The sequence below is a fragment of the Notechis scutatus genome, chromosome 15, assembly GCF_049901735.1.
Source record: "Notechis scutatus isolate UNSWTSFEM ecotype Mainland chromosome 15, rNotScu1.2, whole genome shotgun sequence".
NCBI lineage: Eukaryota > Metazoa > Chordata > Lepidosauria > Squamata > Elapidae > Notechis > Notechis scutatus.
In genome coordinates this window covers 579906-647617 of record NC_142023.1, presented here as the reverse complement: position 1 = coordinate 647617, position 67712 = coordinate 579906, and the positions used below count along the sequence as shown (strand labels likewise).

At 52.8% G+C, this 67712-nt stretch overlaps 4 protein-coding genes and 1 non-coding gene across 10 annotated transcripts; 2 read left to right on the top strand and 3 right to left on the bottom strand.

Moving 5' to 3' along the window:
• Positions 1 to 804: 804 nt before the first annotated feature.
• LOC113426914 (uncharacterized) lies at positions 805 to 8641 on the bottom strand. The gene is made up of 3 exons (XM_026689345.2): positions 6266 to 8641; positions 3414 to 3554; positions 805 to 1147 (listed from the first exon to the last, which is right to left on the bottom strand). Exons 1-3 carry the CDS (start codon positions 6342 to 6344, stop codon positions 963 to 965), a joined length of 405 nt encoding a protein of 134 aa, XP_026545130.1. The 5' UTR covers positions 6345 to 8641; the 3' UTR covers positions 805 to 962.
• A 394-nt stretch (positions 8642 to 9035) lies between these two features.
• On the top strand, positions 9036 to 9160 carry LOC113426918 (U6atac minor spliceosomal RNA). The gene has a single exon (XR_003372756.1). It is a non-coding gene; the product is annotated as a U6atac minor spliceosomal RNA (small nuclear RNA).
• A 1733-nt stretch (positions 9161 to 10893) lies between these two features.
• WDR5 (WD repeat domain 5) lies at positions 10894 to 27600 on the bottom strand. The gene is made up of 14 exons (XM_026689343.2): positions 27374 to 27600; positions 26352 to 26489; positions 24354 to 24462; positions 22766 to 22839; positions 22027 to 22116; positions 18807 to 18896; positions 17620 to 17703; positions 17449 to 17504; positions 14863 to 14909; positions 14689 to 14764; positions 13915 to 13948; positions 13419 to 13493; positions 12697 to 12784; positions 10894 to 11781 (listed from the first exon to the last, which is right to left on the bottom strand). The coding sequence occupies exons 2-14, from the start codon at positions 26430 to 26432 to the stop codon at positions 11681 to 11683; spliced, it is 1005 nt and encodes a 334-aa protein (XP_026545128.1). The 5' UTR covers positions 26433 to 26489; positions 27374 to 27600; the 3' UTR covers positions 10894 to 11680.
• A 3172-nt stretch (positions 27601 to 30772) lies between these two features.
• On the top strand, positions 30773 to 64372 carry BRD3 (bromodomain containing 3). 6 transcript variants are annotated; one of them, XM_087943849.1, is made up of 13 exons: positions 30773 to 30865; positions 37587 to 37924; positions 42901 to 43038; positions 43291 to 43438; positions 46245 to 46474; positions 46653 to 47024; positions 50035 to 50163; positions 51300 to 51497; positions 51955 to 52020; positions 54569 to 54798; positions 55153 to 55445; positions 60911 to 61039; positions 62718 to 64372. In XM_087943849.1, the coding sequence occupies exons 2-13, from the start codon at positions 37724 to 37726 to the stop codon at positions 62834 to 62836; spliced, it is 2253 nt and encodes a 750-aa protein (XP_087799975.1). In that variant the 5' UTR covers positions 30773 to 30865; positions 37587 to 37723; the 3' UTR covers positions 62837 to 64372. The 6 variants fall into 6 exon arrangements, with proteins under 6 accessions (XP_087799975.1, XP_087799976.1, XP_026545139.2 ...); XM_026689349.2 differs by having other exon boundaries at positions 30796 to 30975; XM_026689346.2 differs by having other exon boundaries at positions 30796 to 30975; positions 46242 to 46474.
• A 147-nt stretch (positions 64373 to 64519) lies between these two features.
• BRD3OS (BRD3 opposite strand) lies at positions 64520 to 66633 on the bottom strand. Its single transcript, XM_026689355.2, has 2 exons — positions 66493 to 66633; positions 64520 to 66299 (listed from the first exon to the last, which is right to left on the bottom strand). The coding sequence occupies exon 2, from the start codon at positions 66230 to 66232 to the stop codon at positions 65978 to 65980; it is 255 nt and encodes an 84-aa protein (XP_026545140.2). The 5' UTR covers positions 66233 to 66299; positions 66493 to 66633; the 3' UTR covers positions 64520 to 65977.
• Positions 66634 to 67712: the final 1079 nt, after the last annotated feature.

Genomic DNA, 67712 nt, shown 5'->3' with positions numbered 1-67712 from the left:
GATTGTTGGGGGCAAGAGGCTGATTCTGTTTGGAGAGGGCTGTAAAGCACTGTGAAGTGGTATATAAGTCCAAGGGCTATCTATCTATCTATCTATCTATCTATCTATCTATCTATCTATCTATCTATCTATCTATCTATCCTTCCTTCCTTCCTTCCTTCCTTCCTTCCTTCCTTCCTTCCTTCCTTCCTTCCTAGTGGTTAGAATACAGCATTGCGGTCTAAGTCTTCCCACTGCCAGGAGTTTGATCCTGACTGGCTCAAAGTTGATTCAGCCTTCCCTCCTTCTGAGGTGGGTAAAATGAGGACACAGATTGTTGGAGGCAACAGGCTGACTCTGTAAAGTGCTTAGAGGGGGCTGTGAAAGCACTGTGAAGTGGTATGTAAGTCTAAGGGCTATTGCTATAATACCTAAGCCTAGGTAAATGTATCTCAAGAGCCAGTTTGATGCACCAGGCTGGAAAATGTGAGAGTGTGGGTTCTAGACCTGCTCTAGGCATGAAGCTGGGGGGGGAGGATGCCTTAGAGCCAGCCTCCCTCTCTCAGCCCTACAAGACAGGCAATGGCAAGCCGCTTCTAAAATCTTGCTGTCGCCCAGAGTCAACATCAACTCACAAACCCACAAAATGGGGGACAGTTTATCATCTACATAGATGAGGAGATCCCAGAGAGGAAACCCAGGTTGAGGTGGCCGGCCTCAGGAGGGGAGGCTCCGTGGCCTTTGCATGAGGAACTTTGGAGAAGCTGGAAAAGGGATGCGGCCAGATGGACGAAGACCAGGGAGAAACGGCATCACGTCCGAAAGCAATTTCTCAGCGTGCTTTATTTAGACTTGCCAGTTCTTACAAAACTCAGGGAATGTGAATGCCAAGGAAGCCGCCTCCTCCGATGGCCTCCAGGGGACCCAGAACGATGAGAGAGGAGGAAGGCCTCCTGGCTCCTTTGGGTCTCCTGAGATCTGCTTCATAGGAGGAAGGTAAGCAGGAGCGTCCCCAGGATCAGCAGGTAGCAGATGGAACAGGAGGAGCAAGCAGGGGATCCATTGCAAAGGTCTCTGTTGCAGCAGTGGATCCGGATCCCTGGCAGCTCCTGCTGCTGGCAGTGACGGGAGGTGGCACATCCGCTGGTCAAAAGGACCCCCAGCACCGCTGCCAAAGACAGAGAAGGACAAGGAGGAAACTCAGGCCGGCAGTCACCCTCGTGTCTGGCAGGCCAAACGCCAGCTGCACTGACAGCCTCTCTGGGACTTTGGCTCTTGGGTTGCAGGGCCAGCTATTGCGAAGCCCACCCCCTGGCTTGAGACCATCCAGCCATAAGGAAGATTTCACCTGTCCCGTCCCTCCCCAAATAGAGGAAAAATGAGCTTCTCCTGGGACTTCAGGTGTGAATTTGACATTGCAACCAGGTGTTGTGGTTCGCCGGCAGCAGGTGTGGACGGCTGAGGTCTCAGAGAGCGAGGGCTCAGATGAAGGGCCTGCGTGTGAGGCAGGGATGAGGCCAGGACCATCAGGGAGTGGAGTGCTGCTTTTGGAGTTTGTGGAGGCTGGCAGCAGTGAGGAAGAGGTCCCCGAGGAGCCTGTGCCCAGTGCGTGTGTGCGCAGGGCTGCTCGAAGGAAAGAGCAGCTGCAGCAACACAGGCGATTCGGGAGTAAGGCTGCAAGGGAATGGCCCTTCCCTTAAGAGATAAAAGCCAGCTGAGAAACCGGAGTTCTTTGCAGGAAGCAAAGAAGTTTTTGTACTCAAGCTTTGTGGAAGTTCGGAATATCTTGGTTGGTGTTTGGGGACCCTTTGTGTTTGAAATATTTCTTAGTCACTTTATCTAGTGTTCTTGGCAGCCTTGCACAACCTTGACAAGGCTTGTTCTTATCAGACAGAATTAGTTTGAAACAGCCTTTTAACCGGGAATGAATGGAATTCGTAAAGAATCATTAAAAGGTTTTGCTGTTATCTCTGTTTTGTGTTTGTTTTCTTGGAACAAGGTTTGGGTCAGAACACCGGGAGGACTAGCTGATGATGATGACAGTTTTGCTTCCAGTAGGTGCAATGTTCTACTGGGGGGCGTCCCTCACTACAAAACAGGCAGTGGGGTGGGTGGGTGGGTGGGTTGGAGCAGCTGTGCCCTTCCTGAAGCTGCAGAGGCCAAAGTGGCACCACTGACCCACTTTTCACCAGCTACAGCTCAGGATTCCCAGGAAGTACTGCCAGTCCTTTGGGCTGCCCACCATCATGTCCCCGGACAGGGAGAGGCCAGGAATGGGTGGCTCGTCTGCCTCAGGAGGCCTGGGCTGTCCTCTTGGCCCCTCCCTGCTTGTGATTGCAGTAGAGGCGTCCACGGGGGTGGGGGGTCTCCCAGGACAGCCTGCCCTTTTCCCGTCTTGAGGGCTTGGCAGGGAATTCTCTCTGTATCAAGGTTGAAGTTGAACTGCAGCTCTTGCCATTCCCAGACCTGGCCTGCTGTCTCCCACCTCTGCTCCTGCCACCCTGGCCTCTGTCATACCCCAGTTGGAATCTGATTCCAAGGGAGAGGTGGAACAGCTGACAGGGAGTGGGAATGTGGCTCTGGTGGCTGTGGAGGAAACTGGGGAAGGGCACAGGCCAGCTGGGCATTCTGAGGAAGACCCAGGCCCACCCCCTCTTCATCCTAGGGCACGCAGGGAGGAACGGATAAGGGAGCAATGTGGTTTACAGGGGAGGAAAGGGCCCTGATCCCTTTCATGGGCTGCAGCTGGGAAGACTGTGTAAAAGGGCAAACTGCGAATGGCAAAGTTGCTGGAAGCAAAGCATGCATTATCTTTGTCAAGGCTTGTTTGTTTTGTTTTGGTGTCCTCCCACCTGTGGGTGCTGTGTTATCTTTTGGAAGTCTGCAATTTATCATCCTGGCCTGTCATGTTAATTACTTCAGCGTGGTTTGTGTTGTTTTTATTTCTACTTTATCTGTACTTTGGGTTCGGACTGCATTTCTTCCCTTCGTAGACTGTTTTTGGACGAGTTTGATCTCCAGCCGAGGATAACTGGACATTGGGGGCCAAGTTGGAGGCATGAAAGGGAATTAATCTACTTTGGTGACTTTGTTATTTTTGTGCCACGTCCCAGGTCATCACAGCCTGCCAGTTGTGCTGATGAGTGAGGGACAGGGGGCCACCAGGCTAGAGAGGGAGGAGGATCTCCGGAGAAGGTCATAGCGAGTTACCTTCATGCCTTCATCTTCCAGGAGGATCCCCAGCAGAATCGGGCTCCACCCAGAGGGACCTTTGCTCCCCTTTGACCAAGAGAGTCAGGGCGGACATGCATCTTGCTCGGTATTTGTGGCCTTTACGCCCAAAACAGGCCCCCTGTTGAGCCACCCCCTTCCCATCTCTCCCAGCCGCTTGCCCAGAGCTGTGGAAGGAGCAAAGGGGAAGGCTGCCAACTCACCGCTTTCCATCTTGATGCAGAACCGGTGCTTGAACCCCTGGTGGGAATGGGGGCAGGTGACCACTTCTGGACTGGAGCAACCGGTGTTGACCGACCGGCTGCCCACGATCACATTGCAGCTGTAGCACTGGAGCCCGGAGGCTGAAAGCGGGAATACAGTGGGGTGTGAGGGGCAGGGAGGGACCCCTTCCGTAGCCAAGCGGGGAGGGGGAATTCACTCCTGCAAGAACGGTGGTCCTTCCTTCTGTTCTAGCTGTTCTAGGATGGGAGCTTTTAGAATCCTAAGCCTGGAGGTCTTCTAGTCCAAGAGGCTCCAACCTTGGCAACTTTAAGCCTGGAGGACTTCTACTCCCAGAATTCCCCAGCCAGCAAAGCTTGAAGTCTGCCAGGCTTAAAGTTGCCAAGGTTGGAGACCCTTGTACCTAGTCCAATTCCTGCCCAACACAGGAGACCTGATTCCTAATGGCTGCCCAATCTTTTGCATTGTCCAGGGGGTTAAATGTGGCACTAGAAGAGTCAGATTCCGTGTTCTGCAAGTGGCCATTTCATTGTTCGTTCCCCTCACCTTCCCTGGCATGTGCAGCCCAGAACTGATCCCCATGAGAAATATGGCTTTTAGTTGAACTGTTGTTTTAAGAAAATACAATTTCATTGTTTTCTTTAAAAACCTCACAATCAATACATTTCAAAAAACCTGGATATTAGATTGCAATGCTGCAGATAAACTACAGTACAACTATATAGTAATAGTGTATAAAAAAGAAAGCTATTGAATAAATGATTGTGTGTAAATATGTGAGACAGTATACCTTATAAATGGTAAATGATAGTAAACTATTCATATAGACTATTATTTAAAGGGAGTTATATGGGGAGAAAAGTGATAGCAGCATTTAGGGCAAGCCCACCTGCTCAGTAACCCGATGAATGCTATCAGGATTCATAGAATCATAGGGCCTGGGAGGAACCTGGGAGGTCTTCTAGTCCGGGGTCACCAACCTTTTGAACCTCAGGGACCACCAAACTCATAATTTTAAATCCCAGGGACCACTAACCGGTTCTGTGGGCACGGCCTAATTTGTGGGTGTGGCTTGGTGGTCATGTGACTGGCTGGGCATGGCTTGTATGTAAATATTATAAATATTTATATAAATATTGAATTTTTAATAAAAAAAAGAGCAACTTTTACCCAAAATCAGGCAAAGCAGGCAGATTGAGTTGCTCACAGAATCATTCAGTGATCTATCTATCTGCCATTGGTTAGCTCAGTCTCTCAAATTTGCTTGCCGTGAGTCTGCACTGAATTTGCTTGCAAGCAAACATTCAGTCCTAAGAGAAGCAGAGCCGAAGATCTAAAGACTAGCTAGAAAGCAAGAAATCCAACTATTTCCTGCTTCCTAGCTAATCTAAATCTCCCGGCACAGGAGAACAGATGATGGTTGGAAAAAGGAAAAATAGCAATTTTAGCAAGCAAGTTTGCTGGGTAAGGAATGAGTGGGAGGGGAGGGTTCCCGTGGGCCATGTGGGCGGCACGGCCTTGTGTTTCTGGGTAGCCTGGGTTAATTGCTTTGGGAGGGTGCTCTGGGGATTTCTCTGCGGCCCACCAAAATTTTCTCAAGGCCCACCAGTGGCCCGCGGCCCACTGGTAGGCGACTGCTGTTCTAGTAGGTCTTGGTCAGGGGGTTGTTTATTGCATCCTTGACCAGTGGGTGTCCAATCTCTTCTTGAAAACCTCCAGTGTTGGAGCACCCACAATTTCTGTAGGCAATTGGTTCCACAGGTTGATTGTTCTCACTGTCAGAAAATTTCTCCTTAGTTCTAGTTTATTCTCTCTTTGTTCAGTTTCCATCCATTATGCCTTATGCTTTAGGACATAGCTTGACCCACTTGTCACTGTGGCAGCCCCTCAAATATTGGAAGGCTGCTCTCCTGTCTCCCCTGGTCCTTCTCTTCCCTAGACTAGCCAGGCCCAGTTCCTGCATCCGTTCATCCTATATTTGAGCCTCCAGGCCCCTCAATGCTGCTGGTGGGTGGATCCTTCTGGGCAGCACATTGTGCAAGAGAACCTCACCGTGGTCTAAATCCGATTGAGCAAAGGTGGCATGAATTTCTGGCTGCCAGGCAGTTGGAGGAGGAGCTGAGACCTGTTTTCCAGAGTTTGAAAGGGCCAGAAGAGTCTCCCCTCCCTCCCTTAAGGAGCACGGCCAACGCTGCTCTTCGTCACCGGGTGCCGCCCGTGGAGTCTTCGGGGTCCGTGGGGGGAGCTGCCAGTCCTGCAGCCCCAGAAGAAGAGGCCGACGTCAGCTGGGGGCTTGTGCAGGGCTGGTCTTCTCGGGCAGAGAAACCTGGAGCCTGGGCGGGTGGGGAGCGCAAGGAACCCCGTCCAGGACCCTCCGGCCACCCGCGCGGGGGGACACCTTCCCCGCAGCGGTAGCTCGGGACGACCTGGACGAACAAGGCTCGACCTGCTGAGTCTCGGGGCGCTGCTGGCTCCCCCCGGGTCAGCCGAGCTCTCCCGGGCTTGGGACCACCGGCCCGGGGTTTTAGTGCAGCCGCGGGAAGCTGCAGAGTCGCGGCTGGAGGGGGAGGTGGGTGGGAAGGGGCCACGGGGGAAAAAGTGACCCCCCCCCCAAGAAGACCCAACTTGTTAAGGGAGGAAGGCTCTGGCGCGGGAAGCGGGAGCCCCGGGAAAGGGCCGCTGCGCCCGGAGAGGGAGTCCCGGCTTCTGCCATTCCAGATCGGGCGGTTCTCCCGAGATGCCTCCGAGGATGGCGAGGAGCGGCCGGGCAGCGGAGCACGCCAGCCCGACTTGAGGGACGGGACCGATCCCCCCACCGACCCCCAGTACTTACTGGTAGCCAAGAGGAAGGATCCGGTCAGGAGGCGGAGGGTCCCGCCGGCAGCGAAGCCGGTCACCCCGAGCCCAGCCATGGGGCCTCCCGCCGTCCGGCGCCGGACTCAAACCACGCGAAGCATCCACGGGAAGAGCGGCCGGGCTGGAGTCCCCGCGAGGGGACCGAGGCTCAAAAGCCCGCGCGGGAAGCCGGGCTGGGAATTAGCAGCCTCCCGCTTCTCTGGGTCGCCACGAGAGACCCTCCTGCGTCCGGAGCCGAGCCCGGGGGTGGGGGTGGGGGAGAGAGAGGCGGCGTTTCAGCCCAGCTGTTCCTGGCCCCTTTCTCCTTCCCGCGATAATTCTCGGCTAATACAGCTGTGCAGCAGCTGATGGAAAGACATCTCTTTAATCAAGGTTTAATTCTAAATCCACTTCGAAATCCCCTAGTTGGATTAGAATGGAGGAAGCTGCTTTTCTTTATTAAGCTCTCCGCTCGCCTTTCACGAACAGGAGAATGCCCCCAAAAAAAAAAAAAGCTGTTGCGTTGAATGCCGGGCAGAAAGAAGGCGAGTTTGAAGCCTGAAACGGCGACATTCAAAGAGTGAAGGGGACAGAAAAGGGAGGGGCGACCTGAAGGCCAGATAATTCGTTCAAATATATGAGGCTTTTTTTAAAAAAAGCTCAGCAATATTGGAAAATAATTTATTACCGGAATGAAACAAGGGTTACACGTTGGCTTCCTTAATAACCTGCCACTTTTTGAACTAAACCCAGATTAGGACCAACATATTGTCAACAATTAGAGGACCCGGATTGTTGGGAACAAGAGGCTGACTCTGTAAACCGCTACAGAGGGCTGGAAATCACTGTGGAGCGGTTTATGTCTAGGCGCTATTGTCTCCTTTCCTTTTCCCTCCCTTGTTAGAAGGCCAGATCCAGAAGTTCGATCCTGACCAGCTCCAGGTTGACTCAGACTCCCGTTTTTCTCAGAACAGTAAAATGAGGACCCAGATGGTTGACACCACTTCGAGAGGGCTATAAAGCACTGTGAAGTGGTATATAAGTCTAAGTGCTCTACGTTCCTCAACGGAGGGCATGCGAAGAGCCGCAGGGCCGCCTTCGCGGGGCCAACGGGGGCTCCTTCGGTGGGGGGCCAAGCAGCTGGGCGGGGAGGGCAGGTAGCGGGCCAGGAAAGCAGCCCCAGTCCAGCCACGGCCAGCAGACCTCGGGACTGGCCTGGGGCTTAAGCAAGCGGAGCCCAGAAGGAAGAGGAGGAAGGAGAGCCGCGGCAGCTGCAGGGTCCCGCTGAAAGAGGCGGCGGGGGGTTCGGTTTCTTATGGGTCGGAAACGATAGGAGCCCCGTAGTGGCTCCAGCCTTGACTTCTTTGGGGCTACCTGTGCCCGGGTGGAGGCTCCGGAGTGGATGGGAGCCAGGAGTGGGGTGCGGAGCGGCTAAAAAGGCAAAGCCGATCTCGGGGTGCATTTTCTGGAGTCCCTTGCTCGGACCCTGGCCGGGGTTGTCCTCCGGGCGCCCGAAGATCGCCTCGAAGCAAGGCTGAACGAGACCGCCGAGACTCGGCCCGGGACTGAAATGCAGAAACCGGCTCCCGCCCGCCGCCTTGCGTTGCCTTGCCGGGCAGGAACCATGCGGGAGGACCCCCCGCCCAAATGCGGGCAGGTGAAGGGGCGTCCTTTGGCAAGGCTCGGATGCTGCTGGAGCGGGGAATAGCGCGGGTCCCGGTGGGAAGCCGCCCAGAATCCTCTGCCCTGCGCAGAGGGAGGGTGGGCCAGCCCGTCCGGCTCTCGGATTCCGGCAGCGAAAGCAGGTCCCTGCCCTCCTTAGCGGGGGGAGAGAAGCGAACTGGGGGGCACGGGGGCAGCAGAGCAGGGGAGGAGGGTCGGGGACAGGAAGGAGCCATTTGGATCAAAGTGGATGGGGGACTCGTGGGGGGGCTCTGCCCATCACCCCTCCGGCCCAGAAAGACCGAAGCCCACCCGAAAGAGCTGGAAGGGTGGTCGGGGGTCGCTAAGCCGGACCCCCTCCTTGGCGAGGTGCAGCCGGGCCCCTCCATTGGGGCGGTGCCAGTCCGAGAGCTGCTGCCCCTGTTCGGTAGACAGGACCCCCCTGGGGTCGCCTTTCTCCCGCCCGCCTGGCATCCTCCCCGAGGCAGTCAGCGACCCCAGACCACCTTCAGGGGCCACGTTGGATTGGATGTAGGCCGGGGTCCCCCAACTCCCCCCTCCCTTGCCTGGACCCCAAGTCTCTTTCCGGAGTAGCCCCGGAACGGGGGTCGAAGCAGCTCCTGTGACCGAGACCGGGGGCGGGGGGAGGAAGTAGCGCGGTGGGGACTCGAACTCGGGATTCCTGGCGCCCTACGTTCCCCTCGGCCACCATCTTGGAAAAGGGCAGGTGAAACCGACGCTACGGGCCCGAGGACGTCGGTCTTTTCCCTCGGCCGTGATTTCTCTTATCGCGAGGCTTCGTCCCCGAGTCAATCAACATCTTGCCAAAGAGGCCAAGCGAAGACGCGCTTTGCCTCCCGATTGGATAAACTCGTGCATATATTATCGCGGGCTGCATGGGAAAATAGCCACTGACGGGAACAGAATCCTATTGCCTTCGATTTACTAGCTATGTTACACCGAAGATATGCTCTAGATTGATCACATAACATTAGGAAACATCTAAAACGGCCGAACCTCCTTGCCTACGTCTCATTTTTCTTACCGTAACCTGGAAGTCTACCTGTCTCAGAGGTTTAAATAGCTGTGGAGTAGTCTTCTTGCACGTGTTGTATGAAAGGAGAGAAGGTTAGCACTCCCCTTGATAAGGATGGAAGAGGCCCTTGTGGTCTTTGCAACACGCATATGGTTAAGGCGCTGCCACTTACGTCGTGGCATCTAACCAGTTTTTGGGGCGTGGCCTTGCTTCCTTTTCCTTTCCTTCCACACAGGCGGTCCTGCCGCGGGCAACAAGCTCTCTCCTCCTCCTCCGATGGTTGTAGCTGAGCAATACGGGCTGCTTAGATTTGCATTTAAGAGCTTGGTTGCCTTTCTGAAACCGCTGCTCTCTGGAAAGCTGGGCAGGGCTGGACCTTGCCAGGGCCAGGAGATTCCCAGGGCCGCAGGGACCAGAAACAACAACAGGAAACCACTGCCAACCCCTTGTAGGGGCATCTGTGACTGCCTGGCAGCCGAACGCTACCCGGGGGTTCCTGTCCACTTTTCCCTCTGTATTCCCATTTCCTTAATCCGAGAATCAGCTCTGGGGTCACTGTCAAAAGACCCACAAAAGCGGCCAGTTGTTCTGGTTGGGATGGGCAGGGAGCCGCAGGTGGGTGGCTCTGCATCCTGCCGATTCCGTCGCCTTCCCAGCTGGGCTCCTCAGTCCTTTTCTCCTGCAGGTCTGGAGGCTCAGGCTGGCCGAAGGGCCCCATCCCCTGCTCCCGGGTCACCCTTCCGCCACCTGCAAGGGGAGGGGCAGCTTGCCCTCATCTTCCGTGTTTAAAGGCCCCAAACATGGCTGCTTTTCTCAGGAGGAAACGGGGTGGGGGAGAAAGCCCCTGCCTCAGCACTGGGACCACCCTGTCTCCCCCTGGACCCGAGGAGGGCAGCCCAAATTGGGAGGGAGGGAGGGAAGGCCACTGGTGCTCCAACTCCGCAGCTGCTTTGAATTGTCACCCACCTCACAGCCTTCTCATCTTACTGGCCAAAGGAGGGCTTGGGGGGGGGGGAAGAGCAGAGATTAACCCCTGGGTGGCTGGGGCCCTGAGCCTTCCTTGGGCAGGCTCCACGGGCACCTTAGAACACAGCTGGAAGGGGCCTTGGAGGTCTTCTAGTCCAGCCCGCTGCTTAAGCAGACCTTGTACCGGGGTGTCAAACTGGATTTCTTCAAGGGCCAGACCAGCATTTTAGTTCTCTGCGGGCTGCCACTGGCAGGTGGGGAGGGCAGGACGGATGCCCTCCTCATGGGCCACTGAGGCCTCCCCCACATGGCCTCCTGCAGCACTCTGCCGGCCACAAACAGGGTGCATTTTTGGGCCCTTTTTCAGCTGGCAGAGTGCTGCAGGAAGCCATGGAGGGTGAAAATGAGGTGTGGACTGGGGGTGGGGGTGCATGTAGCCAGTTTTAGTGCCAAGAGGCACCGTGGACCAGTCCTTTGATAGTTCCAGGCCAGCCCCGCGGGCCAGATCCAGCTCAGGGGCCTTGGTTTTGACACCCCTGCCCTATGCCATCTCAGCCAAGTGGCTGTCCAGTCTCTTCTTAAAAGCCACCAGTGATGGAGCACCCACGATATCTGGAGGGAAGCCCTTCCCCTGGTCAATTGTCCTCCGTGAGGAAATTCCTCCTTAATTCCAGGTTGCTTCTCTCCATCTGTCGTTTCTTGTCTGGCCTTCAGGGGCTTTGGAGAATAAATTGACCCCCAACTCTTCTTTGGGGCAGCCTCTCAAATACTGGAATGCCGCAATCATGTCCCCCCTAGCCCGTCTTTTCTCTAGACTAGACAGACCCAAATCCTGCAACGGTTCTTCACATGGTTTCGCCTCCAGCCTTGTTCGCCGGAACCAGGTGACTTGGTGTCCCAGGCAAAGCGGCTTGGATGACACCTGAAAACACTCACGCCAGGCAGCCAATCCTGCCGTCAACCACATTAAATCCCACTTTTTATTCTGCCTTAACGGTCACTGTCTGGGATGCGCAGGGCACCAAGGGAACCATCGAGAGAGGAAAAGGAGGAAGAAGCGTCGACGCCAGAAAAGATACAGTCATACTATTAGCAATACAAGTTCATACAGAGAAATTTTCCAGATAAAAAAATTCTTTACACTTAGGTAACTGTACACGTATTTGTGAAATTTGCCAGAATGGTTTTAAAAAGTAAAAAAAAAAAAAAAAAAGGGGGGTTTCCACAAGAGCTGGTTCTTTTTTTTGGTGGGGGGGGAACAAGAGGGGGAAAAAAAGCCTTGGAAGATTTTCACCGCAATAGCATCCATCAGAGCGCACAGCAGGAGGGAAGGCTCTGGAAAACAGGGAAGGGACCACAACGGGGCACATGGATTTGGTCGCCATGAAAATATTCCCTCAGGAGGCCTATCGATAACCCCTGGGCTCTTCTGCTGAAGGGCTGGGCCTTAAATAAGAACTTGAAAGGGTTCTTTCTCGATGGGGGGGAACCGAACACCCCCCCCCCACTCCAAGCAGGGGGACCCGCCTTCTCTGAGAAAGCCACCCAAGGGCCGCCAGGCGCATTGCTTCTCCCCTCAGCCAAGGCTGCCCCTCTCAACCTTGCTCTGGATTTCCTGCTAATGCGGCTGTGAAATGTGGGTAGTTTTTCTTCTCCTTTCCTTTTTTAAAAAACACAAACACGAAATACCCTCCAATTCTATGGACAGCCCCCCCAACAGTCTCCACGTGATGCCGGTGCCAAAAGCACTTAACAGTCGCTCTTCCACAGTTTAATCGTCTTGTCGTTCTCTAGGGCTGCAGAGGCAATGATGTTTTCGGTCGGGTGGCAAGCCGTGGAGATCACGACGTCTGTTGGGAAAAGAGGGACCAAGATGCCCACCGTTACCAGCCGGCACCTGCCTGGCTCCGCAGGAGGGGAAGCCCACTCAGGGCTGCCAACCCAAGGAGCCTTGAGGAAGGGCACCGCCCACCTCCACCCTTACCCCCGAAGGGCTGGGTTCTTCCTGGGCTGGCATTAGCTTCCCTGCCACGGCCAGAGGCCCCGGGGGCAAAGAACCACGACAGGTGGGCACCACGCAGCAGCTTTGCCAGTGGGAGCAACTTTCCCTCCCCCTGGCCAGGAGGGGGGGCTGCACAGCCACCAAGGAGCCAGTCTGGCCAAGACTGGCAGTTGCAACTGGACAGTCCCCGCAAGGGTGTTACTTTTGAGGGCAAGGGGCACTGTGTTCTCATGATCCTGCTCAACAAAAGCCCATAGCACCACCTCTTTATTAGCAGGGACGCTATACTCAGATCCTGCGCCAACAGTCCTGGATCCGGGATGGGAGTGGGGGGGCAGGCACAACTACGAGGGACCCCCCCAATATTCGCACCCAGCCCAAGGAGACCCCTTGGGTTGTTTGCAGCTTTATGGCGGAGAATCCCAGACATGGGAGCCAAGCCCATGAAGGCCCTGCAATCCCTCCCTCTAGGGCGGAAGATGGATTCCTTAAGCAGGTGGGAGGGAACCCTGGGGGGGAGGAATAGTGAGGGGCGGCCGAAATGCAGGATTGGGCCCCCAAAGTTCCAGGCTGCGGCAGCAGGTCCAGACAGGCCTCTTGAAGTTTGTGCTGGGCATAAAGCCGAAAAGGCCCATCCCCCAAAGCCGCAGAGCTCTTTCAGGCCAGGCGCCAAGATAGCCCAAGTGGGGGCCTCGTGCAGCCCCCATCGCATCCCGAGGAGCCAACTTCCCAGCCACTTTTCAGGCAGCCCGAGCGCTCCTACCTGTGTGCCCTTGCAGCTTCTGTACAATCTCTTTCGTTTGGAGGTTCCAAATGTAAACCAGGTTGTCCTCCGAACCAGACACGATCCACTAAAGGGAAGAAAGGCATTCAGGAGAGGAGGGGACCGAGCATGGCTGGCCCAGGCGGACAGGCAGAGATCCCGTCGGATGGGGCCGCTTCTCACACTCCTCCTTCCCACCAACTACTATCGGAAATGGGAGCCCCAGAGCCAGTTTCCCAAAATATCAAGACCCGAGTCTCATCTTGGAGGAGGAGCATCGTAAGGAAGGCAGCAGCCTCCTTGCCTCAAAGTCGACAGCCTGCCACTACTCCGCACCCCCCCCCAGGCGCTCCATGGCTGCCACTTGATGTGGGAAGCCTTCTCACGTCAGACCTGGCGCCAGCCCTTAGGTCAGGAGCCCTCAAACTTGGCCACTTTTAAGACTTGTGGACTTCAGCTCCCAGAATTCCCCAGCCAGCTAGGCCAGGGGAATTCTGGGAGTTGAAGCCCACAAGTCTTAAAGTCACCAAGTTTGAGGACGCCTGCCTTAGATCCTGTTCCCGGGAGAGGCGCTGCTGCTGCTGCCTTACTTGACCTTGTCCCCTCACCCAGGCCCTGCCCCAGAATTCGAATGCTGCCCATTCAATTTCAACTCCGGTGGCACTTGCACCGATGAGGGAGACGGGTTCCTCCCGTGCAACTCAGAACCGAGAGATCCTCACCTTCCCGCCAGTAACTGAAAAGTTGGCAAAGATGCAATACTTCTCATTCTTGTGGCCTGTGTAGGTCTTGAGGCACTGGAAGAGAGAGAAGGCCAGAGCCCCCTATCACACCTCGGCAGGAGAGCCCAGGCAGGGGAAGGCCCTCTGCCCTTGGGCGCCCTCCCTCTTACCTGAAAGCCCAGACTTTCCCTCTGGACCAAGGGGAAACTTCTGCCCCAGATTTAATGTCTGCACCCTCCTGAATTTTAGTGGTCTGGGAATATTTGGAACCTGGAGGCTATTTGCCAAGCTGCATTGATTTCAAGTGACTGTTGAACTAAGCTTCTATTGTGGGAAGTCAGCAGTCGGTGTGGTTAGTCTGAGACTGCTTAATAAATTCCTCCCACTGAAGAGAGAGAGCACAACTCGCTTCTGCAGGAGGAACTGAGGCCCTGAGGCTAAGCAAGCTTTCCAGGGATTTATGGGAGCCTCTTCTGGGTTAAACACAGGCACTCACCTTCCCTTTGCTGTAGTCCCAAAGCTTGAGAGTGCTGGAGGGAAGGAAACACTCTGGTTAGAAAGGTCCACAGAAGGACCCACCACAATTCCCCCAAGCTCTCTTGGGGCCCGTCTTCCTTCGCTCCCCACCAGCCCGGAAGGGACTATTTCTCTCATATTCTTGCCTGTATCTACCTGTTGGTTCACACCATCCATTTTTCCCCTTCTTGAAAGTGTTTTAAAACCATATCTGAATATATATATATATATATATATTTGGGCGGGGCAGTTTATTCTTTACCTAGCCCCTTCATACTTTGGAGGGTCCTAGGCTGCTACCCCTAAATGGAAGTGGAAGTGAAATAAGAGTTGTTGGAAAAATAAAGGGAGAAATGAAGCCGGGAGGGCTCCCCAAATTGCCCGAGGGGAGAGAACTGCAGGCCGAGGCCTCTTTGCGGCCCGCAGGGCAGTTTGGGCCAGGGGCTGCTCCTCAAGGGGGACCAGGCAGCGCCAAGAAAAAAAAGCTGAAGCCATTTTAAAAATTATTATTCTCGTCATGTATTTAAAATAGTTCCCTTTCTGACACTTTTACAGTTTGGCAAAAACTTTTGGAGGTTTGGGGGGGGGGGCAACTCGACTCCCGGGGTTTTTCCGCCTAGGAAATCAAGAGCCAGGCTGGTCCGGAAATCTAGAAGCCCCGCGGGACCTTCCTCCCCATCGCCTTGGACAGCCTTTCCCCTCCTCCCTCCCACCATTTCCTTTGGAAAGTCAGAATTCTTCGGCTCTTACTTACTTATCCAGAGTTGCTGCTAGAATGTATTTGCCATTTGGAGAGAATTTCACAAATGACACCGGCGGATTGTCGTCATCTGAAAGAGAGAATGAAAGAAAGGCCTGTTTCGGGACCACATGGTGAAAGGAGGATTTGCCTGAGCCAATTATTCCTTTTGGAGAGGAGCCAACTCACCAATCAATGTTTTCAAGCACTGGCCAGAAGCCGTGTCCCAGATCCGGCTGCAATGCCAAGGGAGTCACGTTAGTCAGGCAGAATAGTTGGGGAGATGACAAGATGGACGGACACAAACACCCCCCCACCGCCCCCCCAGAGCCAGGACACTCTGAACAGAAATGGCACAGGCTCTGGCAGCCGTGTTTCACTGGGCTCAACAGGAAACTCAGGCCTTTCCATCCGGATGGGGGGCTGCTTCACAAACCTTCTCAGCACTGGCACATTTTAGAGCAGGGCTCTCCAACTTTGGCACCTTTAAGCATGGTGGACTTCAACTCCCAGAATTCCCCAGCCAGCAAAATTGCCAAGGTTGGAGTCCCCTGTTTTAGAGCAAAGGGTTCCGGAATGTCTTTTTTAAATAAGAGTAAGCTTTCAGAATTCCCCTCCATAAAGACTTATTCTGAAATGGAAACCAGGAACCACGTGAGGCCAGAGGTAGCTAAGCGGAGAATGGGGAAGGGCTGGGGCGATCAGGGTGGGCTGAGCTCAAAGGGAGGCACGGTGGCCGGGGGAGGGAGGGGCTCAGGCTGAGGCTGAGGCTGAGGGAGGGGAGGGGGCCAGGAACACGTGCTCCCCTAAGACCCTCTGGGTTTTTCTCAGAGGAAACCAGGAGCCAGTAAAACATTCCAGGCTCCAGTGTGGCCTGACCACCACCCATCCCACTCCTGTCACTAAGCCACGGGGGGAGGAGGAGGAGGAGGAGGAGGAAGAGCAGCCCATGATGGCTACTATGATTTTCAGTGGTGCAGAGATTCTGATTTTATAAGCTTCCAGCACAGGGTTGGGAAGGGGGGGACAACAGACACATCATTTGCCATTGAACCATGGCAGTTTCCCCTCTTCCCTCCTCCTTCGTTTCTCTCCACAGGCACCAGCCCCACAAGAGGGACCAGAGCAGGAAACCCAGTTCCCAGGAAGGCCAACGTTGCTTTTATTGAAGCTGGCCCCAAGGAGAGAACCTGGGGGAATCTGTCGGCTGCTCCGCATCGTTTGCTGACTCAAGGGAGGCCTCCGCCAGAGCCTCTTCTGAGCGCTTCTCAGACCTTTAAAACGTTTCAGCCCCCTGTACCTTGGGAAGGGTCCCTGCCCATCTCCCCCAAGGTCGCCTTCTTCCTTCCACCCCGGTCGTTAGGAAACTGGTGGCCCCTTGAAGAAAAGATTGTGCAGCCCAGGAGCACCAAGCAAGGCTGCTCGCCAACTGCTCCCCTGCCCCGGCTCCGAGAATGCCCTGACTCTCTCATCCAGGAGGCTGTTCATAACAACACCCCCCCCCCCCGGGCAGCTCTCTTTTCTCAGGGCAGGGGGCACAGCTGCTGCCAGCGTCCCCGGCTTCGCAGGACGGCTCACCCTATCCTTTGGCAAGGTTGGGCTTTCCATGTTTTTACTCATTTTGTGCAGGGCTTTTGGATGTAGCACAATTTCCCTCTGCACCGCTCTTCTCTCTTTGGAGTCAGGGTGAAGAGTTTTTTCCCCCCAAATTAAAGTTTTCTGCACAATAATGGAACCTGGTGCTGTGATCTTTATGATCCCCTCGCAACAGGATCTCAGAAAGGAATGAGGAATTGACGGGGGGAGAGGGAGACGACACTGCCAATTCAGAAGAGAAGGGAAGGGGATTAAAGAGAAGCCTTAGTGTGATGGGAGATGCTGGCAAGAGGGGCAGGGCAAGAACAGGCCCCATCCTTTTTTTGGGGGGGGAGCCACCACTCTACCCTAAACACCTTTCTCCTGCTTGACCAATTGCTCTTCAGAGGTTGGGAGGACATGCATCCCCTCCGCCAGCAGGGAAAGAGTCCAGAGTGGAAAGGGGAGAACCACGTGGGAGAAGCCGAGGCTGGATCTGGGATTCAGGGGAGGCCGGAAGGCTTCAGGTTCCAGTTATCCAAAAGAGCCAACCAGCCCAGGATGGGGAAGCCTTTGGATGCACGAATGAGCCTCGCCAAAGGCTGAGGGACTCTTGGACCAAGCCAGGCCCCAAAGTTTCCTCCTGGCAAGGCGTCCTTTGCTGCCCCAGGGCTGTCTGCCAAGGGTCTTTGCGTAGCACAGAAAAGGCAGCTTCACCGGGGGGGGGGAGACAACACAAAAGAGGAACCACCGACAGCCCTCTTCCGAAAGGACTCCCCCCCCCCAATAAAAGCCCCCCCCCCTTCGATCATCTCCAGTGCACTGGTCTCTGGGGAAAGAGCCAAACAGAGTTGGAAATGAGGCCGGGGTTGTTCAAAAGGCCACGTTAAAAGATCCACCTCTGCAGCAGGAGGTGCCCCAAACCAGGCCAGAGAAGGTCCAATCTCTCTGGGCAGAGGTGGGAAGCAAGCCTGTGTGCCTCCACCGGACTTTTGCCATGTGGCAAGGATGCCCACCGCCCCTCCTTGAGATTGAGGGCAGAGTCACCACGTTAATTCAAGGGACAGGTGCGCTCCGGCACTCCCAGGCCAGGCCTGCCAGGCCCTGTGTCCTCATGGGAGAACGGCTTGCGGGGCCTGCTGTGGCCCCCCAGGCAGCTTCGGCTCAGCCCTGCAGGCCTTTTCCTTGCTCCCTACTCACCACAGACCATCGTAGCTGCTGGACACGATCAGGGAGCCATCGCGGTTAAAATGCACCTGAAGGCGAGAAGAGAGCCGGCTATTTGGGGGCAGAGGGAGGAGAGGGAACCGGCTCTGGGGCCACCCCTCTTCTGCCCCCGGGGATGAAGACCCTCCCCCAAAGAGAACCTACGGCAGAAACGGGGTCCGAGTGGGCTGGCAGCGTTTTCAGGCACTTCCCCGTTTTGACATCCCAGATTCTGACGCTTTCGTCAAACTGGAAACGAAACAGAGGAAACAGTCAGAGTGGGACCCCACCCCCAACACCTGAAGGGCCTCTGCTTCGGCAGGGCAGCATTTCCTGCCTGTCTCTCCCTCCCCCGAAATGATCCCTCTTGAGGAGAACAGAGCAGCCCCTCCCTCTCCCAGGGGCTTTAAGAAAAAAACCAGAACAATGGTCTCTTTGTGCCATGGAGCTCAGCTTCCAGAGGGTCCTTTCCAGTGGCCTGCTATCATCATTTAACAACCCCATAATCCCTTGTGGGGCGGAGCCTGGGCAACTGAATGGAGCCAGCACAGTGTGGAGTGGCCGGATGCCCTTCCTGTCACCAATGCGGAGCTTTGTTCAGCAGATATATTCACACAGTTCCAGTCTCCTGCCCTGGAACCCCCAAAAGCAGCTGTTTCTGGCTTGGGGCGCCCAGAGTGCTTCCATTTCACACAGACTTTCCCCATGGCCCGAGAGACAGATGGGGCTCGTGAAGCCCTTCCTCTTGCCCCCAGGTCACCCTAGGGCTCCCTTCCAGGAGCAGACATTGGGGGGGGGGGGCACTAATTGGAAATGCCAAATGCCCCCCTGTGGAGGAAGACACCCATGAAATGGCTAAAGGGGAGAGGAACCAATGAAAAGGGCCGTAACTCATGAATATTTGACCTATAATTTTCAGAATAAAAAAGGGGCCAATCAAAAGTCTAGTGGAACAAAATAGAAAGTAATGGGAGTATTTTGAAAAGGTTATTTTGCTGTAAAAATCACTCATCTGATATCTCCCATTCTATTTGTTTACATTTAATTAATAACATTTTATCACCTATGGAGAAAGAGAGATGACGCCGGAGGTCATAGGAGAGCCTCCTCCTGCAGCAGAAAGCCCACCTGAGGCTGGAAACCACAGGATCTCTTTGACCAAGAAGAATCCAGAGCACGCCCCCCCCTCTCCTTCCAGGGCCATGGGATGGGGAGGGCTAAGCTTTGGGGCCTCCAAAGGCAGAGCTGCAGCTCTGGAAAGCTGAGGAGGCCCATCTGGCTGCAGGTCCTGAGAGCCACCGTGGATTTCTGCCTGAAAAAGGGGGCGGGTCTTGCCCCAGCCAGATGCTTACCGATCCTGAGACGATGAGGTTTGACTGAGGGTTGAAATTGCAGCAGAAGACGTAGTTGCTGTGCCCCTTCAGAGTTTTTAAGCATTTTCCCTAGAGTGAGTGAGTGAGAGAGAGAGAGAGAGAGAGGTTTTTATAGCGTGCTCTAACCGCACTTTGCAGAAAGAACCAAAATGGACTCTGATGATAAGTGATGCTGAAAGGGGGCTGGCGAAACCATTTTCCCTCTTTTGTTAGAGCTCTGGGTGGAAGAGGAAATGTATCCAGGCCTGCCCAAATTTCACTCCTGAAAAATGGGAGATGGGGAAGGCCTCCCTCCATCTGGCCGCCTGACTACTTTGCAACTTGGAACTGGCAGATAAACCTTGACTTGGGCTCTGGGCGGGCATCTTTCTTCACAGAATTTGGCATTTCTTCTCCCCTCAAAACAACGCTATAGGGCACTGCACATCAGAACCAGACACAAGGGCAATTCCCCCAATGCCATCACTCTGCTAAACAACTAATTCCCACAACACTGTCAAACTATTTAGTAAGACTCTATTAATATTATCATCTTTCCTATTTTCTACTTATGACTCTAACTTTGTTGCTTGTATCTTTATGATTTATATTGTTTTAGTTTCCTAGTACGGTTTGTTGATTGCTTATTTATTAACCCATGATTGTCACTAAGTGTTGTATCTTATGATTTATATAAAGAATGTATCTTTACCACTTTTATGTACAATGAGAACTTATCCACCTTGTGTGTCCAGTCACTTGGCCAATAAAGAATTCTCTTCTATTCCATTTCGCTTGGTGCACTCACACCACAGGGCCCCTGGAAGGAGGCTGCCCTGTTGGACAAGCCACACAAGGCTCTTCTAACCAGGCAGAATCAGAACTACAGGCTGGCTGGGCAAGCAAGCAAGACCTCCCGAATACCACCCCAGCATCGTCAGTCTGTCCCTTTATCTTCAGCTACATCGATCTTGGTTGTCTGTCCACAGCATAAGCGTTAGTGCAAGGGTCTTCAAACTTGGCAAGTTTAAGACTTGTGGACTTCAAGTCCCAGAATTCCTGAGCTAATATGACTGAAGGAGGAATTCTGGGAGTTGAAGTCCACAAGTCTTAAAACTTGCCAAGTTTGAAGACCCCTGCATTAGTGCCACACTATCAGAACTTTTGTTTTGTTTAACTCATTATATTTTTTTTATTGTTGGGGGGGAGTGGTCAAAATTCAGCCTTACTTCATATCTGCACCAGCTCTGTCCTTTTCACTCAGTAAAAATGCTCTGTGGGTTTTGTTTTTGCCAAAATACAGAACAAATAACAGAATAATAGGGTTGGGAAAGACTTCAGAGGTCTTCCAGTCGAAACCCCTGCCGGAGCAGGAGCCCTTATGCCATTCCGGACAAATGGCTGTCCAGTCTCCTCCTAAAGGCTTCCAGCAAGGGAGTACCCACAGCTCCTGAAGACGAGGTGTTCCCCCGATTTTAGCAGAGGCATAATCCAGAGTGATTTCAAAACAAAATACGTTTTGGGGTCTGCCTCGTGTCCTTTGACCTTCTCTTTTTTATATGCCTTGTATGGTATGGAATCCCAAGACATCCTCTCCAGGTGAGCAAACCACTTTATTTGCCATTTTTGTATGTAATTTAAGATTGGTTCTATGCCAATTCTTTCTCATTCCTGATTTTATCTCTTCTGGTCGCTCCAGCAGACAAATGGTTCTTAAAAGTCTCCAGCAATGGAGCACCCACAATGCCAGATGACAAGCTGTTCCATTGATCAATTATTCTCACTGTCAGGGCATTTCTCCTTAGTTCCAGGTTGGGTATCTAGCTTATTGCTTCTGGTTCTGTCCTCAGGTGCTCTGCAGAATAAGTCAACCGCCTCTTCTGTGACAGCCCCTCAAATATCGGAAGGCACCCATTACGTCACCCTAATCCTTCTCAACAGGCTAGACATACCTAGTTCCCTTCCCCATTCATCGTATGGTTTAGCCCCCATACCCCTAATCCTCTTTGTTGCTCTTCTCTCCAGTCTTTCTAGGGTCCCAACAACTTTTTTGTATTGTGGTGACCAGAATTGGATCCGTGCAGTATAAAGCAGGATTATCATTTCCTATGACTGATGCTCTCCCTCTGATGATACAATCTAGGACTGCACTGGTTCTTTTGGCAGCTGCTGCACGCTAATTCATACTTAAGCGGTGGTCTACTACATCCCTCTCAGAGTTACTACTATTGAGCCAGGTACCTCCTATTGTGTACCTGTGCACCTGGTTTTTCCTAAGGGCAGGACCTTATTTTTCTTGCCCCTGAAGAACTGAATCTTTTGAATAGGGCCCAATACTTAATTCTGTCAAAATCGTTCTGAATCTTGAGTTTGTCTTCCAAAGTGTTAGCAATTCCGCTCAACTTGCTATTGCCTGCAAATCTGATGATCTCCCCTTCTATCCCTTCATCTAAATGTTGAAGAATACTGGGCACAAGACGGAACCTGGAGGTAACCCACTGCTTACTTCCCTTCACAAAGACTACGCACTGAGTGTGGTTAGTCAGCCAGTTATGAATTCATCTGAGGGCCAGGTTTTCTACCCCACATTTTTCTATCTTGCCAAAAAATAGGTTGTGGTCTCCTTTGTCAAATGCTTCACTGAAATCAAAATGTACTATGTTCGCAGCATTTCTCTGGTTTGCTAATTTAGATACTTTGTAAAGAAGAATGTAAGGTTTGTTGAGCATGATCTGTTTTTAACAAACCATGCTGGCTTCATTACTGATTTCTAAGTCTCACAAATTTGCTATTTGATTGTCTTTTTTAGGATTCCCCCAGGTATCGATGTTGTATACTGGCTCGCAACTCTCTTTTTACTCGTTTTCCATACTAACCAATCTAGACCAGAAGCAAACCAAGAGGGGGCAGCCTCTGCCTGCCCACCCTCCCCAACTTCCTCCTGGAACAGAGGGCAGGGGAAACGAACCACCCCCCTTCCATGCTTTCATATACACGTACAATAAGGTTAAACACCTGCAAAATCGTCCATTCTCTTAGTTAACGGATCCTGGAACCGCCACAAGAAACTCCCTTCGGGTTGTACATTAAGACAGAGAAGGGAAAATGAAGCACTGTAATTAAGCCTGATTTGGAAAAAAAAGGGACTTTTGGGATCAGGTGTGTCTCTCCAAAGGCAAAGTTCTTGGGCATTGAAATCACACAATCAGTCACTTCTTACCGAGCTGACGTCCCAAATTTTGAGAGTTTTGTCATCGGAGGCAGAGACAAGAAGGTTAGAATCAGATGACCAGGCAACATCAGAGATTCCCTGCAAAACAGAAAAAGTGCCTCTGGAATGATTTCTTCTTCACCCAAAGTTTGGGCTGGCATCTTGGGAAATGTCATCCCTCCCCAGCAGCTGGCACTACCAACTGCCTTGGGTGATCAGGAAATGCACTTACAACCTCAGGGCTGTAACTGACATTTGGAAGTTTAAAACAAAATTGCAGAGAGCAGCAAAGCCTACATGGATATCACAAAGAATTAGCTTGACTTGGAAAAGCCTTCGCTCCAGAGAGGACAGGTGCCCAGGTGTATCTTTCCATAGGAGGGTGACAGGACACTCTTCCAGCAAATGCTTCACTTGATACAACTCCTGATGTGTCCAACTACTCCTCAGTAGTGATTTAGGAAGTGCTTTCAAAATCTGTCTCTCCGTGTTTGTGGTCAAACATTGTTTAATCTAGAAATCCCTCTTCCCTTTATGCTTTTTGTCCCCAAAGTGTCATCTGTCTAATGTTATGACTGAGAGGCCACCTTAGTGATAGGCCTGAATAATTAAGCCAGACTGTAACTTCCTCCTCATGGCTTATTACAATGCCTCCTTGGGAGCTGAAGAAAGGGAATCCTATATCTTGGGACCATCTCAGTTAAATTTGCAAGGAGCATCAAACTCCCATCCCACGTATCATACTTACCAGTTTATGTCCAGACATTGTTTTTTCAAACTTGCCATCATAAGCACCCCAAATTTTAATCAGCTTATCAGCCGCTGGGGGAAAAAAGTGAAAATGATTGATTATAAAAGTCAATTTGCCACCCATAATTTTGTTTCCTGCGAAAGCAAGTAGACTTCATTTAATGTTGTTATCATTTCAAGTTATTATGGTACTGAAAAAGGGGTACTTATGACAGGTAAGTGGCCCTCAGAGTGTCCCTGAAATCACATGATTGAAATATGGACCCTTAGCAACTGGCACACAATTTATCAGGGAGACATGATAACCGTCTTCCAATACTTGAGGGGCTGCCACAGAGAGGAGTGGGTCAAGCTATTTTCCAAGGCCCCCGAGGGCCAGACAAGGAAGAATGGATGGAAACTGATCAAGGAGAGATTCAACCTGGAAATAAGGAGGAATTTCCTGACAGTGAGAACAATCAGCCAATGGAACAGAAGTTGCCTTCAGAAGTTGCAGGAGCTTCATCACTGGAGCTTTGAAGAAGAGACTGGGTTGCCATCTGTCAGAAACGGTGCAGGGTCTCCTGCTTGAGCGGAGGGTTAGACTAGATGACCTACAAGGACCCTTCCAACTCTGTTAATCTGTATCTAACCCAGTGAGAGTTCGGGAAGGCAGGGCAACAGCAGCAGCTTCTTTTCCACTGGGATGGTGAGAGAGGCTGAGCACTGCAAGGGAGTCCAACCAGCAGGGCCAGCTATCAAGTATTGTGAACACGGAAATTTCACTTTCATCTTTTCCAATGTCCAGCTGACAAATCCATTCACAGTGAGCTGTGATAAAGAATTCCAAAGTTCAGGGGCTTCCACTCGCCTCTGTCCAGTCCAGGTCATGGAGAACCAGAGTATGTTGTGCAAAATTATGTAATGTTTACACCAATCATAAAAATAGCCTTCCTTGATACAACATTGAGCATATAAACAGCCTTAAGAAATCCGAATTCTGCCAGCTTTACAGATGTTCTGAAATGATGTGACCGCCTACTGTATCAAGAACTATTTTTCTTCGGTTAAAATGTCATGTATAACTTAAAAGAAAGCACAGATAACAAATGCACAATTAAAATAGCAATAAGAAGTAGAGTGCCAAACTCCTGCATTTTAAAATATGGCATTTTATTGATTTTTTTTTAAACCATTCAGATATCCGAACCTGATACTCAAGAAGAGAACAAATGGGAAGCCTCCCAGAGAGGAGAGATTCCACAACTGGAGGCCTTGGAGGGGAAAACAATGTTACCAGCTGCTGCAACTGCAATGGTTCAAGGTCTGACTGAGGACACGCCAGGAAACCAGGCAAACTGCCTTCTCTGGAGCCACTCCAGTCAAAAAACCTGCACTTCCAAACCCATCTCCAAGGACACTGGAGGGCTTCTGAATAACAACTTGGTCAGAAGGAAGCCTTCACTCTGTGACACAAATATCCATAAATGTAAAAAAAAACAAAAAACCAGACATTTGGCTTCCATTTTAAAATTACCATTTTAATTTTAGTTCCTTTAACTGGAATTATATACTTTAGAAAGAAAAGGGAATAGAAGGATACTTACAAGAACTAGCCAGCCACTCCCCATTGGGACTGAATTTTACGGAGGAGACAGCTTTGGTGTGTCCTGCCAATGTGAACTTCAGGGCATAGTTCGGTTTCACAGGCGCAGGCTGGCAAAAGAAAATCATGTTAGGCCAAGAAACAACTTGTCCTTTTTACAAATGGCCAAGCCGGGGGTGGGTGGGTGGGGGTGATATGTAGTTCTTTGGCCACCACTTGCCAGGATCCCACCAAGCCTGCTCTCTTTGTACCTCCCCTCCACTGCTAGGACAAATTGACTTTCAGGATCCTTTTATTAGGACTGACCAAATTAACAGAGAAGTATGTGAAAGCAAAATAGTGCAAATGCAGGTACCCAGTCACTTTTGAAATCTCCTCCTAAAAAGTGTCTAAAAATTCATTTTCAGAAGAGAATTCTCCATTCAGAAGCCATGTATCTGCAAATGCCAACGGCTGCCTGGCAGGGAGGCAGTGGCATTTGTACCCTCCCAGCAAAGCAGCTGGAAAGCAGAGCTGGACCAACCGGAACGAAGCCTGATCCTAAGGAATTAAGTTCCTTTGCAACGGCATGTGCTGATCACCCGGCAAAGCTGTTAACTGTCACAAATCCAATACTGTGTGGGAGTATCCAATACTCTTTATCATTTTTACTATCCTGATGAAGATGAATTTATAAACTATTCAGATATAGTTTGCATCTTTCCAAAAACTTTTTAAGAAAAATACTGCAGCAGTCAGGCGCACTTGAGAATGTTACAGGTAGGGCTCAGGGCTCAGTTCTGGAGCACAGACTTAATACAGAGAATCAAAGAATTACGAATAAAAGAATTGTAGGCTGTATTGCTGGAAAACGTCTATTTGTAGATACTGTTCTATTCTGTTGTTGACATATAAGTTGTTTTATTTAAGTTGTGCTTTGTTCTAATGATGGCAGATACAGGTAGTCCTTGGCTTACAATAGCAATTGGGACCAGAACTGCAGTCATTAAGTGACACGTCATAAAATGGGACATCATGTGAGTATGTCACTTAGCATTGGCACTTCCAGCAGTCCCAGCTACAATTGTTAAGTTGCGATTCTGACTTCCTGCCAGTTTCTTTATCGACTTTGCTTGTGGGAAGCCAGCAGGGACCCTGTAACAAACATATTTTTAAAGTACCATTTGCTAAGCAAATGATCATAACTTGAGAACTACCTGTATCTCAAAAGTTTGATCAGTAGTTAAGATAGAAATGAAGGTGTATTTTTAATATATGGCATATTTTCTGATGCTGTATCCATCTCTTTACATTGTAGTAGAACCTTTTTTATATTTCCCATATTTTTCTTTCTTTATTTGTATCTTGGATTTATGTTACTTGATATTGCTCAAATCAAAGTTCTAGCAAAAAGTTACTAGAATATAAATTCAATGATTGCAAAGTTGTTGTTAAACCTATCATGTACTGGAACAGATGGCACAATAGCCTGCTTCTCCTGTCACAAATGTCAGAAAAGAAGGACTAGGGGTGACATGACATCAGTCTTCCAATATTTCAGGGGCTGCCCCAAAGAAGAGGGGGTCGAGCTATTCTCCAAAGCACCTGAAGCCAGGACAAGAAGCAATGGATGGAAACTGATCAAGGAGAGAAGCAACCTGGAACTAAGGAGGAATTTCCTGACAGTGAGAACAATTAACCAGCGGAACAACTTGCCTCCAGAAGTTGTGAATGCTCCAACACTGGAAGTTTTTAAGAAGAAGTTGGATAACCATTTGTCTAAAATGGTACAGAGTTTCCTGCCTGAACAGAGGGTTGGATTAGAAGACCTCCAAGGTCCCTTCAAACCTATTATTCTATTCCTAAATACTGTTTATGCTTAAGTGTGAGCCACTAAATTCTACAAGCAGGAAGAGAGGTATTCCGAACCATCATGCTTCTTAGCAAAATGCAGGTTTTTCATGCTCCTTGGACTCTCCCGAGGAATTCCCCTTGGACTTCCAGGCAGCTTTCCACTCACCTTGCTCTGATTGGTTGAGGAGGAAGGAGCCGACTGCGGTTTGGCTGACTCCGCATCAGGTTTCTTCTCTTCCGTAGCCATGACGGAGGGAAGGCCAAGCCAGGATTAGGCGGTCTCAAAGGAAAGGTTCACCTCTCTCTGGAGAGAGAAAGAAAAAGGAAGGACATTTTACTTACAGGCACCCGAGAGCAGCAAAGTAGGTGGAGAGGGAGGGCGCATCCCTAAAGGCAGCTGAGCTTCTGGCCAGCCCACCAGAGCCCTACAAAGCCCATCAGCAGCCCTGGAAGGCAAGTCCCATCCCACAAGGCAATCAACGGCAGGGCCAGGTGGCCTAGGCCAGGGAGCTCCAACCACGGCCACTTTAAGCCTGGCGGACTTCAACTCCCAGAATTCCCCAGCCAGCAAAGTCTGCCAGTGGCTGTGGTTGGAGACCCCTGGCCTAGGTGGCACAAATAATCCCGCCCCCCGCAATAATAGGAATGGGACGTGGCTTTTCCCTGGGTTACTCAGGAGGGGCCCCAAGGGAAGCAGGGCAGCCGCCTTCCAACAGCTGTGTGCCCCCCACCCCAACATGGCACTTGAAAAAGGGGAGGGGGGGCTCCGATTCCCACAATTCCCCAGCCAGATAGTTGAGGGATTATGGGGGTCGAAGTCCACCCTCTTCAAGTGCCAAGGGGGGAACGGGGCTCCCTCACAGCTTCCCCCAAAGAGGAGGGGGGACCCTCCCGCAGCCACCAGAAGGGGGCGTTCTTCAGGCCAGGGCCAGTGGGGGGTCTCTTTGGGGTGGCGGCCTTCCCTCCACGGTCACCGCAGCAGGGAAGTCCCCGTGGCGGGGGGGCGTAAGGAGGCCTCCTCAGGAGCAGCAGCGGCGCGAGGGAAAAAGCCTCCCGAGGAACCTCCGGCGGGCGGAGGCCCCAAACGGACCGCCCGCCCAGCGCCGCCGCGTGGGAGGGATGGAGGGCCCGGAGGCTGCGGCCGGCCCACCACGCCCGCCCGTCGGCGCGGCTGCCGGCTGGACTCACCGCGCCGCCTCCTCCTCCTTCGCGGCGGGTCGCTCGGGCTCCGCCGCCGCCGCCGCCGCCGCCGCCGCCTCCCTGCGGGCCGCCCGGCGGGAGGGAGGGAGGGAGGGAAGAGGGAGGGGAAGCCGCGCGAGAGTCCTCGCGCAAGCGCACTGCGGGCGGTCAGGCGAGGCAGGCGCGACGCCGCGCTTGGCGCCGGGCTGGCCCTGCTCGCGCAGGCGCAGAAGGAGGCTCACGGCAAGGCGTGCCGGGACAACGCCGGGCGGAAACGCCCCTCGCGGCTACGGCGGGCCTACAGGGTCAAGAGGCGCAGGCGCGTAGCCGGGTTCGGCGGGAACTTCCAAAGGAGGGAGGGATGCTAGCTGCTGCCCAGTTTCTTTCGCAGGCGGGCGGGTCGGCTTCAGGGCTTCTTTGCTCCCGGCGAGGGCAAAGGCCTCCTTGCCCCACGCACGGCAGGAGATCAGTTCCCGCTGAAACTGAATCGCGCGAAAGTAGCCCGGAGGATCGCGGGCAGAGACCGGCAGCATTCAGAAGATGCTGGTTCACAGAAGTGCAGACTGGATCACAGAGAGGGGGGAGAGAGAGGGAGAGACGCGCGCGCGTGTTTATTAATGCACCAGAATCCTTTTGTGGATTCTGCAGGGGTCGCCTGACTCCAGGGCGACTCCGCATGCGCAACTCACGGACTGAAACGTCGTATCTCCAAACTCCAAACTATGCTTGCTGAAGAATTCTGGGAGTTGAAGTCCACAAGTCATAAAGTGGCCAAGTTTGGGGACCCCTGCAATAGAGCAACAGGAGAATCCGTCCAACAGTGCGGAAAAGTGGCCCACGAGGGCTCCCGCTGCCTGGATCTGTGGGGATCTCCCAGGCGCTGCAGTGGACCGTAACCATGCTTAGTGGGACCCTAGAGATGAAGTTGCTTAATCCAAGGGAGTCTACAAACTCTGCCAAATCAGGAGGGCAGGTGGTCTCTCAAGTAGCCAGGCACTGTGTGAATTAAGGCTTCACAGGTCACAGTTTGACACACACCCAGAAGAAAACGGACCACTGGGGGAGTTCACAAAGCAGAAGTGCCCATGGCTGCCACATTCTTGACCAGAGAAAGTTTCTCATTCATTTGGTCTTCAAGGGCATCTTGAAGCCCAGGTACTCCTTGGCTTACGAATGCTCAGCAGCCATTTGAATGTATGAGTGGTTGTAGAATGAAGGGACTGTCAGGGAAGGTCAAAAGCTGCTTCCTTTCTCCTGCCCAGTGTGCTTGTTCCCCTCCCTCCCTGGCCCAGAAAGTTAAAAAAGACTCTCCGGCCCAGGGAGGGCAGGGGTGATTCTGCCACAATCGAATGCAGTATGCCACCACCACCACCTGGGCTGGAAAGTTAGGCCCCTGGGGGGGCAGGAGAAAGGGAATGGATCCTAGGGTTCGGAGCTTCCTTTCTCTGGCCCAAAGTGATGGTTCTGTACATGGAGCTGCAAAACTGATTTTGCTTAGCATCTGGGAGTGCTAGGACAGTGGTCATTGAGTGAGGCAACCAGGCAGGCAATTCACTTAACAACCACAACTTATGATTGTAGTAGGGAGATTTCATTACAGCCCTGAGTCAAGGATTATCTGTGTAGCGTTCTGCAATTGTGGGTGTCCAGGGCAGGACCCAAGTCAGGCTAATAGGGGCCAACTCTATCTCATCCTGTGCTTGGTTCAGCTGGTGCTGTTGGGCTTCCCTGATTTATCAGACTTAAAACTATTCCATTTTAAACATCTTGTCAACCTCAAGATCATACTTAATGTAATTCCACATGTAGCCAATCATTTTCTCCTCTTAGGAATAATCCTATACTGAATGAGTGAACAATCTTTTGATTTTATTACTTTACAGTGACTGTTCCCAAGAAGAAATTGCAATTGTGGAAATAAATCAGTGTTGGGTAGACCCGGTTAAACAGCAATAATATATACCATGTATACTATAATGATAATGTATTAAAATTGCAAGCCACTCAATAACTCAGGACAGTTCATAGCAAAGAAATTACTATTACAGTAAAAGATAAAACCTAGCCAGTATAATGAAGTCAGGGATGTGAAAGTAACTGTGGGAGACTGGAAGACGAGCCACAGCCTAGAGAAGGATCTGATGAATGAAATCTAAGTCTGAAGGCAGGGGGTATCAGAAGAGACCCTCCCTACTTCACTGAAATGCGGGGTGTGGAGAACAATTCTTTCAGACTTGCAAGGTTATTATTGTAATCTTATAATAAGGATTTTACAGTCATTGAAGGAATCCTTGGTTAACAATGATTCTGAGGAATTTGTCCTTAAGTGGTCTGTTCATAAAGTGTGATACCACTTTCCAAACCTGACACTCGGTTGCCAATGTTAAGCAAGGATTGAGTCTCAGGTATTTCACAAGCAGGTTGGCAGGTAAAGTGGCTGCTGCCCGATGGGGAGGGCATGTGGGTGGCCAGCATGGCATGAGAGCAATGAGCATGTGGGGGAGAGGGAGAGTAACTTGCCAGAGTGAGTTGCCACCTGCCCTGCCAGCTTTCCCATTTTTTGTGGGAAACTGGCAGGAAAAGATGGCAAATGTCTGTCACCTGACTGAGATGCTGCCAACGGTTGTTTAACCCAGCTGCCAGGTGCCCAGATTAAAGTCGTGGCATTCAGGGCTGCTGGGACAGCCAGAACTTTTGAGGACTCATCCTGGGTACCACCAAGTACCACTAACTTTGGATGGTCACAGGAAAAGTGGTCATTTTAGGAGGACTACCCAAATTTATGGCCTTGGAGCCAGGTTTTCTGTGGCTGTTGGAGATGCCGCATCAGAGGTTCTGGGTAGTCCCCATGGGCAGTCCCACATGGAGCATGTTGCAGTAGTCAAGCTGGGGAAATCATCTGATGCAGGGGTCTCCAACCTTGGCCGCTTTAAGCCTGGAGGACTTCAACTCCCAGAATTCCCCAGCCAGCAAAGCTTAAAGCGGCCAAGGTTGGAGACCTCTGATCTGAAGGGCCCCCGACCCAGGGAGTCTTGCAAAGGCCTTCCCTGAGACTCCGGGCGAGAGCGGCCGCCCCGTCTGTGACAAAGACGGGCCCGAGGAGAGGCGCTCAGGCCGCCCCGGGGGGAGGGGGTTCCGCCGGGCCTTTCGCGGCCTGCACCTCGGAGGCTTCCAGGGCACTAACGGAAGCCGGCCTTCCAGCCGTGGCAGGCTCCGGGCCCCGACGGAGCCTCTCCGGACTGAGGCCTACCCGACCGGGCCGCCTCCTTCTCCGCCAAGCGCTTTGTTGGCGGCGCGGGCGAAAGAAAGGCGGCGCGCGCAGGGCTGGGGCTTGTAGTCCCCGTCGGGCGGAGCGCCGCCAAAGGCCGCGCCAGCGAACTACGCTTCCCGGCGGCCCCCGCGGCCGGCGCATGAGCGCTGCGCTGCGCCCCGTCCGCGCATCAGCCCGACTGGCCTCGGCGGGCGGCAGCGGACCGGAGCGGCGGCGGCAGGAGCGGCTTGGTACGCAGCGCCAGCCAGCCAGCCAGCCAGCCAGCCTGCCTGCCTGCCTGCCTGCCCGCCCCGCCGGCCTGGCCAGGCGGGGGCAGCGGCGGCGGGGGCGGCGGGCCCAAGTAAGCGGGCGCGGGCCCAGGCCGGGAGGGGAGGGGCGCTGCGGGGGCCCAACCGCCGCGCGGGGGAGGGGCGCGACGGCAACAAAGGCGGGAGGCGGGGGGGCGGGCGGCGACTCCCCCTCCGCGCCATCTTCGCCGCCGGCGGCGACCACACAAAGGCCGGCGCCATTCGGTGGGCCCGGCGAAGGGGCGCCTCCGGGGGCGGTCAAAGCCCGACCGGGCTCCCCTCTCGGCGCATCTTCCCCCTCCGCCCCCTCCCCCGGGGCCGGCAAGCGGGGGTTCCCGAGTGCACCTGGAGGGGCCTCTTCCCGGGTCCCCGCCGAGCGACCTTCTTTGGAGCGGGGAGGTGCGCCCCTCCTCGCGGTCTCCGCTGCGGCGCTTCCCCCGAAGTTGGGGCGGGCTCCCCCCGCGGCCTGCCCCGGATGGAGGGCAGCTGCCGGCTCTTCTCTGCAGCAGAGGGGGAAGAGCGGGCGCCGGCGAGAAAAAGCCCCCCCGCCCCCCGAGGGGAGCGCTCTCCGGCTGCTTGGGCTGCGGAGTCGGTGCGCCCCCGGCCCGGCTGACCTCTGCCAGGCGGGTGCCGGGATGGAGCCGCCGCCATTCCCCACCGGGCTGGGCGAGACAGGCGGCCATTCATCGCTGGGCGGTTCGCCTGCTTGCCCGGCTCGCTTGCTTGTCCTAGGAAGCTCAGAGCTGCCAAGGTAGCGCAGCCCCTTCTTTGCCCTGATCAGACAAGACCGGCCTTGGCAGCCTGGAAGAGCTGGCAGAGAAAGTTAAGTGACACCTGTCAAAACCTGAGGAAGATTGGCAGGTTGGGGGTGCCCACCCCCTCCCGGGCTGCTGGTGTCCCAGCTCTCAAGCTGGACTGGGAGCCTGGGTGGAAACGGCAGCTGCCTATTAATTCCAATGGTGAATGGATTTTGCCCAGAAGGAGACCTGAGTGAAAGTTATGCTAAGCCAAAGGTTGCTAAATATGGCTTAATTGATTGGGGGCAAGACCCTAAATCCAGCTCTGAAACCAGGCTGGGGTCCGATTGCCCAGATCACAGACCCCTGGGAAGCTTGTCTCTTGAGTCTGGCAGAAGAGGCCACCATTAGGAAGTCTCCTCTGCCCCATCCTTTAGGGCAGGGGTCCCCAAACTTGGCAACTTTAAGACTTGTGGACTTCAACTCCCAGAATTCTCCAGCCAGCATAGCTGAAGTTGAAGTCCACAAGTCTTAAAGTTGCCAAGTTTGGGGACCCCTGCTTTAGGGAAACTGTGAACGTGCATTTCTTTCATCAGGCTTTGAACTCTTTAATTGGTTTCGATTTTATGGGTGGATGGACTTCATATTTTGTATTTTGTCCAACTGTTGCAAGCTAGCTTGAGCGCGTTCTACTAGCAGAAGGGCAGGATGCAAATTTCATCAGAAATGCCACGTTTTGGAGGAACGATTGTAAACCCTGGCTTATTTAGTGGGCAGTAACAAAGCTATTCTATGGCTGAACACAGAGTGTGGTTTGAGCCAGTGTTTCTCTGGGTATTTCTTGGTGCTGATGGACTTTGGCCCAAGGCAGAAAAGCAGACACACACACAGCCAGTGCAGTATTGAAGTTTTGTCCACTTTTAGCCTCCTTAAAGAACAGGTACCAGAACGAACTAACCCAGTTCTCAGGAGGGGACTTGAGGCTTTTAGGTTGCTGTAGGAGAGGTAAAATGCTTCAAGTCACTTTGCTCAGCTCTGGGTCTGAAGTTTGGTTTCTAACCTGTAACTCTCTGGAAAGTCCTACTTTCTAATACTTATTAAAAACACTTGGAGGATACTCTTTGGATTGCAGTACTAATTGATTGGAGTTCTCAAAGAGCAGAAATCCAATAACTAACTGGGTGGAGGCATATATCAATACTTAAGTGCGTACTTAGGAATAAACCCATTTGCCTATAAGATTACAATGCCCCTGTGATCGCACATGTTTTGGTTGTCAAGTAGCATTTCCTATTCCTGCCCAGATGACACTAAACTAAGCCCAGCCAGCACAGACGTTGAAGAAGTTAGGAGAGATGCTTGTGCTCTCTCTTTCCAGCCCTGCCTGGGGAAAATAGGTGAAAGAGAGGGCCTCTCATAACTTGTGGGTGGACTTTGGAAGCAGAATGTATGCTTTGTTAGCCTAGTTTGGTACTTAAGTTGTGTGCCCCCCCCCCCCAAAGTGGATTTATTCAGCACTGAGTCTGATAGAATAGCCTCATTTCAGAGTATGCAGGCTTCAGCTATTTTTTCAACCTTTGAGGCGTTCTGTGACTTGGTCCATACACTGTCTAACACATTGTTTTCTTAAGCATGGCTCATTGCATGGTTAACGTTTGCACATCAAGCTATCTGAGCTTTACCAACTGCAGTTCAGTAGCTGGTTCATGGAAAGCAGCTGAAATGGCTTTGCATGCAGTGATGCAGTCAATCCGACTTCAGCCATCTCTTCTTTGTGGGCTTTTATGTGTAATACAAACAATGTCGCCTAACAGTTGAGGTTCCATGGAGTCCTTGGTGCTCTGTAAGCTGGGTTGTTTTCTTTCAGACCTTTCATGACCTAACATCAGTCCTACTAAGGAGTGCTGTTTGCTGTCAGTTTATATTCTGGTATCTTTCCCTGTCAGTGTGGATGGGGACAGTCTTAGAGATTCTTTGGTTGGGCTGTTTACTGATGGCTCCTTGGCACATGTATAAATGTTAAACGTTTACAATCTTGTGGGGCTGCATCACTAGCTTTGCAGGGCTGCGGGTTGGGCATGCCCGGTATAGGGAGGGGGCTTTGCTCTCATTTTATATGCCCATGGCTTGCCCTGTCGGTGTGGGTGGAAATGGTCTTGGTGGTTCTTTGGTTCTTTGTTGTTTATTGTCAGCTTGTTTGTCTGAGTTGGGGTTCCATTGCAGGGTATTGAATTTAATGTTTCCCTCCTATAAATAAGCTGGAGGTGCAGTGGAGGCTTTGCGTCTCTGGAGGTCTCTGTTACTATGCTGGAGTTTTGGTATTTGAACAGCCCGCTCTGCCTGAATCACAGGAAAGCAGCTAAGCTGGTTCATGTGCTACAAGCACCTTCTTCATGAGGATGTCTAAGCTTATTCCATGGAAGTGTGCAAAAAGTTCCACCCAGTGTGCAGAAAAGCCACCACTTCGTCTGTTTCCCAAAACAGCTCAGCCGGCTGAATGGCTTTCTAGAATCACAGACTTTGTCATTACTTGCCTTCCCCAGCAACAGGTTGTAGAAGGAACTTGGGGTAAATCACCCGATTCCCTACGGCCGTTTTGGCCTACAACTCCCTAGTCACCAGGGTCAGAGATGATGAAAACCCTCATTGCCAGGAGGGCAGCATGCCAAAGAGTGGCAGACGGAAGTGGTCGGGTTGACTGACTCCCAAGGTAGAAGGAGCCTCTGGATGGAGGACAGCCGTTGGAGGGGAGCAGGGGGGACAGAGGTGGGCACCGTCGTGCTGCCCGTGGGACTTAATGGCTGCCTTGTAACCGAGAGGCTTCTGGAATGCAGCGGCCTCTGAAAGTTTCATTGAGGAGCTGAAGTAAAACGGTGCTTTGTGCCTGCTAGACACCCTCATTATTTGGAGGCTGCTTGACCTCTATGTTTTATCTCTTACTTGATTTATTTGCAGCAGTAAAAACAGTCAGTAGAATTGCAGCAATTTTTCTGTCATTCAGGCTTATTGCTTCTGACAAATATAAAAACTGGATGCCTGAAAACGTTCTTGGAAAAAGTCCACTTTTTCTTTGTGGGACTCAGAAGTTCCCCCCACTTTTTTTTCTTGGCAAAGTACTTGGTGAGAGCCAATTTGGTGTAGCAGTTTAAAGAAACCAGAATAATGCAAATTGCCATCCTCCCTTAGGGATGGAAGCTGGATGGGTGACTTTGGGGCAGGTGCTCCCTCCCCCCCTCTCCCCAGCCTACCTCCCAGGACGGAGAAAACAGGAGGCATTAAAGCTGCAGGCGCTGCCTTGAGTTAAAAAATAAAAGCAGGATGAAAAGCTAATCCACACAATTGCCAGGACTCCAGAAAGGTTTGCAGTGACCCACTGCTGTTTGCTGCCTTCCAGAGCCTCTTTTGTGATCTACCCTAAACGCCACTTCTCGGCAGGGGGATCTGGCAGGTTGGAGGGCACCGCAAGGTCTTCTCCAGCACCAGGGGTGTGTCCCTGCTCCTCTCTGGCTCCTGGGCTCTGTGTAGGGGCTGCTTCTCCTGGTACTGGGGTTGAGGAGCAAACGCTCTCCTGGAGGCCCGTTGGATGAGCTTCTTGGGAGCGCCTGAGTTCTCGTACACGGTTTCAAAGCATGGACTTGTTGCACTTGGTGAGAGTCAGAAGATTAAGGCTTCAGCTTAGATCCAAGAGCAGCCTAAGTATCTGGACTCCACCTGATGACTGAAGGAAGAAGCCAGCATCTTGCTCTGCTTTGAAGCAGAGACCTGGATAATGAAAGGGGGTGGGGCCCAGGAGGCGCCCTGGGAAAGGTAGGAAGTGGCTCCATGGTTTCTGCATTACTCATGTCATTACTGAGCTTGTATATAACATTTACAGGGAGGCTGCTGGGATGAGCTTTCCAGAGCCCTCCCTCCCCCATTATCTCGCATCTCTTCAGGAGGGAAAGAACAGAAAAAACATCACACTTTTTGGTTGTTAACACACAGGTAGTTGCAGCCGAAACAGAACCAGGGAGTCGGGTGATGAGTTATGTGCAATTGGGAGAACTTACTGGATAGTTTCCCATCATTTATAGCCAGAAGTAACTTTGCAAATTCTAGGCTGTGGGAACTATTGTTTTAATCTAGTCCAAAGTTTTGGGGATTGATACCCAAGTATAAACTGTTGTTCTGGTGATGAAAAACTGCTTCAGAATATTAGAAAAAGATGGAATGTGTGGCGCCTATGAGGGGAGAGGTTTTGCAAACCGTCCCCAATTTTGTCCCCATCTAGGGAGATCCAAAGTGGTGGAGCTTCCTAAAGATGAGAAGGTCAGTTGAAGAAGGCGACTGCCTGGGCCACCTCTTCTCCTAGCACTCTCTTCTGGCCACAGGGATTGTTTGAAATAAACTCTTGGCTTATTGTTTGGAAGTTTTTATTTTTACTCCACCCTCAGGAAAAACTTTACTCTTACGTGACTCATCTCTTCATGTGGAGAGCTCTGTGACTATTAAACACTTTTCCCAGTCATGGGAGGCTTTTGGTAGAGTTTGCAGTTTTCACTGGGAAAAAAAGAGAGTCACTCCTGGAATTTGTCTGTTGCCTTCTTTAGGACATCTCCCATATTTAAACAAATTATACCTTGATTTACTGTGTGAATCCTTGAAAAGATCAAAACTTTATTCACTTGAAATGACTAATGGTATAAAAATTGGTTTTTGCTCTTTGTGTGTTGCTTTACTTTATTGTCAGAATGAAAATGCCCCCAGACCCTCGTGGTTAGTAGTTTTAAATTAATACTCCCTTTGTTAATACTTTAGTTCACATTGTCTAATGTAAAATGTAGCCTAATGTAAAAAAATAATGTTTAGCTATCTTGAGCAAACTATTGTTGCTTAGTTTCCTTACGCATGTTAAATGAAAATCAGGTCATAGTATGGCTTGCTACATGTATGGTTTGAGCCACTGTCTTTGCACCCAGTTGCGTGCACCAGGGACAAAGAGCTGAACAAAATCAGTTATAGACCTTTGCTTCCATAAAGAAACTACTAGTAAAGACTTATTTGGAGTAAAGATTCTGACCCAAAAATATGAGATCCTATTTGCCATTTTGTACTTGGCTAAGGCAAGTGTTGACGGACTTCAATTTCCAAAAGAAGAAAAATCATTTGTAGTTATGGAGGTCCTTGGTGCTCTGAGCTTGATGGTTTCTTCAGATGTTCCTTTATCTTCGTTGATGCTTGTAGGATTATCCACTCTTTCTTCAAGAGGCAGGCATTGGCAGGACTCCAGTTCAAATTTCACTTGAGGTTTTGTGTAACACACTAGATGTAACCCAAAATGCTTCAGTATGCTGTGGGAATCCAACCCTTGTTAAACCATAAAGGCCCCTGTCCTTTGGGCCAGATCTTGTTATTTAGGCATAGCCGTTGGTAAATTGGGTTTGAGACTTCAGAGTGTGTGCAACTTTTCCCTCTGCCTGATGGGAACAACTAGCTCTGGCCTTAGAAAGAGGGGGTGTGATGGAAGACACACACACACACCCTTTCCCTGATGTTTGTAATTGTCAAGGTGGCATCTCTGAACCTGTGGTTGATAGTTGGCAGTTTACTGGACTTAATAAGCATATCACGGATGGACTCTCTCAATATCTTTCGGAATGTTCTGTTCTGCATGTGGTTTTTCTTTTATGTAAGGCTGTTCATTTGAGTCATAAATCTGGATGGCTTGTGGTCCTCCCAGAGTTGGTTGCCTCTTCCTCTGCTCTGGGGTGAGCGATGGGGATGCAGATAGGAGGCTGAAACTCTTCAAATGGATTCCTTTATATCTGGGGTGCCAAGTAATCATGGAATCTGGAAAAAAAGGTTGGATGCTTTGTCCACAAAAACATTTTGCCCTCTGTTTTTCCCACTGAAGAAACTGACATGCTTTTTCTCCTTATCCTTTCCAGGCTGCGTAGCTGGTCCCTGGAAATGGGATGCCCGTCCCATGTGGGGAGCATAAAGGGTGGCCCTCCTCCTCTTCCTCCTCCCTTTTGCTTCTGCTGCTGCTGCTGCTGCCCTCAGTGAAGCCAAGAGGTGGGGAACTATGTCTGCCCTTACATCAGCCATCCAGGCCCCCCAGGGGCCAGTCAATCCTCCTCCTCCAGAGGTCACCAACCCTACCAAGCCTGGGAGGAAGACCAACCAACTGCAGTACATGCAAAATGTGGTGGTGAAGACCCTGTGGAAGCACCAGTTTGCATGGCCCTTCTATCAGCCAGTTGATGCCATTAAATTAAACTTACCGGTGAGTGATATTTCCCATGTGTGTGTGGCTTTCTCTCTCTTTTTAATGTCTCTGTCAAGACATTTAACATTTAACTTCTGCACCATGGTTAAATTTATAATCAGGGCAGTGGTGTGTTTCAAATCTTTTTACCACCAGTTCGATGGGTGTGGCTTGGTGGGCGTGCTTTGCACACATGCACGAAATGTGCACTTTGCGCAGGCACAAAGGCGTTTTGACTCGCCTCCTGCAATCCTGCACCCTCCCTGTCACTTCAGCAGCTGTGCGCAGCAATTGCTGTGCCGTGCAGAGCGGCCACGCTTCAAAAGCAGGACATAAAGGTTAGTATGGGAGCCCAGGTGGGCCCAACACAGAGCATCGAAGAGAACCGGTTTGATCTCCATTGCTCATTGGCACTACCGGCTCGGCAGAACCGGGCCGAACCAGAAGAATACCACCACTGGATCAGGGGTGTCAAGCTCAAGGCCCAGGGCTGGATCCGGCCTGCAGGGTTCTTAAATCCGGCTCATGGGGAAATATCCTGGAAATATCAAAGCATCAGCCCATGGTGCCTCTGCTGGCCGAAACATGCCACGGGTGGCCCCCGGGCTGCCCGTTTTCAGCCTCCCTGGCCTCCTGCAGCACTCTGCTGGCCAACAACGGGCTGCACGGGGGCCTTGGAGGCCTCTATGCAGCCCGTTTTTGGCCAGCAAAGTGCTGCAGGAGGCGTCCGTCCCGTCTGCCCCCCTTCCTCCCCCCAGCTCACAGAGGAGAACTACGATGGTGATCCAACCCTCAAAGCAATCCAGTTTGACACACACACACACACACCCCCGCTATAGATCATTTTGAAGCTCTCTGCAAACAGTTAAAATTGTCACTTTAGGTGCAAAGCAAGATTCAGGAGGTTTACTTGGCTCTTTGGTTCCAACTGAAGACCGTGTTTTTGATAGGCACGTGCTCCTGAAGGTGGAACAATCGGTCCCTAACACAGCCACGGTTTCCCTGTGCAGGTGGAGTTTGGGTTTTGAGGGGGCAGTCAGAATCCTGCCTGCTAAGAGAATTCTCTAGTCCCTCTCTATGTTCTTGTGCTGCTACATGGTGAGATTCCCACCCCATCCTTGGAGAGTAAACATTGCATCACCTTCACCATAACAGCAAAAATAACAGCTTTCTGATGCCTTGCAGTAGGCTGACTGCCTGTGTTGAGTCGCTCAGATCCTGCAGGGTTTTGCCTTAACTTTCCAGATTCCCCAAGCAGAATAGCTGCCCAGCCTCATTTCTTTCTCTTCCCAGTTAATTATTTTATTTATTTATTTGAAATCCAGAAGAAAATAAGGAATCCTCTCCCCAGATATTGTTGAATTTTAGCCGAGACAAACATGACCACTCACATGGAATGATGGCACTTTGGCACTCCATCTCAAATGAAACAAAGCCAAGTAGAACAAAAGTGACTATCAGTGTGGCTCAACATCTTGTTTCTGATAAAAGCCAGGAAAACACAAAATGGCAACAGCAATTATATCCTGCTTCACAGTGCGTTTACAGCCCTCTCTCCTTGGTTTCCAGAGTCAGCCTCTTGCCCCCAACAATCTGGGTCCTCATTTTACCCACCTCGGAAGGACGGAAGGCTGAGTCAACCTGGAGTCAGTCAGGATAAAACTGCTGGCATTCGGTAGAAATAGCCCTCAATGCTGTGTTCTAACCACTGAGCCGCCTGGGCTCCATACATTATGGTGTTGCTGCTGCTCTTCATCCATGGAATACTCAGGAAAGGAGATGTTTTCATTTTATAGTATATTTTTTCCCCCTGTTTCTATAAATTTGTTGCCCGTTTTTTGAAAAAGATTTTTTTTCAACCATCATCATCATCATGGAACTGGCAGGGACCTTGGAGGTCTTCTAGCCCAACCCCCTGCTCTAGCAGGAGAACCTACAACATCTCAGACAAGTGGCTGTGCAGTCTCTTCTTAAAAGCCTCCAGGGATGGAGCAGCCACAATTTCTGCGGGGAAGCTGTTCCCCTGGCTCATTGTCCTCCCTGTCAGGAAATTTCTCCTCAGTTCCGGGTTGCTTCTCTCCTTGATCAGTTTCCATCCTTTGCTTCTTCTCCTGTTCTTTTGTGCTTTGGAGAACAATTTGTCCCCCTCCTCTTTGTGGCAGCCCCTCAACTACTGGAATGCTGCTATCATGTCACCCCCAGTTCTTCTTTTCTTTAGACTAGCCTTGCCCAAATCCTGCAACCGTCCTCCACATGGTTTAGCCTTGTGGCTGCTTTTCACACTCATGACCTTTGCAGCATCCCCACGGTCACGTGATCCAAATTCGGGCACTTGGGATGTATTTATGACGGTCGCTTTGTTCCAGGGTCCCATGATCCCCTTTTGCGACCTTCTGACAAGCAAAGTCAATGGTGGGTGAGCCAGATTCACTTAATGAGAGTTTGTTAAAATCAGCTCTTTAAAAGGTTTAAGACACTGGCTGGAATCTTTTCTATTGCTTGTGTTTGCAGTATATTGAATTCCAGTTCCAATATGACGTGGTCGCTCTCCCCCAAGGTTCCAGCAGCTTCCACTCCCTCTTCCACTTATTCTCTATTAGTAAGAATTGGGTCCTGTACAGTTTTTCCTCTAGTTCCCTCCTCTGCCTTTCGGATGACAAAGTTGACAGCTAAGTTGGTTAGGAATCCGTTCGATCTCCCACTTGCTGCAGAGTTTGTCTTCCAGTTGATATCAGGATAGTTAAAGTCACCCATTACTACTGTGGCATGTTTTCTACATACATTTGTTAATTGATTAGCAAAGAGTCCATCTATTTCTCCCGCTTGGTAGTATATATCTACAGCAATGTCATTCCTTTTTCCTTTTTTATTGACCCATATGGATTCTAGGAGGTTTCCATTCTTGATTGTTGGTTACCATATAATATGGTATGGTAATAGTGGTTACCATATTTTGTGCAAGAACATTCAGTGTATTTATACATTTTGCAAAGCAAATATATACTATTTATGACAGTGGGGGGGGTTCAAAGTGGTTTACCACTGGTTCAGTGGGCATGGCTTGGTGAGTGCGCTTTGTACACACACATGCACGCACTTTGCGCAGGAGCAGAGGTTTTCCTACTCGCCTCCTGCACTCTCCCTGGAGCTTCAGCAGCTGACGTGTGGCAATCGGTTGTGTCACGCAAAGCAGCTGCGCTTCAAAAGCAGGGAATCAAGGTCCGTATGGGAGCCCAGGCGGGCGGGCCCAAGAGCAGTCCGGCGGAGAGAACCCGTTCGGTCTCCACTGCCCATCAGCGCTACCGGTACACCAGAACCAGAGCGGAGCGGTAGAATAGCACCACTGATTTATGATGGGAAAAGAATACCCAGATAGTTAGTGTTTATTGTCAAAACTCCCCATCATCATATTTATCTGGGGTTAATGATGTTTCTGATGGATTATTAAGACTGTCTTCCTGTCTTGCTGGTTTTCATTGTGTTGTGAATGTGATTGTTTTCCTTGCACTACAACTAGGAATAAGATTAATTGATAATTACATGCTACCATCGCTGCAGGAATTGAGAATGGATAGTCTAGACTAGAAAAGAAGAAATAGGAGTGACATGATAATGGTATTCCAATATTTGAGTAGTTACCCCAATGAAGAGGGGGTCGATCTATTCTCCAGAGCCCCTGAAGGCAGGACAAGAAACAAGGGATGGAAACTAACCAAGGAGAGAAGCAACCTGGAATTAAGGAGAAACTTCCACACAGGGAGGACAATTAACCAGCGGGACTGCCTGCCTTCAGACATTGTGGGCGCTCCAACCCTGGAGGTTTTAGTTTCGTTTACTTTATTGTCATTGCACCTTGTACAACGAAATCAAACACCATCTTCAGTGCACATCATGACGATGAAAATAAACACAAACACACATCCTTCACCCTCCACACATTGAAGCGAAAACCCCTGACACCACACCAACACTGCACTATACAGCAGAATTCAACAGAGCTCCTGCCCTGGGATAGAAGCTGTTTTTCAGCCTATTTGTCCTTGTTTTTATTATTATCCTGTACCGTCTGCCAGATGGTAATAGTTCAAAAAAAGGGTTCCCAGGATGAGATGGATCTTTGAGGATGTTTTGAACTTTCTTAAGGCAGCGGGAGCTCTAAAGCTCTTCCAAAGAGGGGAGAGGGCAACCAGTGATCCTCTGGGCAATGACATGAACCCTTTGGAGTGCTGTCCTATCTGCCCCTGTGCAATTGGCAAACCATACAGAGGTGCAGTATGTTAAAATGCTCTCTAGGGTGCAGCGGTGGAAGGTCACCAGCAGTTTCTCATTCAGTTGTTTTCTGAGAAGACTCAGTATAATCTCTGCTGGGCCCTTTTGACCAAGGCTGCAATGCGAGCATCCCAGGTCAGGTCCTCTTTTAGGGTAACACCCAGAAACTTAAAACTGGCTCCACTCGGTCTCCATTGATAAGCAAGGGCTGGATGTCTGATTTGTTCCTTCTATAATCCACTATAAGCTCCTTGGTCTTATTGGTGTTGAGGACCAAGTTGTTATCTTCACACCACGAAAGCAACCGGTCCACCTCATCTCGGTAGGCAGACTCATCCCCCCCGTAGATAAGTCCCTGTGCCCCCACTGTTGTATATCTGCAAATTTAGCAATGGTATTACTAGCGTGAGTGGGAATGCCGTCATGCACATAAAGAGTGTAGAGTAAGAGACTCAACAGCAACCCTGTGGAGTATCAGTGTTAAGAATAAGAAGAGACTGGACAGTCACTTGTCTGAGATGGTATAGGGTCTCCTGCTTGAGCAGGGAGCTGGACTAGAAGACCTCCAAGGTCCCTTCCAGCTCTATTCTGATAGATTCATGAATTGCTCCATCCACCACTCTCCACTGTCAGAATGTAGGGCTTCCCTTGACCTGGCCTCTCTTGCTAGCCATCTTCTAAGGTGGGATGCCAGTGAAAGGATGCCTGTTTCCTCTCCCCGACAGGATTACCACAAAATCATCAAGAACCCGATGGACATGGGCACCATCAAGAAGCGCCTGGAGCACAACTACTACTGGAGTGCCAGTGAATGCATGCAGGATTTCAACACCATGTTTACCAATTGTTACATTTACAACAAGGTAAAGGATCTAGTCCGCTCTTTTCTGGGGAAGCCTCGTGACACTTGCAGGCCATGCGCAGAAGGTGGTTTGGCCACTACCAAGAGGGGGTGTTGGCTCTGAATTTTCTCCCTTGGGCCCAGGCCCTCTGAGGCCCAATGGCCCCTGTCCCCCCCAAATTAGCAATGAACGTGTGGACATTTGTAATTTCAGTTTGCCTTTGGCCCTTGGGGTTATTCTGTCTTTCCTTCTTTTTCCATGCCTCTCTGCCAGCCAACGGATGATATCGTCCTCATGGCACAAGCCTTGGAAAAGATCTTCCTGCAGAAAGTAGCCCAGATGCCTCAGGAGGAAGTGGAGCTGCTGCCCCCCGTGCCTAAAGGCAAAGCTCGGAAGATGGCAGCTGGGACCCCCAACCCAGGTCAGGGAGGAAGACTGCGCTTCCCTGTTCATCTTAAGATGGGGATATATATCTTCACTATTGCATTATGGGAAGGAAATAGGAAGTACTGACTGCCATATAGGGATTAATTTTAAAAGAAATACGTAGAAGAACAACAGATAGGGCTGGGAGGCAGAGTTAAGCAGATTGATGTTAGGCTCAAAGAATCCAGACCATTCAGTAAAATTGCAGCATAGAAGATTTATTCAAGCCCATAGACAAGACTGGCTGATCAGCTAAAATTCACTAAATTGGCACTAGATAAGGGTCAGTGGAATCCAGGAGGAGCACCAGTGGGTAATGCAGCGACTCTAAACTGATGATGTACTTAACTCCACCTCCCCAGTTCTGCCTGAACTCCTACAAAATACTCGGGAAATAAAGTACAATAATTAAGATGAAGTTCGATCATTAGTAGATAATAGCATGGTTATACAGAAAGACTTTATGTGCAAAATGCCATAGTCATATTACATAAGTCTATGTTACCCATCACACTTCTTAGAAAAAAAGCATGTAGTAAACTACTTTTCATAAAGATATCAGAAGAATCCTGAGAAATTAGAACGTCTTCTCTGGTGAATATAAATAGTTATGGAAGGTAGTGATAGCTTGTATTAATGTAAAATGAGAAATTATCTACTTGTTGAAAATGTGAGTAACTTAGAGACAGATTAATTAAAAACAGATGAAATGGCTTAGATATAAGCAAAAAAAATCTGATATTTCATATTAAATAGTAGAAGCAAAACTTTCTAATGCTTAGTATTAAATATTAAAACTAGAGCATGAATGTTCTGTATATACTCGCAGATAAACTGACACTCAAATTTTTAACCAAAATACCCTAAAAATGTGCTACCTTCAGATAAACTGATCCTCAAAATTTGTTGTTTTTAATACATTCTGAAGGACTTTAATTGTTTTCATATTTTGTATTCTTAAATGTTGTTTTCCAGAATAGATTCTGTTTTAAATTTTGGCCATGGGCATATCTGTGGGGTGGCACTGTTTAGGCATTTTGGTTCCGTTTATCCATACAGCTGTGTGAAAAAGTCCTGCATGCTTTACAGTTTACGGTTTATGACACTTTTTGGATAGGCCATTGATTTTATGATATTTTATGCTAAGTGCTATGCAAATATTGTTATATTTAAATAAATACTGGCGGTTTTTAAGTGAAAAGCATAAGCTTTTTGCAATTTGGTGCTGTTTGGATAGGGATTATGAATTTTCTTGCATGCTTACAATGCATGCCTACGACTATGAAAACAGATTAACTGATGCATCATACCCAGTGGCATATGTATTGCAATTACTAAAGCCGATGCTAGTGTTTTGTTAACATTTTTATTGTTTGTGGCCCTGAAAAGGACCGTTTAGGTAACCAAACATAGTTGCTAATATGAAATTGGCCAGCCCTTATTGCTTAATCATCAGGCGGCATCGCTTCGGCATAGACTATACAGTATGCCAAGTGGACCAACAAACAATAGGCCGAGGTCATCTTCAGTGACGAGAGCAATTTCTACTTGACTGGGAATCAGTGCAATAAGTATGTCAGAAGTTTTCCAGCTGAAGAATTTAGGCCATACTGCCTGAATCTATCTGTGAAGCATCCATTGCACGTGATGATCTGGGGCTGTCTTGCTGCTTCTGGTATTGGTCGGATACAAATTTTGCAGGGAATCATGAATTCCAAGCAGTATGTTGAAGTCCTGGAAAAGACCATGCTTCCTTCAGCTCAACAACTTGTAGGGAAGGACTTTTACTTCCAGGATGACAATGCTCCTTGTCATCGAGCCAAGTCCGTCCAGCAGTGGATAAAGAAGCATTTTGTTTGACTCCTGGATTGGCCAGCTCAGAGCCCAGATTTGAACCCAACTGAGAACTTGTGAGCCAAGATTGGTTACAAAATAAGCAAGAAGCATCCGAAGACCAAGCAGGAGCTGATTGAAGCCATTACTGCAGCCTGGCACCACACTCTCACCAAAGATCACGTACAAAGGCTTATACAGTCTATGCCGAAGCGATGCCACCTGGTGATAAGCAATAAGGGCTGGCCAATTTCATATTAGTAACCATGTTTGGTTACCTGAACTGTCCTTTTCAGGGCCACAAACAATAAAAATGTTAACAAAACACTAGCATCGGCCTTAGTAATTGCAATACATATGCCACTGGGTATGATGCATCAGTTAGTCTGTTTTCCTAGTCATTGTAGGCATGCATTGTAAGCATGCAAGAAAATTCACAATCCCCATCCAAACAGCACCCAATTGCAAAAGGCTTATGCTTTTCCCTTAAAAACCACCAGTATTTATTTAACTATAACAATATTTGCATAGCACTTAGCATAAAATATCATAAAATCAATGGCCTATCCAAAAAATGTCATAAACCGTAAAGCGTGCAGGACTTTTTCACACAGCTGTAAGTATGTGCGGCTATTTTTAAAAGAGTATCACGTATATATTCGAAGATGAGCCCATTTGCAGATAAGCCAATCCCAATTTTGGGGATGTATTTTCCAGCCTGAACTTCTTACTTTATGCATCGGCTTGTGAGTCATTGAATTCTTCACGGTGTTTTTACATTCGCGTTACTTTTCATTCCCCTTTTTGTATTTGTATTCTTTTCTGTTTTTAATTTTTTAAGTGTATCTAATATAATACAATTTTACTGAGTTGGGGGGGGGGAGAATTCCCATGCCATCCATTCCACAGCAAAGAAAAGCTGGATCTGCCCAGCTTTCCTCTCGAAGTCCTTGCTTTCCTCCCAGCAGGGACCCAGCACCCAGCAGCCACGGCCGTCTCCTCCGCGTCCCCCCCGGCGCCCTTCCAGAACGTCCCTCCATCGGTATCTCAGACGCCCGTAATTGCCGTCACGCCTGTGCCAACCATCACTGCGAACGTCACCCCCATCACTGCCCCCCCTGCGACACCCGTGCTGCCTCCCCCACCACCTGCTGCCCCAATCATGGCAGTTGTTCCGCCAACACCGCCCATCGTCAAGGTAATGGGGGCCTCCCCTCTCCTCCAGGGCAGGGGTGGGGCTGGGGGGCTGCTGCCCCCACTACCCCTTCCTGGCAGAGGTTGGTCTGTTTCTGGCCTCATCTTTCTGGTGCTGGCCCTCCTCCTTGGGGGACTCTTCTCCACCTGCTCCCTCCTTAAGAGCTGTGTTTGAATTTCAGAAAAAGGGGGTGAAGCGGAAAGCGGATACCACCACGCCCACCACATCAGCCATCACGGCCAGCCGGAGCGAATCTCCCCCACAGCTGTTGGACTCAAAGCAGGCCAAAGTGGTGGCTCGGCGGGAAAGCGGTGGCCGGCCCATCAAACCGCCAAAGAAGGACCTGGAAGACGGGGAGGTGCCCCAGCACGCGGGCAAGAAGGGCAAGCTCTCGGAGCACCTCAAGTACTGCGACAGCATCCTGAAGGAGATGCTCTCCAAGAAGCACGCAGCCTACGCCTGGCCCTTCTACAAGCCGGTGGACGCCGAAGCCTTGGAGCTGCACGACTACCATGACATCATCAAGCACCCCATGGACCTCAGCACCGTCAAAGTAGGTCGCCTTTCGGCCCCTCTGGGTTTCAGCCGAGCCCCTGAGAGTCTTGGCTGAAGGTTTGCCCGGCAGAGCTGGAAAGAGACAGGTGACTCCTGTGGCAGGTGGCACTTCTGGAGCATACAAGATTAGTCAGATACAGGCAGTTGGATCACAGTTGGGACTGGAAATTCTGTCACTAAGTGAGACAGTCTTTAAGTAGGCTGTAAAATCATGTCTGATTTTATAGCCTTTTTGCCTTGGCCCTTTAGCAAATGATTGTTTAGTAAAACGTGCAATTGTTAAGCAGAATCTGGTTTCCCCCATTGGCATTTTCTGGTTGAAAGTCACTCACGTGATCTCAGGATGCTTACAACCATTTGTAAGTACTTGTTAGTTACCAAGAGCCCGAATTGAGGTGCTAGGATGGTTGGAAGTGCAAGGTGCCATAACTTTGGATCAGAGCCATGAGACAAATGGTTACAGGGGGAGAACCCCCTGGCCCTGGCCCTGTGCCTCCCCAGAGCTGCCTTCTCCCAGTCTCTTCCTCTCCCGGAGCTGAGAACCTGCCCGAGGGCTGCCCAGTCCCATGTGTGTTCTAAGCTCAGACAAACCAGAACATCCCTCTTGGCGCTTCTGGGTTGAATGGGCCCTACCTCCCTGCGAGGGGGGGGGGCAGCCCCAGAGAACTCCAGAGCCACGAGGACACTATCCACCTGTGGCAATTGCACGGAAGGGTACCATTCCCCAACTCCAGGTCACCACCCGAGATAAAAACCAGAAGCAGGTGCCACCCCAGCAAGTTGGATCGGCCCGCCTGGCCAGACTCCCTCAGCCAGGTGTTTCCCCGAAAATATGATCTACTCCAAAAGTCCTAGCTTGATTTTTACAGGTGCACCCAATACAGGCCCTAATTAAGACCCCGCCCACTCCAGGGTGCACGGGTAAAAAAAAGGATGGGGGGGAATCTGCCCTACTGGTTACCTTCGGATAGTTGCAGCCAGGCCTCACGCACATGGGCCCATTTCTTCTGCAGCTGGCAAGGCTTTCCTGAAGGCCTCTGTAGCCGATAACGGAGCTCTGGATCGATCCACAGGGGCCTTCAGGAAAGCCTTGCTGGGCAAAGAAGCTCCTGAAGGCCTCTGACAGCGGAAAGGAGGCTGGGGTGATGCACGCAAGGGAGGTGAGTCCGTGGACGACAATAAGACCTGGTGCCTTTTTAGTGGCAAAAAAAATATAAGACAGGTCTTATTTTTGAGGAAAGACGGTGGCTGCTGCCAGCCAGTGTCTGCTCTGCCCCTCTGCTGAGGAGACCTGGAAAACCTGGAAGGAGGAGTGGCTGGTCAAGAGGAGGGAAGGAGCCCCTGGGCGGCTCCTCTCTGCCTTGCATTCCTCCAGGGAGGAGGGCCAGGAGAGCTTGGCAGGGGGGCTGCCCTGCCCCGGCAGCTTGGGAGGAAAAGCCCAGGTTGCCCTGTCTGTTGTGGCTTTATTTATATGCCCGTCTCACTCATGTGGCAAAAGGAAACAACAACAAAAGGTGTTCAAAGTTGTATAAGTGACGTGGAAAATAAATATATACTAATGAAACATATAGTAATAACAGTAAAGTGGAGCACAATTTAAACCAAGGTCGTCATCGCGAGGGAGAGCACCGGCAGCCGCTCGTAGGAGGATCCTGAGCCTGTGCCAAGAGTTGCCAGGTCCTTCCCAAAATGTTTGGCGCTTCCCTCCCTCAGGCTGGGTCTCATTCCTCCCGGGCTTTGTGACAGCCCTCGTGCGCTGGGTCCCGGCTGGGGATGGAGTGGCACGTTGTGTGGGCTGTTGGGTTGTGTGTGGAGATGTGGGGTCGGCCGGGTTTAAGGGGGGGGGGGGGGGGGGGGGGGGGGGGGGGGGGGGGGGGGGGGGGGGGGGCCGCGGGGGGTTTTCGGCGGCCGCGGATCGCGGTGGCCGGGGGGCGGGGGCGGGGTTCGGTTGGTGGGGGGGAGGTTTATCTCTCTTCGAGAGGGCAAAGGAGGCGGCGGGACAGGGGGGGAGGGCGCCGCCTTCTTCCACCGACCCACCTGGACCGAGGGCCCTGGGGGTCCCTCGGGCTTCCTCCGGTCTTCAAAGAGGGGGGGGAGCGGGCATGCCCCGCCCCTGCCCGGGGGGGGGGGTCCCCCCCACCACTCCCCCCACCCCGTTTGAAGCCGGAGGCAAACTGACAGCCAACGTAGTTCGCGGAACAGAGGGGTAGCGGATGTGCTGATCTCGGGGGGCACAGCCGCCCTCCCCGCCCTATTTTGCACGAGCAAAGGCTCCCCTCCCGGATGCTTTTCAAGGGCAGCCCCACGTAGGGCAGTCTTGCAGTAATCCATCCGGGAGAGGAGCAGGGAGCTCTCCTCCCAAAGGACCCCCAAAGGCTTCTGCTTCCTGCTGCTTCTGTCCCAGTGGGGAATGCCCGTGGGCTCCTCTGCCCGCAGGGAGGAAGGCAGAACCCCTCCTCCCCCGTGCCCTGCCCCCGATGGGCTCAGCTGGCAGCAAGGGGGGGGTCTGCTTGCCACCCACCCCCCCACCCCCCCACAAGCCAGGCTGCCTTGGAAGCTCTGCCAGAGGGCAGGTCCGTTGCCCTTCTGAGCTTTGGACCAGGGCCTGGGATTTGCGTCATCGGGAGGTGGGGCTGCTGCAGCAAGTTGTGGGGCCCTGACTGGTGCCCTCCCTCTCTCTCTGCCTTGATGGTCTGCCCAGGCCTCCTTCAGGAGGCGTCCCCTCCACTCCGGCTGGGTCCCGTGCTCTGTACCTCTCAGGAATCTCTGCCTGGAGCGGGATTGCCCCCTTTGCCCCACCCAGGCTGCTCTGTCGGGGGCTTCTCGAGGGGGGTGAAGGGTAGGAAGGCCGGTAGGTGACCAGCACGGCTTCGGGGGCATTTTCCTGCCCAGCGGTTTCCTTGGAAGTCAGTCCTCGAGTGGCCTGGCTCCTCGGTCTCTGCTGAGGGGTTTCTCCCTCCTCGCCCCTCCCCGTCTAATTCTGCCCCCTTTTCTGGGCTTCTCTGCAGAAAAAAATGGACAGCCGGGAATATCAGGACGCCCAAGGCTTCGCAGCAGACATCCGGTTAATGTTCTCCAATTGTTACAAGTACAATCCGCCTGACCACGAGGTGGTGGCCATGGCTAGGAAGCTGCAGGTAAGGGGGGAAAAGAAGGGGGGAGGGCTAGATTTGAAGCAGAGCAGCCCCCGTCACCAGCAGTGGGTCTGTGGGGGTCAGTGAAGGGCTTGTGTGGCCTGATTTGGTCGGTCCTGCCCCTGTTTGCAAGGGGGCCGGTCCAGAACCAGCGGGAGTCCAGCAGAGATGCTGCCCTCCTAGCAGGCTCTCAGTCTCCTTTCTCTCCTGCCGCCCCGGAGTTCCCTGCTTGAGTCAAAGACTCTGGGGCTGGGGTTCGGCCTCTGGGCCTCTCCTGCTGCTTGCAGCCCCCATCCCAGAGGCTCACAAAATATTCACAATGCCTGACAAGCAGTTCTCACAAACTGCTCTTTCCCTCCACCCTGGAGTAAATAACAAGCGGGGCTGGTCTTAAGGGGGAAAAGTTTTAATTGCTTCAGGCTTCCATGGCGATTTGCCTGAGGAAAGTGTGCCTGGGTCCCCCCCCTCCAGCCCCCCCCCCGAACTTCTGTCAGGCTCCCCTGATCCTGGCTGTGTTATCCATAAAATGGGTGGATCCTGCAGTTTCAAAGCTCCAAAAAGTTCCCCAAAAACAAGAAAGTCTGTAAATAGCGTGTATGTTGTACGCAGAGTTGGATAATCGTGTACAGTGATGCAGATTTTCATACAGATTGCTAAATTATAAGGTATGCTGCCATATTTGTTCCGCTTGTCTTTTGGGTCAAAGTTGCCTTTACTGTCCAAGGAAGCTGCCTTTAATCCGGGCAGGGTGTCTTCCTCAGCCCCTGCCTCCTTCACGGCCTCGGGTCAAGGGAAGGGGCCACTTGGCTGGCTGCCCTCCGTTTTGCCATCGCAATTCCTTCCCCTCCTGCAGTGGAGGATGGGCCAGTTGGTCTTGGTAGCTGAAGGACGCCCGGCATTTTCAGAGGGGGCCGTAAGAGTCCTGGGGCAGCTGGCCCAGACTTGGCACCTGCCCTGGGGGGGGGGCGTTGTTGGTCCTGCATCTCCCAGGGAGGTTCGCTCATTTCCAGGGCTAGGTGGCCGTTCTGAGGGGGGTCCCAAGCTGCCCTTTGGGGTCCTCCAGTCAGCGTGGGGGTGGGGTGCCTCTCTTGCTCTGGGGGCGCCTTGGCCCTCCCCTCCCAACCCGGCTGTTCCCGCAGGACGTCTTTGAGATGCGGTTTGCCAAGATGCCGGACGAGCCTGCCGACCCCCCACCGCCCGCCCTGCCCCCCGCCCCCGTGGTCAGCAAAAGCACGGAGAGCAGCCACAGCAGCGAGGAGGAGGGGAGCTCCTCGGACTCGGACAGCTCGGACTCGGAAGAGGAGCGGGCCACGCGGCTGGCCGAGCTGCAGGAGCAGGTGGGTGGCAGCCGGCCTCTGGAGCGGTGTGGGGAGCCTCGGCCGGGGCCCTGCAGAGGCTCCTCCTGGCCTGCTCCTCTTGACGGATCAGAAGGTCCCGCTTTCCTGATTAAACAAAAAACAAAAAAAACACCCCCGGTTGCTAAGAAGGACGTTGAGGCAGTCGGAAAAGGCAGGGCCCAAAGCGCAAAGAGAGGCAAGCAGAAATCCGCCGGGCTCCCTGGTGGTGGTTGCACAGAACAACTCCGTGCCCACTCTGCGACCGGTCGTAGGGAAGGAACTGCCCTCAGTCCCAGCGGCGGCGGCTAGAAAGCAGAGGCCCAAAGCGTCCCAGGCTTCCCCAAGAGCCAGAGAGCCAGCGGTTCTGTGGATCTCCTCCCCGCTCCCCCTCCCCCCGGACTCAGGGTGGGGTGTGGACACCCAATTTGCTTCCCTGCCTGTCTTCTTGTTCACACAGGACCGTTCCCGATCATTGAGGCAGTGCTACAAGGTCATTGACTCCCGAGACTGGAATGGATGGAATGTATTGGTGTATTTTTTTCTCCCCCTTTTATAAAGTGCTTTCCCCTTCTGTCCTGTGTGTGGAGACTGCAGGTCGCAAGGCCTTTCCAGAAACGCTTCATCCCAGCAGTCAGTGCTGGCCCAGGAGGACTTGGGGGGGGGGGTAGATGGAAGGCAGGCGGGGGGGCGGGGGCAGCCCCATGCCTGAACTGGGGGGAGCCTCTTCTCTTCCTGCCCCTCCGGCTGCTCTTTCTGGAATCCCGCCTGTAGGGAGGGGGCAGCTGTGCTGGGGGTTGGAAGTGCCCCCACGGGATGGGCCAGGTGGGGGTCTGCCAAAGCTGGTGGGAGTCTTCCCTGCCCCGCAGGAGAGATCTGCCCCCCGAGCGAACAACCCCTGGGCCGCCTGGGAAGGGCTCACGATGGCAGGCCCTCCCTAGTTGCAGCCTTCCTCCCGGGCGGGGGGGGCGGGGGGGGGCCCTTGTGGGTGAATGCTGCTTTTGCCCCTGAAGGAGGCCTCTGCTGTTGCCCCAGGGTTTTCTGAGAATTTGCTTTAGTTTTCACTGGACAAGTGTCTAGTCCTCAGGAATATGGGGAATAAACAGCAATGCTGCTTCTCTCCCCCATGCCTCAGAATTGCCTTGTCTTTGTTTGAACCATTCGTAGGCAGCCAGCTGTCAAACCCGACTTCGTTGAAGGCTGCATCAGGGTTGTCTTTGGCCTGGGGGGCTGGGGGGCGTGGCCAGGATGGGCATGGCCAGCTCAACGTCACTTGTGTTGGGGGGCACCTGTGGTGGCCAAGTGCTAAGGCAGGGCTTCCCTGAGACCCTTCCTCATTCTCATTATAATCTTCCTTCCTTTTCTTCTTTTTCCTTCTCTCTTCCTTCTCCTTTCTTCTTCCTTCCCCTCTTTACTTCTTTTTGTCTTTCCACTTTCCCTTTCCCCTTTCCTGGCCCTTCTTGCACGCTCAAATGCAACAGGGGAAGCATTTCTCCTTTTGTTTTTAGTTTGCTTTGATAGCCCTCTGCATGGCCCCCCCCCAGGCCCCGTTTTTGGCCGCAACGGCCTGCTGCGGAAACGCGACCCCTGAGCTCCGTCTTCACTGGCAAAGGGCTGCAGGAGGCTGATGCTGTCGAAAACGGGGCCCCACGTGGCCCTCCCGAGCTCCGCCTTCACCGGCAGAGGCCCCTGGGGCCCATCCTTGGCTGTTCCCAGGTGGCCCCATGCTCCAGATCTAAGCACCTTGCGGGCCCTGAGTTTGACACCCCTGATATACACAGTGTGTAGCAGCGCCTGTTTTATTTTTCGGTTTCTGTTCCATCCAGACTTTAGAGTTGGGCTGAATTAAAACCAAAGCAAAGGAATAGAGGGCCCCAAAGGGACGGGGCCTGCCAATGTGGAGGCTGGATCTTCATTGGGAGTTTGGGGGCGTGCTGAAGAGCCCTTGCTGGGAGACCCTGGGGGAGGGGCAAAGGGAACCAGAAGGGCAGAAGCCCCCAGGGGGCCCCTTCTCCTCCTGGGGGTCTACACGTACTGTGGCATCTGCACGCAGCCTGGTCAGGTAGGCCAAGGGGACAGCTTGCCAAAGCTGCCGGGGAGTACCACTGCTGAGCGAGGATTTGAACCCGGCTCCCTTTAATTGCAGAAGCCGTGGCTGTGGCCGTCCCTGGTTCCACTAGCCTGATGCCCCTTTGTGGCCCTGAAAGCGCCCAGGGGCCGAAAGAGGAGAAGGTTGGCACCCCCACGCTGGATCTTCTGCCGCAGGCGGTGGGATCGGTGGGCCTGCGGGGGCCTCCCCCTCCCCGTGGCCCCTGCCTTTTCCCTTCCTCTCCGGGAGGAGGAGGAGGCTCCACGGAGCCAAGGCTGGCTCCTCTCTTCCGCCTGACTCTCTGCTCCCGGCCAGCTGCAAAGTGGGCATCCCCAGCGGGCTGCCTCTGTATGCTGCAGGCGTCCTGGGCCGGCCATGGCCGGAGGAGGCCATCCTTGGTGGGAGAGGATCCTTTTCGGCTAGATTGGACTTGAATTGGCTTACATTTATTTGTTTGTATTTGATCTGCACGGCCACCCATTTCACCTAAGTGATTCTGGGCACCTCACGACAGTTAGAAAACTGCAAATCCAGCAAAACAAATCAAAAACAAGATACAAACGAAAATAAACGAGAGGAAGCAAAACATTTCCGCTGCCCCCGCTTGCCTCTTGGCTCCCATCCTGTGTGGCTAGCCCAGGTCAGGTTGAAGCAAGGTGCCCTGGCAGTGCCCGTCTCCAGCAAGTAAGCCGTGCTGTGGCCCGGCGGGAAAGCCTCATGCAGGCAGCCCATTAAGGAAGCAGCTCGTGCCCGTCCCTGGCAGCCTGGTCCGGGGCTCTGGGGTAAGGCACCGGGCCCGGCAGCCTGGAAGGCGGGGAACTGCTGGTCCCATCAACTTTTCGCAGCCCTGAGCTGGCTGGCCCGCCTAAAGCCAAGGGCAGCCGGGGGCCCCCATCCTCTCACCAGGCGTCCGTCTTTGCCAGGGTTGAGTGGGGCCGAGGGCACCAGGGGTCAGCTGAGCTTTTCTCCTTCGCTTCCCTCTCAGCTAAAGGCCGTCCACGAGCAGCTGGCTGCCCTCTCGCAAGCCCCAGTGAACAAGCCAAAGAAGAAGAAGGAGAAGAAAGAGAAAGAGAAGAAAAAGAAGGAGAAGGAGAAGGAGAAGCACAAGGCAAAAGCCGAGGAGGAGAAGAAAGCCAAGACGGCCCCGCCAGCAAAAGCCCCCCAGCAGAAGAAAGCGCCCGCCAAGAAGGCCAACAGCACAGTTCCCGTTAACAGGTAGGGGCTCCAGGACGGGGCCGAGTGGTAGCGGGTGAGGGAGGAGGAAGAAGTCCCACGGCTGGCCAACGCAAAGCGGGAAGGGACCTTGGGAAAGGGGTGCCCAAAGGACAGCGGCGTTTCTGGCAGGGCTGCGCTGGGGCCAGCAGGGAGAAGGATCCGGGAGGGGCCCCTGGGAGCTGGGTGCCTGGAGCCCATTTGCCCAGCCCTCCCTCTGGATCCCTGGCAGTGGGCTCCCTGCTGAGAGTCAGCCCATCCTCTTGGGCTGTCGGGCTGGGGGCTGGGAGGCTCCAGAGGGGCCTGGCCGGGTGGGCTTGTAGCTGCAGTCCCTGACCACTCCCCTCCTGCCTGCAGGCAGCCGAAGAAGGCCGGGAAGCAGGCCTCAGCCACCTTCGACTCGGAGGAGGAGGAAGAGGGCCTCCCCATGACCTATGACGAGAAGCGCCAGCTCAGCTTGGACATCAACCGCCTGCCGGGGGAGAAGCTGGGCCGGGTGGTGCACATCATCCAGTCGCGAGAGCCCTCCCTCAGGGACTCCAATCCCGACGAGATCGAGATCGATTTTGAAACCTTGAAGCCCACCACGTTGCGGGAACTCGAGAGATACGTCAAGTCTTGCTTGCAGAAAAAGCAGCGGAAGCCATTTTGTAAGTGGGATCCCTTGTGCTGTAGAACCAGTGGGGCAACTTTCCCCGGGTCCCTCTTAAGGCTGGAGCGCCAGAGAAGGAGCCCCTGGGGGTCAAGGAAACGAATGGAAGGCCAGCTTCTTGTGGGGCGATTTCGGTTGGACAAGGGGGAAATCACAACAGCCCGCCCTGCTTTATAGTTTTCCGAGCCACGAAACAGTTCGTCTATTTAAAGCAATAGCCCCCTTAGGCTTATATCCTGCTTCACAGTGATTTTACGGCCCTCTCTAAGCGGTTTACACATTCAACTTTTTGCCCCCAACAATCTGGGTCCTCATTTTACTCATCTTGGAAGGACGGAAAGCTGAGTCAACCTGGAGCTGATGAGAATCAAACTGCTGGCTGTGGGCAGAATTAGCCTGCAATACTGCATTCTGACCATTGCTGCATCTCAGCTGATGGATGGATGGATGGATGGATGGATGGATGGATGGATAGATAGATAGATAGATAGATAGATAGATAGATAGATAGATAGATAAGAGAGAGATGATAGCAATCATCCTTAGACTTATATGCTGCTTCACAGTGATTTTACAGCCCTCTCTAAGCGGTATTTACAGAGTCAGCCTCTTGCCTCCAACAATCTGGGTCCTCGGAAGAATGGAAGGCTGAGTCAACCTTGAGCCAGTCAGGATCAAACTCCTGGCAGTGGGCAGTTATGGAAGGAAGGAAAGAAGGGAGGGAGGGAGGGACTTAGACTGATCTACCGCTTCATACTGCCCCCCCCCCCCACATCTGCTTGGGAATGGGAAATTCCACCTGCTCTGAGGATGGGGTGGTCTCGGCCAGCGTTCAGGTGACTTTTCTGCCCCAACAACCAGCCCAGACCTGTGGAGCCCTCCCAGGGTTTCCTGCCTGCTGGGTGGGGGAAGGGGGGCTTCAGTCCCCTCCCCGGCCCAGGTGGGAGGGCAGATGGTTTACTTTTCACCGCCGCTTCCCTGTTGCGCCTCTTTTCAGCCGGGAGCTTGTGGGCCTGGTTGCTGCCCCAGTGATGGGGGAAGGGTATTGAGAAGAAGGCCAAGGCCGGAAGAGGAGACCCTCCTGGCCTCAGCTGCCCTTGAGAGCTCGCCGTTCTGGTTTCCTTCCCGTGTTGTGTGTCATTCCTGGCCTTCTCAGGTAGACCACCTCGGAAACGGGAGCAGATGAGCTGGTTCTGCTTTGTTGTAAGGCTGCATTGATAGAAGCTGGAAAGGGCAAGTGACCTGCTGTCTCTTTTTCTGCCCTGATAATTTAGGGAGGATCCTTTCTAGACTTCATTCTCTGTCCACTGTGCAGCCCCTCCTCTCCTTCCCCAATCGTTCCCCTAGTCACTCTCCTCCCACCCTCCCCAGGTCACGCCTTCATACTATGGTAGTCAGGTTGCTCCTTCTCCCACGATTAAATTACAGATGAAGGCCAATTTACTTGATGCAACTGAGCCTGAATCTTTTTCTGAAGGTCGTCCTTAAGAAGACCAGGAAAGCACCAGCCTTTGTCGGGGGAACTCAGCAGGAGTCAAGCAATGTTCCCTGCAGTGGAGCCGTCTAGGCAGGACGAGATGCAACCGTTTCTCTGGGAGGGAGGAGATAGCCAGGGTCTCCGTCTCCATGGCCTGCGATGCTTGTGGGCTGGTGGCGTTCCTGTTTTTTGCAGCAGGGCCCGGCTTAGGGCGTTGCTTGGGAAAGAAGCCGGGGAGCCCAGAGGACCCTAAACAGGGAACTGGCCTGAGAAGAAAAAGGTCAAGGTTTCAGATTTAAAGAAGGAAAGTGCTACAGCCGGAACTTCAGATGAAGCACCTCTTTCTCCCCCATGAGGAAAATTAAGCAAACCAGCCCAACGTAGGAGGCAGAAGGGAGATCCTGCACTGCCGGAGCTCAGAAGCAGCTTCCAGGTTGCCCCAGAAGAGGAAGAGGAGGGCAGAACAAGGGGTCCCCGAAGAGCAGAGGGGGTGCTGAAGAGAGGGTCAGGCTGCCGACTGGGCCGAGGTCTGCTGCACGCCAGAGCTGGGAGGGGGAGGGGCCGGACATCCCCTCAGGCCTTCGCAGGACCAGCTGCAGTGGCCGCACCCTGAAGGGCTAGGAAGCAGCCAAGAGCCTGGCGCCTGAGTGGGATTCTGGCCCGCCATTTTCCTTCAAGAGGACCCAAAAGGTGAATGGTGGGCTATTCTGGGACCCTCCCCTGGATTATAGACTGCCGGCACGAGGATGGCTGCCTCTGGCAAGGACTAAACTACGCCTGTTGGAACAGGGGACGAAGACACTAACGTGAGAACCTCCAAGGAGGCCTCTGTTGTCTAGCATAGGGGTCTCCAACCGTGGCAACTTTACGACTGGCGGACTTCAACTCCCAGAATTCCTCAGCCCCTGGGACGCTTCGGGCCAGTCACACGCCTTCACCCGCCCCACCTCACAGGGGGTTGCTGAGGGAGCACCCTGGGCCCTGCCTTGAGCTCCGGAAGGTGGGATATAAATCTATAAGGGAGCAAATCAATACAGACAGTCCTCGACTTAACGACCACAACTGAGCCCAAAATTTCGGTTCCTAAGGAAGACCGTTGTTGAGCTTGGCCCCATTTTGCGGCCTTTTTTTTTTTTTTTGCCACAATTGTTAAATCACTGTGGTCATTAAGCAAATCTGCCCCCCTCCCCCCTCCATTGACTGCTTGTCCGCAGGGTTGCAAAAGGGTTTTCCCCTTAGGGACCCCTTAGGGACAAGGTGGCTGTCACAAATACTTCCCAAGTGCCCGAATTTGGATCACGTGACCGTGGGGATGCTGCAAAGGTCATGAGTGTGCAAAGCAGCCGAGAGGCTAAACCACGTGAAGGACGGTTGCGGGATTTGGGTCTGGCCAGTCTAGAGAAAAGGAGAATCGGGGGGGACAGGATAGCAGCGTTCCAGTATTTGAGGGGCTGCCACAAAGAAGGGTGTGTGTGTGTTAAGCTCTTCTCCAAAGCACCCAAAAGCTGGACAAGAAGCAACGGATGGAAGCTACTCAAGGAGAGAAGCAACCTGGAATTGAGGAGAAACTTCCTCACAGGGAGGGCAATCAACCCGTGGAACTGCTTCCCTCCAGAAGTGGTGGCAGCTTCATCGCCGGAGGTTTTTAAGAAGAAACTAGACAGTCACTTGTCTGAGATGGTGTAGGGTCTCCTGCTTGAGCAGGGGGCTGGACTAGAAGACCTCCAAGGTCCCTTCCAGCTCTACTCTTAAGATTCTAAGTCACTTTTTTCAGTGCCGTTGTAACTTTGAACAGTCACTAAAACAAATGGTTGTAATTCGAAGACTCCCTGGAAACATGAGACAGTGGAAAGTGAGCCTGAATTCATTGTATCAGAAGGGAAACGTCATCGCTTAATGGAGACCTCTTCGGATGAGCAGAGGGATACTCTGAGTCCATGAGACTCAGATAATAAAAGGCTGTAGCGGCTGAAGGATGCCTTTGTTGGATAGGAAGAGCAAGGAAAGAGTTCCACTGGGGGGGGCAGAACATTGCCCTCCTCCGAAACTATTTGGATTAAACTAAACAGGAGCAGATGCCCCACCTGCCCATCCAATCAAGGGGAAGAGGGGGCCTTGGGAGGAGAGGCCAAGCTAAGTTGCATCAAGGGGAGACGGGCTGCATCTATTTCTCCATCATCATCCTGAATTAACGGGGGGCTTCACAGTTTCCCACACCAATGGCTGGCATCACCCTCTTGCATCTGGTCGTGGCAGACCTAGAAGGCTACTGACACATCCACCTGCCAGGGATGCTCTGACATCCCCTAAATTCCGCTGAAGAAGTTACCTACCCTGGCAACGAAACGTTCGGACACGAACCCACAAGCTCAGAGAAGGAATCTCCACCCTCCCCTGCTCGCTCTCTAAGAAGAGAGATTTATAGACAGGAGTTCCCAGGAGTTCATTTCCATGGCTGGTGGGGCCTGGGAAGCATTCTGGATCTCCCAAAGATCAACTGGGGCAAGATCACAATGTCCACTTAGGTTACCCCCAAATCCAGTGACTGCTAGCTTTCTTAAAGTCAAGGGAGTGGCGTTTCCTGTGGCCATCCCTCCCTCCCTCGTGTTGGCCTTTCTGAGATACCTGGGTTCTGAAAGCTGCTCGCCCCTTTGACCTCCTGTCGAGCTAAGAGTGCTCAGGGGTATCCCAAGGGTCTCGTGGTGGCCTCCTGGAAAGGCAGAGGGAACCAGGGCTTGAAACAGTCCTTTAAAGGTTGGGGTGTCCAGGTTGGAGCACCTGGAAGTCCTCTCCTGCAATCCTAGGCACTGTGAGCCGAGGGGATGCATGGCTTAAGGGCGCCGGAGAGTCCAAGAATGCCAACATGGTGTAGACATCCTGGAACTCAAGTGGTCGGACAAGCACTTGCCATTCTTTCCTCTCTCTGCACACCCCACTCAACCACAGCAGGGACCCCTTGGGAAGAGGAGGCACAGCTGGGCTTCTAAAGAGACGTCAGGGTCTCAAGATGGGACCCAGGCCTCGGCCTGTCTTCTCCGTCCAGGAGACGGTGATGGCAGGGCCTGTTTGGTCCCCGCTTGGACGAGGCACGGGTTCAGAAGTTTGGGGCGAGGTCCAGAAGAAGAGTGTGCTGGGGCAAGAGGGAAGCCTAAGGCTGAAATGACCACAAGCATTCCTGGTCAGTTATCAACAAACCGGTTAGCGACTGCGAAGGAGACCCCTGGTGCTGCCGCCTTCCTCTCTGCTGGCCAAGCAGTGTATACGGCAATCAACGGGAATATTGGTTGTCGCACACACTTCATTTCCTTCACACGTCACTGTTCCATTATCTGTTTTGCCACCAAGGGTCACCTCTGGGTTTGTACAAGATAGTCCGGGTGCTTTGGCATTCCCCTTCTCTCCACCCATGAACCCCCATGTGCCTGAGGCTGGGGGCAGGGACCCACTTGAGAAGAAGGAGCCCCTTTGACCGTGGCAGGCAGTGGGAGGAGGAGGAGGAAGGGGCCAGTCTGGAGGGAAGGGGGGCTTCCCTTCTTGTTGGATGAGTTCCGGAGGGGAGCTCTGTAATTTGCATTCCTTCGTGGAAGGGGTGGCCTGCAGGCCTCTGCCCCTCCCATTAGCTCCCGTGGAAGGAGGGTGGATCTGGTTCCAGCCCTTCCTGATTTCCTTCTGGCTGCTCAGGCTGGGCCCCAGGAAGGCCCCTGCGGTCCCTGAGGGAGCCTCTATGGCTCGATGAGCCTCACCTTGTCCTGATCAGTGAAATCCTGGGGCCCAGGGCTGGGCCCCTGCCCTTTGTGGCACTGTCCCCCACTCACGGGCCCCCCGTCTCTCTCATGGCCCTGGCTGTCTGGGCCCCTGTCCAGAATCCCCTTGAGTCCAAGCCTTTCGTCCAGCGCAACCCGACCGGCCATGCTGGCCCTTGCCTCCTGGGAAGTTGGGACCCCGACTCCCCCCCCCCCTGAGCCCCTCTGCTTTTCTCCCCACAGCCGCGAGTGGGAAGAAGCAGGCAGCCAAGTCCAAGGAGGAGATGGCGCAGGAGAAGAAGAAAGAGCTGGAGAAGCGCCTGCAGGACGTGAGCGGGCAGCTGAGCAACAACAAGAAGCCGGCCAGGAAAGGTAAGCGGAGGCCGCCTCCCTCCTTCAGCTCTGCGCCAGCGGGGCCGTCCGGCCGTCCAGGAGGGCCTGTGCTGGGCGCTCTGGAGCAGGGCTCCCCATGAGAAGCAGAGGGACCCCAGGCAGCTCATTCCCTGGAGGTTTTCTTCACGAACCAAGGTTGTTTTTTTTTTTTAGGCTTCCATTCCACCCATTTGGGGGGGACGGGGGACACAGCAGTGCCCCCCAAGCCCAAAATTCCTTGGCTCGACCTGCCTGGCATCTCGGGGGTCTCCAAAGAGGGCAAAGCAGCCCTTCCGTGGCCAGCCCCGCTAGGCGATCTTGGCTGCCTGGTGGTGCCCGGGTGTTGGCAGCAGGAGTGCCAGGATGCTTCCCTTGGCACGGGGGCAGAGAGGTCAAAGAGGCCCTTGCTAAAGCTGTGAGCAGGCCAGCCTTGGGGGCAGCAGAGGCGCCCAGCCCTTCCGTCTGCCTTTCGCAGTCGAAGTGGGGAGGCCGAGGATCCCACGGGAGAGGCTCGGGGCCAGCAGGACGGGGGCAGAGATGCCAGGGTCCGGAAGGGGTGCCATTCTGAATGGATGTTTGGAGGACAAAATCCGCTCCCTCTCCTGCTGTCTCCGGTGGGAAAGATTTTGTCAGAGCGTTTGGCAGCGTGATTACCTTTATGAGATAACCCAGGAGCAACACACAGCACACAGAGACATTAACAGTGGTTTAATATTCAACAGATATATACAAATAATATACACGTGGTGGCAAAATACCTTTACAATCAAGCTTTCTTCTTCCTAACCCTTGGAGAACTTCTGCAGTGAACACCGGCCACGAGGAAAGAGAACCACTCCCTCTAAGGGCTGCCTTTTATATACACACCTCTTAAGGGGATCTTTACTCTCCAGCCTTAAAGGGAAATACCCAGACTCTGCTGAATCACTCTTGTGACCTCAGCCAGACTTACATCAGATCCGCAGCATCTAGCAGCTACTCACTGCTGGTCAGTTCTTCAATCTTAATATACCTTAACAGATTTGGCCTTCCGTCCTGTGGCGGCTGCCTCCACAGTCCATCTCCCGATTCCCCCTCGGCTTCGCATCCCCGTCTCCTCCACCCTCTTCCCCGGCAGGCTCTCACATGGCAGCTGCACTCTGGCTGTTCCACTCGGCCTCTCAGTGGGCCTACGAGCAACACTGGAGACTCCATCCCAGCCCTTGTGTTAGTCTTTGGGCAGGGCTGGTCTCACCTGTCTTTTGGGTGTAACTGATTCATCTGCTGGAGGAGGAATGCGGGGGGGAGAACTTGAGTTCAAGCATGTGTTAAATCATCAAAGTTGGACTTGCAGCTGCAACTCTTGAGCTTCCCGGCCCTGGGATCTCTTGGGGGTCTCCCATCTGAGGACCGAGCCAGTCTTTTCAAGTATGAACCCCTCCACCTCCAAGGCCAGACTCCCAGGCTGCTTTCTGCAGGGGCTTTGAGCCGAAGCAGGGAAGACCCCTTCCCGGGTGGGGGGTGGGGGGTTGCTGCCCAAAGAAAGGCAGGGACGGGTGTCAGGCCCGAGACCCCAGAGGGGAGGGGAGGGGAGGGGAGGGGAAGGGACAGGAGGGCTCGGGAGGGAGCTGCCCTGCCAAAGCTGGGGCCAACAGCTGAGGCTCAGCTGACCACTCTCCTCTCTTCCTTTTCTTGCTAGAAAAATCGGGCTCCTCGGCGCCGTCCGGCGGTCCGTCTCACCTGAGCAGCAGCAGCAGCTCCGAGTCGGGGAGCACCAGCTCCAGCGGCTCCAGCTCCGACAGCAGCGACTCCGAATGACCAGGGGGGACTCTCGGCCCGCCCGGACTGGACTCTGTCCCCTGGCTTTATTTTTCTAACGGTTCCTCTCTCCCCTCGTGACCAAGTCTGCGTCGTTTCCCACTCCTCTGCAGCCCTTTTCCAGAAGGACTCGGCGTTACAGAAGCGTCCTCTTCTCCGCAGAGTTTCCTCCTGCTTCGATTAGGTCAAGCGCCAGACTAGACTTGGTGGCAAAATGATTTGCATCACTTCAAGTCTCTAAACCCCTTTTTTAAACCCGAGACGTCGAGATGCTGAAGGAGAACTCATCAACAGAGACCCTTCTGCCCCCTCCTGCCGTGGCCGGAGCCTGGAGGCGGGGCGACTCTGCCCTTCCCAGGGGCTCCTTTGGCCAGGCCTGAGGGCCGATCCTCTCCGAAGACCGGGGAATGGTACTGCAGTGGGGGGGAGGCCAGAGCTCCAAGGCCAGCCGGCCGGCCAGCGTGAATGTTCTAATCTTCTGCTGGTCTGCCAACACCCCCGCCCAAGCCTGGCAGCCCCCCTCCCGCTTCTCCACTGAGATGAAGATCCTAATCTTTTTTATAGATAAGAGGAAAAAGCTCATGTACTGTGGATTGTTTTTTAAAGCGTACCTTTTTAGATATTTCTTTTACCTTTTTTTAATCAATATATAGATTCATGCTCTGGCTGCGAGAACTTCTTCAGAGGTGGCCGCCCTGCTGAGGGCGGTGGGTGCCCCCTGAGGCTAGCAAGGGGTTGCCCGGCCGCCCTTGGCCAGGCCTCGGGTCTGCCTGTGCAGGGCTCCTTGGCCTTCGGGCAGAAGGGGAGCCCGTGAAGCCCCATTGCTCGGGGTCTCCCAGCCGCCCGCGGGGCCTGGGCTTCCATCCTCATCCTGGCATTGGGCAGCTTCCCTGGGAGCGGAGGGGCTGCCGGACCCCTGGCAAGGCGCCCCCGGACAGCTGGCAGCCCCCAGGCTGAGCTACAGTCCAGGCTTCCCCCGTGCCAGGAGAACGTGTGTGTCGTGCGAGTGCAGGTTTCCAAATAATCAAAACTTTTACCTCAAGGTATGGTGGGAGAATATGCTTTGGGGGAGGGGAGGGGTGGGCAAGCGATGTTTTTGTAAGGTTCATCCATTTTTTAGAAGCTTTTTTTTCCTCCAGCCTGCCCTGGAGGCCTGCACTTTGCCCACGACGCACCCGGAATCGAGTTACCCTTTTTCATGTACATAGAAATACTTTATTTATTAACTCCAGTGGTCACTTAAAAAAAAAAGTATCCTACGTTTTGAAGAGCAGCAGACAAAATGTAGGTTTGTGTTGTTTTTAAAACTAAGCTCTGAAAAAGAAAATTAGGAATCCTTTTAATTTAAATGTATTTTGACTTTTTAACCAACAGGTGCTATGGACCTTTGATAGTTTCCTGTTCTGGTGCTTATTCCTTGTATGTTGATTCAGTTTTGGGGGAATGGGATTGTTTGGGATTCTTTGGGTTTCTTTTTGTATAGACTTTGAACTTACAGGTATTGGTAACTTCCAGATAAAGCATGTTTTATTTGTATATTCCTAGTCTTCTCCCATGTCCGTCTTTTTCTCTGTATCTTGTTTTAAAGTAGAACAGTTGGGAAAAAAAATAAAGCAACAAAGACCCATTTAAGAGCAGATGCCACTTCTGTACTTGACACCATAACAAGCCTGGGAGCAGAAGTGTGTGCCGAGATACACTTTATTGACAGATGCAATTTAAAAGGAAACATACTCAACACTGTCCGGTACACCTTTAAAACTTGCTCCTTCTGGGTCCTCACTGGCATCACATTTGCGGCATCACGGAATGAATGTGAAAGGGCCAGACTGACCACTGTTCGCCCAAGATAAAATACGTGTGAAGAGCGGCCAAAGAAGGCCGGCTGCCCAGAATTGGAGGGATTCAAACTTGGTTCTCCCATCAGATGCGCTGAGCTGTACAGTTAAAGACACCGAGTGGAGGCTGTTTCCTCGAGCATCATAACTGTGCCAGTGCCCAGGAAATGCGTCTGGGAAGCCCAGATCATGGAACTGGCCCTCAGCCGACCATGTCACCTGGAACAGAGTTTGGCCTCCCGGTGCCACCTGCTTTCATTCTTGGGACCGACGGTTCCAGGACAAGTGTCTCCATTTCTGTGCAAGCCCAGTTTCTCCCAGCTGTCAATATGAACACGGCATCCAAGCTCAGCTGGCGGCTTTGCCACGTGCCTGCAGTCCTGAGCTAGGCGAAAATCTGCTTGAGATTTGGAGCAGCAGCCCAGGGCTCCGGCAACGCTGTGGCCAAGGCCGAGAATGTGGAGATGTTGCTACCCAAACCCTTGGAGGAAATCCTGGCAGGCCTCGGGGTGAACAGGCCTTCAGGCCAGATTTCAGCAAGCGGGTTTTGCCCATCCTCTCCGATTGTCCACCCCCCATCAGAGAAGTCAGCCGGGCCTTCAGGAAGCCCAAGGGGGGAGGGCCCACAATGCAACACCCACACCAGCAGCCGAGAGGGAGGCAATGCGAGGGCTTCCATTGGAGCCTGCAGGAATCAACACCCTGCTGGAGCCCAGAAGGAAGCTGGGGAGGGGGCTCTGGAGTAGCTCCATCCCGCCCAGTGGAGGAAGCCAGAGGAGACCCTCCCCCAGAGTCGCACAGAATCTGCATGTCCCCCAAGACGCATCGCCACCCAGCTTGTCCCAGGTTCAAAACAAACTTCAGGGTGCCTCTTTGGGGTCGAGAATGGGGTCCCGATTGGCCTCGTGGTCCTGTGTGTGGAATTCACCCAATGTGGGTGGACTACAGCTCCCAGCACTTTAGGGATGTGGGGAAGGGCCTCTAGGGAATGTCTGCCCCAGCCTCCTTTTCTCCCCCTCCCAATTTCCCGGAAAGGCCGTGGGGGGGCTGGGAGCCCCTAAAGTAAGGGAGGAAGCTGAGCTCCTGCCCCACTGGGCTCCCCTCCTTCCTTCCAGCAGCTGCCCTGCCCTCTCCTCACCCAGAGCCTTGGTCCATCGGGAAGGCAGACTTTCTGCCCGCACCAGCTGTCAGCAGGCGGAACAGCCAGCCACTTGATGCGGGGCCCAAGGGCACGAAGCTGGTCCAGGTGACTGCCAGCTGCTTCCCGGGCGCAGAGACCGCGCATTGCGGGCGAGGCGCCGGGTCACATCAGGACGCAGAAGCGGGACTGGCCGGTGTCGCGGGCGCCCTCCAGCTTGCTCCGGTCCCGCACCAGGATGGCCTGGTTGCCGTACTGTGCGTACCAGGCGCTGCGGCTGCGGCTCAGGTAGGTGGCGGGGGGCCGGGCCTCCAGTTGCCGCTGCTGCTGCTGCCAGATGAGCAGCGAGGCGTCCCGGTAGCGCAGGCGGCCGTAAGCCTCGGACAGCGCCTTCTCGGCCAGCGGCGGCCGCGCCGACATCGCCCTCGGCCCGCACGGCTCGGCTCCCTCGGGCGGCGGGCGGGCAGGAGCCCCGCGGCGGACCCGCCTGGAAGGAAGAAGGGGAAAGAGGGCAGCGGGTGGGCGAAACGTTCCGGAGCGCAGACCGGCAGCGCCTCCCCCTGCGGCCCAGCGAGCACCGGGCAGCCGGCCGGCCGGCCGGATCGGAGCAGCCAAGCCGCGGCCGGCCGGCCCGAGAGCGCCCCGCTGCAGCTCTCCTCCCCCGGACGCGGCCGCCCTACCTGGGCTCCGGCGAGCAGCGGCCGGCGGGCGATCGGCGCGGCGCCCGGAGAGGCTCTCCCCGCCGGCCGCCGAGGCTGCCCGCCGCCACCCGCCTCCTCCTCCTCCTCCGGCGTCGGCCCGTCTCTTCGCTACGCGGGGCGGAGAAGGCCGTGACGGGCGGAGCTCCAGCCGTTGCCGGCCCCGCCTCGCCGCTGGGCAGCGCGCGGGACGGGCGGAGGGCCTGGGCTCCGCGGGCGGCTTGGAAGGCGGCGCTTTAGTCCCGCAAGCAAAAGGCTCCCGAGAAACGGCTCGAGAGAAACGCAGACTTTCCTTAGAAACGCCTTTTCTGATCCATTGCGGCTTTTCTAAATGCTTGGCATCAATAGGGATTTTAAATGCCTTACGTGGAATATCAATTCCCTTCAAAAAGAAGAAGAAAATCATTTCGCTGCTTGAACAAAATTGAAACAAGATGGAATTCGTAAGAAATGCACATTAGAAAAAAAGGGCTTTTTGCTTTTTTACTTGATGTATTAAAAAAAACACAAAAAAACAGGGGAAGGGTTTATTTCAGCAGGAACCAAAAAGAGTAATGGCGTTTAACTGGGAAATCAGTGAAGATGGAACTTTTCAATGCACAATGAGATAATACCCTGCCGGACTGACTGTCTGCAGAGATTTCTCTGTCTTCCAGGTCCTGGTTGTCCCAAAGGTGCTTTTTTTTTTTTTTTTCAGGAGGCAACTGGACTTTCTGGTTTTTTCTTTGGAAGACGTTTCGCTTCTCATCCCAAAAGCTTCTTCAGCTCTTGACAGGGTGGTGGTGGGGAAGGGAAGGATTTATATTCCTTGCAGACAGCTGGTCATTGGCATCTTTTGAGCGCAGGGGGTCTTCAAACTTGGCAACTTTGTGGACTTCAACTCTCAGAATCCCCTAGCCAGCCATGAGAGTTGAAGTCCACAAGTCTTAAAGTCTTAAAGTTGCCAAGTTTGGAGACCTCTGTTTTAGAGGGTCTTTGAAGCACTTGAAGATTTATCTATGTCCTCAGGGCCACTTGAGTGGTGCAAATGCTTCCTGTAGTCTGCAAATTTTCCTCTGGAAATCCATTCCTCCTCCCACACCATTCCAAGGGGGTTCCTCCCAAATTGTATATCCTGCCAGAAAGGTCTACACAAAATGGTTATTAGGTTCTGGTGGCTTTCCTTTATAATTGCTTGAACTCAGTTGCGTCGCCTTAAAACA

Coding starts and splice junctions, on each gene's coding strand:
- WDR5 (XM_026689343.2), bottom strand. CDS start 26,432: ATGGCTACGGAAGAGAAGAAACCTGATGCGGAGTCAGCCAAACCGCAG. Junction 24,463..26,351: donor CCTCAACCAATCAGAGCAAG/GTGAGTGGAAAG, acceptor TTCTTTTGCCAG/CCTGCGCCTGTGAAACCGAA. Junction 22,840..24,353: donor GGAGTGGCTGGCTAGTTCTT/GTAAGTATCCTT, acceptor TTTTTCCCCCAG/CGGCTGATAAGCTGATTAAA.
- BRD3 (XM_026689346.2), top strand. CDS start 37,724: ATGTCTGCCCTTACATCAGCCATCCAGGCCCCCCAGGGGCCAGTCAAT. Junction 37,925..42,900: donor CCATTAAATTAAACTTACCG/GTGAGTGATATT, acceptor TCTCCCCGACAG/GATTACCACAAAATCATCAA. Junction 51,498..51,954: donor TGGCCGAGCTGCAGGAGCAG/GTGGGTGGCAGC, acceptor TTGTTCACACAG/GACCGTTCCCGATCATTGAG.
- LOC113426914 (XM_026689345.2), bottom strand. CDS start 6,344: ATGGCTGGGCTCGGGGTGACCGGCTTCGCTGCCGGCGGGACCCTCCGC. Junction 3,555..6,265: donor ATCCTTCCTCTTGGCTACCA/GTAAGTACTGGG, acceptor TCCCGCTTTCAG/CCTCCGGGCTCCAGTGCTAC. Junction 1,148..3,413: donor CTGCATCAAGATGGAAAGCG/GTGAGTTGGCAG, acceptor TGTCTTTGGCAG/CGGTGCTGGGGGTCCTTTTG.
- BRD3OS (XM_026689355.2), bottom strand. CDS start 66,232: ATGTCGGCGCGGCCGCCGCTGGCCGAGAAGGCGCTGTCCGAGGCTTAC.